The sequence below is a fragment of the Oncorhynchus mykiss genome, chromosome 28 (assembly GCF_057628025.1).
Source record: "Oncorhynchus mykiss isolate SJ-2025 chromosome 28, ASM5762802v1, whole genome shotgun sequence".
Classification (NCBI taxonomy): Eukaryota; Metazoa; Chordata; class Actinopteri; order Salmoniformes; family Salmonidae; genus Oncorhynchus; species Oncorhynchus mykiss.
In genome coordinates this window covers 7,438,517-7,510,605 of record NC_143049.1, presented here as the reverse complement: position 1 = coordinate 7,510,605, position 72,089 = coordinate 7,438,517, and the positions used below count along the sequence as shown (strand labels likewise).

The window sequence follows — 72,089 nt, the reverse complement described above, 5'->3', positions numbered from 1 at the left end:
TAAATTCACTGTCTGTGGAGGACTTATTGCGTCGGGGTGCGTATTCCGTATGAGTTCCAAGCATGTAACTGCCATAGTAAACAGTGAACATTGTATATGGTGCAAAGGTGCTTTGTCTACACATGTGAAAGAGAGTGAATTTGATTAAATCAGGACTAGGGCGTACTTACGGGGGATGTTCCAACTCAAGTTGTCGGACTCTATAAAGCTATCCGAACTGACATCCGAGCTCACGTGCACCCAAACAAACGACGACAGTTGCAGCTTCCCGTTCACCTGCACCCCTCCCTAATGCACAGTGGAGAACGTGACACACATCTCTAGTCTCGCGCTCCAAAAAGTGAAAGAGTTTGACAAGGAGTTTGTCTGGGGAGACACTCTGATCTTCAACACCAATGTGGAACGTTCCTAGTCGGGTTCGCACTAAAGGATTGGTGACAGAGCCCTAGGTCTTCGCGTCTTCTGCGGGATAAAGGATAGAGTCGCGATGTCCTCCAGCGGCGTAACCCTTTTGGTGAGTCAGGGGTCCAGGGTAGGACCCGTGTTATGCACAAAAGATCAGTTCGCGTTTGTGAAAGTGTCGAACAAGGACAAGAAGAGAGCCGTCGTAAACATGACCAGCATGACTCTAGTCTACTATGTCAATAGATGCGAGTACCCCCAAGCGACTCTGCATTCGGACCAGTCTCTATTTGTGCCGATCTACTGCAAAGAGTGCTACGTCACCAACGAGGAGGATTACACCGAGGCGTTGGCTAGTATTGTTTCGTGCGAAAGTGACAAGCTCCTCGTGGGGATGTGTAGTGTGTTTAGAGTGTCACAGGGTGAGGTGTACCCAGAGTCGAGGAAATATTTCATTGTGGGAAACAACATGTCGTACTCCGGAGCAGTCACCCCCAACCCAGCAAGGCTGTGTTCTTACACAAAGTCAAGAGTTACTGGCACGTCCACAGCAGGTCTGTTGACAATTTCACCAGTACTGCTGTGTCGCGTGCGACGACAACTAGTACACCAACCGTTTGGCATAATGGGCAGTTGGCCCCGGACAAGATGGCGTCTAGGCCTCAATGGTTTTTGAGTTATGGCCATTTTTCTGGGATTAAAGGTCCAAAATGAAAATATAGCAAAATCTTTCACGTAAAAGTCAAGGAACCTCCGGTGTCAATAAAAAAAAGAACCAGCCATTTATATATCATCATTTAAGAGAAATCGTACAATGTCAAATAGTTAAAAAAAAAACAGTTACATATCCAGTTGCAGCGTGTTCATACGAATCTTTTTAAAGTGTGCTTCGGAGCTCTGCGAGATTTCTGTGATTTTCTGAAATAACACACACTCACTAAACCCTCCGTAAATAAGTCAGTTCTCAACATAATGACTTAAAACTCAAAATTCTGTAATTGCCTACCCCAAGGAGGATATGTGTTCACTTTCAGCTTCCTGTGTAAACCGGAAGTGCCTTAAAATGGTGTCATAGGTGCTGTTTCGAAGGGTTAAAAAGGTCAGACCTTTTCAAAACTTCATATGTGTGATTAGGCAACCCCCATGAACTGTAAGTCAGTCATTTCTCCCAACAGATGTCAAAGAAAAGCTCTCTCACACATACACACACACACAGCAAGGATGGAGTGACAAAGTGCGGTGCTTAAAGACACACAGAGCCTGCAATGCCATTTCCATATTCTCTAGGCCGTGCCGAGTTCAACGAGATGCCCCGCTCGACCGTAGCTCACTCTGAGTGCAGCGACCGTGAGAAAAGTAGGCCCAAAATGAAGCCTGGCTCTAAATGTCATTTGCTTTTGGGTGACAGTGAGAGAACTGCTATGGTGAGAAGCACAATTCATCCTCAGGTACGATCCTGAGGTCCTCCCGATCCCACCCTTAACAGTAAAACCGGGTTTTTTGATCACACAGATTACAATGACATCTCTCCCCATAGGAATACATTGCCTGCTCCTCTAAAAAGTCAACCTGAAGCTTATGTGGGTTATGAATGCCTTATGAACCTGTCTTCGATGACAGTCCATCAGGCCACTGTGAGGTCTACCTGTGTTGATTCTAAGCTTCCTGGACCAACCGGAAGTGGTTAAAATCACCCTAAAAGTGTATATCTATACCCAACCTGCAGTTTGATAGAAATAGTGTATTCAACCCTGTGTAAATCAGTCAGTTCTTAACGTAAACACTTAAAACTCAGGATTCTGTAAAAGCATACCTCAATGAGGATGTGTTTACTTATATCTTCCTGTGCCAACCGGAAGTGCCATAATTGGTGTCACAGGGGCTGTTTCAAAGGGTTAAAAAAGTCAGATCTTTCCAAAACTTAATATATGTGATTAGGCAACCCCCATGAACTGTAAATCAGTCATTTCTCCCATAACATTTCAAAGAAAAACGAAATCACACACACACACAGCTTAGAAGGAGGGACACATTGGGTTGCGTCATATACTGCCTGCATTTGTTAACCTTGTTCGAACTATTAAAGAACCGTCAGACCTAGAGTTCTGAAACTTTAGAAACCTGTTCTAGACCTCAGGTCAGATAGGTCAGGTCAGATAGTGCGTGGTGAGTTACGTGGCTCTAGAAGGTTCTCGGACTGAGAAACAGCCTCGTACATTTGCAATAACTTCAATTCATTTTTTGCATCACGAAAATGACGACATTTAGAAATGTCCAAGAGTCGCAAGACTAGGTGCATTGCGATCGCCTCGGCCCATATAGATGGACCCCAAAGATAGCACCAAATGACCTATCAAGCCGAAACTTGGGATTCGGGGTCGCCTCACATAGGCCTACACATAATGTCAGAACTGGACCCGCAGCTAGAACGTAACTACAATTTTTATGTTTTTAGTATGGTTTGAACAGAAGGTGTTGTGAATTTTGGGCCAGCTCTGAAGTATGTGATTGTTGGCTACTAAACGAGTTGGAAAAATTGGGTTTGGTGTCAGTTTGTATCAGTTTGATGTCAGAATGATATCTAATTGACTGATGAACGGTGACTTGCTGGTGACTATTGTCCATTTGCAATATGTTTAAACAGTGAGGTACCATCACCAAAGTGACATTCTGAAATCAACCCTAATGAGCGATGGAGAGGAACCAGAATCACTGCCCAGCCATCCCGAGTTCATCGGGCCAGTCAATTTCGCATTTCTGCAGGATTTTTGAGCATGCCAATTTCGTGATGGTAAATGCCCATTGAAACATATTGCAAATGCACGTGCATTTGCAATATGATTCACCAAATGCACATGATGAAATCAACACAACGAGCGATGGAAAGGAACAACTATCACTGCCCGGCCGTCCTGTGTTCATCAGGCCAGTCAATTTTGCATTTCTGCAGGATTTTTGAGAGCATGTCAAATTTGTGATGGTACATGGCAAATGGACATACCATCCTGATTTGACATTTTCAAATCTTTCATATTGCATTTGGACATTTCTTATGGCATTTGGCCCAAAAAATAGATTTTTGACTTAGACTTTGTCTTCCTATGAAATCATATTGCAAATTGACAAAACATATGCCTTATGCACAAGTAAATAAAACTTTCAAAAATTATGATAATAAAATATGACTGAAGTATGTTGATACAGTTCTTATACATGTGTAATTGACACAAAAATCTAAGGAATTTCGAAAAACGGTCCAGAAAGCACTTTAAGGGGGTGATGAGTTTTTGATTTTTTTTTCACTTTTTCAAAATGTTACTTTTGGATGTTGACTTGTGTTACATTTGCAATATGAAAAACCACTAGGAGCGCACTCGCCACCTGTTGGATTTTTAAAGTGTTACACCTGGCATTTGCCATATGGCATTTGCAATCAACTTTGAACGAAACAACGCCGAATGGAGTGGTATTGGACACCGTGTACATGGTTTGTCCAGTGCCAATGACTTCCCATTCAATTTTGTCCATTTCAGGGGGGTGTTCCCTTACACCCTGAAGGACTCGGTCCTCGACACAGGCATCAATCTGAAGGAGAGAGCCGGGGTTGTCTATGCCCATGCCGAAACTACCTCTGATGCGTCAAACGAGAGCTCAGAGGGGCAGAGTATCATGGAGACTGTTAAATCACTGAGGAAGACTGTGCTAGACCAAGCTGCCGAGGTGCGAGTGCTGAAGGATGTATTAGAGGCCATCAAGGTTCAGAATACCGTACTAACTCAAAGACTGAAATGTCCTGACAATACGGACCCCCTGTTCACAGTGCAAGGAGCTAAGGATTTCACCAGATGTACCGGGGTGATAACTAAACTCTGCGCTGGAATTAAACCTACTGACTAAGATACTAACATTGGAGTAACACCCAACAGGAGATAATCAGCGCCTAAACACACAGATACTCAGACCCAAATGGATAATCTGATCAAGCTTTTGCAACAGCAGCTTCCGCCTCAGCAGCATCAATATCAGCAGTCGCAAGCGCTACTACAAGCTTTACAGAGTTTCATGCAGTTGGCCCCAACACTTCAACATTTTACCCAACATTTGTTGAATCCTCAGCAGCAGCAAATCGGGCAAGGGTTCTTCAGGGGGCAGGCTCTCTATAACCCGAGCGGTGTATCAAATCCTGGCGACAAATAGTTTCAGTACGACACTCTGACAGAGGAGCATAGGAGGAAGATAACGATGGAGTATAACAAGGAGGAATCTGAGAGACAAGCAGCCTCCCAGAAAGAGCAAGCGAAGATGATCGATTCAATCAAGGCCAGCATAAGAGACATACTAGAACAGCGCAGCTCAGTGTTACAAGAGTACTCGTCTAACCTGTCCAATATGGATATATGTGTGTGCGCAAACAAGCCAAGGATGATCAGGATCCCGGAGATATATCTAAATTGATGAACTAACTACGCAAACTTACGAAGCAGATCTCAAAGCGCAGCAGTAGTAGCTCAAGCGGGGATGGACACGGAAGACGTGGGGGGACCCACACTCGTGGGGACCCACACTCTCCGCGTCCAACAACCAACAGTCTCAGCCGTCCGCACAGCAGTCCAATACGACCGTGATGAACAAACAACAAGCTGGATACTTGGTGCCCTCGGGTGGAGGAAGCTCCCTGAAGACCTTGACAGATTTCATCTCAGCGGTTGTCACAAAGAACTCCATATGGCGTTACCCTGACAATGTACTGCAAGGTCTTGGGAGCATACTCGTTGTACACCCTGAGTAATTGTTTTATTATGCGTGTTGATGTATTGTGTGCATAAAATAAAAGTATTACAACCATACGTCGGTCTAAATGTCTTTTAAGAAATAGTCATGCTAGTTGCTGTACAGAGAATAGGTTCTGATGAGGGATCAACTGTTTACGCTCCAGTAAGCAAGCCTCCAACAGGGTACTACAATCTGACACTCGATTGCCGAGACTCCGCCGCCTCTTACTATGGCCTCGCAGAAGTCGATCTGTTTCATGCTCAATGAAATACCCTTGAGACTGGCCCTACAACAGCAAGGGTCGATTCAGAGGCGCATGGTGTACAATGACCGCAGCAATAATGACGTTGTGCGATCAGGGTTGAACGGGTATAAGGGTGAATGGAACAACCTAGCCCTGGGTAATCTCGACTTAAAGCACGTACCCTCTCAACTGATCGACTTGGCTACCAAACACAGTGCTCGAGTTGGGGGTGTGTGTGTCAGACTCATGCCTATCATCAGTCAATCGGAGGAATACTCATCAATCGTGGATCTGTATAACACGTACATCGCGAAAGGGAGATCTCTGATAGCCAAGAGGTATATAAACAGCTACACCGGCACTGAGGAGCTGTACATCCCCGCGATCCCTATCCACACTTTAGTCTCTGAGTGGAACAAATCGCTCCACCAGTTTCACGATATGATCGGGTACGACGGCTTGGGTGGCCGTCAGAACCAGCGTCACCGTCGCCTGACCGTGGTTTCCAACGTGACAGAGATTGCTCTCAATCATCTACCCATCCTCAGTGACCATTTGTGGTTCGTGCTACACTCTACAGTCCTGTCCAAAAGTTGAGAATGACACAAATATTAATTTCTACAAAGTTTGCTGTTTCAGTGTCTTTAGATATTTTTGTCAGACGTTTCTATGGAATACTGAAGAATAATTACAAGCATACTATAAGTGTCAAAGGCTTTCATTGACAATTACATGAAGTTGATGCAAAGAGTCAATATTTGCAGTGTTGACCTCTGCATTCCGCCCTGGCATGCTGTCAATTAACTTCTGGGCCACATCCTGACTGATGTTAGCCCATTCTTGCATAATCCATGCTTGGAGTTTGTCAGATTTTGTGGGTTTTTGTTTGTCCACCTACCTCTTTAGGATTGACCACAAGTTCTCTGGGGAGTTTCCTGGCCATGGACCCAAAATATTGATGTTTTGTTCCCAGAGCCACTTAGTTATCACTTTTGCCTTATGGCAAGGTGCTCGATCATGCTGGAAAAGGCATTGTTCATCACCAAACTCTTCCTGGATGGTTGGGAGAAGTTGCTCTCGGAGGATGTATTGGTACCATTCTTTATTCATGGCTGTGTTCTTAGGAAAAATGGTGAGTGAGCCCACTCCCTTGGCTGAGAAGCAACCCCACACATGAATGGTCTCAGGATGCTTTACTGTTGGCATGACACAGGACTGATGGTAGCGCTCACCTTATCTTCTCCGGACAAGCTTTTTCCGGATGCCCCAAACAATCGGAAAGGGGATTCATCCGAGAAAATGACTTTACCCCAGTCCTCAGCAGTCCAATCCCTGTACCTTTTGCAGAATATCAGTCTGTCCTTTATGTTTTTCCTGGAGAGAAGTGGCTTCTTTGCTGGTCCTTTTGTGGCAGGGCTGAAATGCAGTGGAAATGTTTTTTGGGGATTCATTTCATTTGCATGGCAAAGAGGGACTTTGGAATTAATTGCAATTCATCTGATCACTCTTCAAAACATTCTGGAGTATATGCAAATTGCCATCATACAAACTGAGGCAGCACACTTTGTGAAAATGTATATTTGTTTCATTCTCAAAACTTTTGGCCATGACTGTATTGTGTTAAAGCCGTCCCTGGTCTGGCAAGTCGTGTAGCTGGTGGGCTCCATCGTGTCGATGTCGGGCACGGTGTACCACACAAGCAAAGTTAACAACACCACAGTTCCGGGTGAGGACGCTGTGAAATTGTACCTGATAGGGAAATCCGTCCCCACCACGGGAAACAATGTCACCATTCTGGGAGACATTCTGGGATCCGGTGTGATGCTAGGTCTCATCTGGGTTGCTGACGAAGAGGAACAGCAGGACCACCTGCGAAACAGCCAAAGCTGCTCCTACGTGCATATAGGTACGGAGACTGGGAACACCTTCAGGTGCATTGGGTTTTGTGAGTGGCGCTACTATAACCACAGCGTGTTCAATAGGATGACTACAATCGGACAGGAGATCATGTCGAAGTTTGAGAGCACGAAGCTCGTAACATGGGAGACTCCGCTAGATTGGTAAACCAAGCCTAGCGGCCCAACATTTCGTTTTTGGCACACATTAAAGATGGAAACACCACAGCCTGTCACTTTCGCTATCTCTATCTACGGGACATGTTACCCAGAACTTGTTTACCTGATCACGACTTGATCCTGTACGTCTCTCTGATCAGGACTATGTTGACAACAAACGTTGCAGTGACACCAGCGTGATCGTTGACCCAATGTTGGGTGTGTCCGTCTCTCAGAAACTCGTCATGTCCATCTTCTTCATAGCTGCCTACATTTACACCTGGTTATACTACGAATTTTGCGGTGGCTAGGAGGTCATCGTCTAGTGGATCGAATGCTCGGGCAGACGAGTTCCTTTTCTGTTCCCGATTCTAAGGTGGACGGCGTTCATGTTTGTCTTGATTAACGATCGGCTTCGTCAGACTAGTTAGATACAATTGAACTCATGTCATCTTAAAAAGGGACTCTGTTATACTTTCTGTTCTTTTCCACCTGTCGTACGACCTGGCACGGGGGATCTGACGCAAAGGAACTCCATCTGGCTGGCTGGGTACAAGGCGATCTTCTTGGTTGCGGCTGTTAAATTTGTTACATCATACGTATGCCTGGAACTGAACACCCTATTCGAGAGGACCAGGCAGCTGCAGTGCTCGGCCCTCTGTACCAACAAAGGCGAGGTGCTCGCTCTGTACAGGGAGGAGAGACTGTCTGACTCTGACAGCAACGTGGAGCGTTACAGCAAGCGGGCTTTTGGACATGGCGTGCAGATACTATTTAACCCTCATGACCAATACAACCCGGCTCCGGTCTTCTGGTGCAGTCTCATGGCATTCTTGGTCCTCTGCAACATGGTCCATCTTGCACACATCGCCTCTATTCTGCGTTGTACCTGCTTACGTGCTGTATTGGGGAGCTATGGGAATGACCCAGATGATGTTAAAGCCCACAATATCTAGATATCTATACAAGGGTCACCGGGACCACATGAGGAACTATATAACGGTTAAGATCGAGAGCGCGTGTCACTGAGCGTTCCTCTCCCGTCACATCCCAGTATTTACAACAGCTTCCTCAGCAAAGCGTGATGCTGGGGAAACATTGTCTCGGCGCAGCAAACTCTGCCCAGTCAGTCACTCTGACAACAACTGGCTCCCCGTTCTCACCAATCCCCTCGGATAACCGAAGCAGACCTATCCTCTCCTCCCTAGTAACCCGCCATCTACCCCAGGATCCCACCGAATCGACTAACGCAATGGCCGCTTGGTACAACTGCCTCCCTCCTGAAGAATAGGACCCTGACAGATCACGAGAAGGAAAACCTGAACCGTGTCACCGTGAGATCCGTCATCCACAACAGAGTTGTGAAATGATAGGACCCAAGGACAGTCCCTTCACCAGACCCATGTACGTGGAGTTGATGCACTACCACCATCTCGGCACCCTATTAGCCATGATCGCGTGGTACGTCTACCCGACAGCGAAAAGCTTGTACGACTATCCTGTGAGACACGTGCAATTTGCAGTAGCGCAGCGAGTCGTCCACACATCATGATCAGCTGTCAATTGCAGGGAGGAGAGGACAAGAGTAAGGGAAAGAAAAGACAAGCCAAGAGACATCATGACAAGAGGAGCCAAAGTAAAGAAGATGATCGTCATCACAGTACATCCACCAGTGGAAGGAAATGTTTGACCGGCACGTTCAGTGAGCCTTCATGCTGTTACACGGCAAACAACCATCGTTGGAAACAAGCAACCCCACGAGATTGACTTGACCGTGATCTAGCAACAGGGCTGCTAATCTTAGCAGGTGTATACATGTCCCGAAGTGAGGCTGCCGCTAGTCTATGGGATGCAGGGAGTGGAAAGGCCATTTTCCGTGCCAACATGCAACTAAAAGTATTTCACACTTACTCAAGACTGCTACGATTTGATGACCATGAGTCAAGACCTGCAAGATGTGCGACAGACAAACTGGCAGCCGTTTGAGAGGTCTGGGAAAAATGGGTTGAGCGACTGCCATACCTCTACAACCAAGGTCCTGACGTGACAGCGGATGAGCAACTGGTTCCATTCAGAGGTAGTAAATATATATATATATTTAATAAAAGTGATTTTCACCACTGACTTCTGTGACTGTTTCTGTGTGACACCGATACTAATAATTACTGATGATGCTAATCTCTTCTTGCCAAAGGTCATTGTCCTTTCCAGCAGTATATGCCCGGCAAGCCAGAATAATATGGGATCAAGTTATGGGTGGGCCTGCGACGCCAAATCCAGCAACGCTTGGAAGATGCAAGTCTACACCAGGAAGCTGACCAGGGAGGCCCAGAGAAGAACCAGGGGATGCGGGTTGTGCTTGATGTGACAGAGGGACTGAGGGGTCGCAATGTCACATGTGACAATTTCTTCACTTCTTATACACTCGGACGGCAGCTCCTGAAGAGGAACGTCGCCATGGTGGGCACAGTTTTCGAAATAACAAGTCTGAGCTCCCACCTGCACTGCTTGCGTCAAAGGAAAGAGGGGTATTCTCATCAAGGTTTGCCTTCACGCCCACCACCACTCTAGTTTCCTACCTCCCAAAGAAAAACAAGAATGTGTTACTTCTGAGCACAGTGCACACAGAGGCTGAAATTAGCCATCGCCAGGACAGGAAGCCAGCCATTATCCTAGACTACAACTGCAACAAAAGAGGTGTGGACAACCTAGATAAGGTGATTGGAATGTACAGTAGCAGAAGTATGACTGCCCGCTGGCCCCTGGTCATCTTCCACAACATCATTGATGATACCTCCTACAATGCCATTGTGATATGGAGAGAGATCAACCCTAGCTGGATACCTCGTAAGCACAACAAGAGGAGGGTGTTCCTGGAGTAGCTGGGAAAGGCACTTGTAAATCCATTCATGGAAATAAGGGAGCATCTCCCCTGCACAGACGCATTTGCAGCAGTTGTGAAAGCTGTTCAGAGGGCTAGATCTCATGATCAAAAGAGGAAGAGGTGTGAAATCTTCCCACCAAAGAAGGACTGTAAAACACATACTGTGTGCTGCAGGTGTAAGAAATATATATTTAAAGGCTGTGTACATGCATACTGTCACACGTGCTAATTGTGGGTTTAGTCAAGGCGGGACAGTTTGACCCAGAGCACATGGGGTGTATACAGAATGAGAACAATGGGAGGGCTAAGCCATTTTCCCACAACTTTGGAAGTATACTTGGGGTCATTTGTTCATTTGGAAGACCCATTTGTAACCAAGTTTTAACTTCCTGACTGATGTCTTCAGATGTTGCTTCAATTTATCCACATAATTTTCCCACCTCATGATGCCATCTATTTTGTGAGGTGCACCAGTCCCTCCAGCAGCAAAGCACCCCCACAACATGATGCTGCCAACCCCATGCTTCATACTTGGGATGGTGATCTTTGGCTTGCAAGACTCCCCCTTTTTCTTCCAAACATAATGGTCAATATGGCCAAACAATTCTATTTTTGTTTCATCAGACCAGAGGACAATTCTCCAAAAAGTATGATCTTTGTCCCCATGTTCAGTTGCAAACAGTAGTCTAGCTTTTTTATGGCGGTTTTGGAGCGGTGGGTTCTTCATTGCTGAGCGGCCTTTCAGGTTGTGTCGATATAGGATTCGTTTCACTGTGGACATAGATGATTATGTACCTGTTTCCTCCAGCATCTTCACAAGGTCCTTTTCTGTTGTTCTGGGATTGATTTGCACTTTTCGCACCAAAGAACGTTCATCTCTAGGAGACAGAAGGCGTCTCCTTCCTAAGTGGTATGACGGCTGCGTGGTCCCATGGTGTTTATACAGATGAACATGGTACCTTCAGGCATTTGGAAATTGCTCCCAAGGATGAACCAGATTTGTGGAGATCTACAATTTTGTTTCTGAGGTCTTGCCTGATTTCTTTTGATTTACTCATGATGTCAAGCAAAGAGGCACCTAGATTGAAGGCAGGCCTTGAAATACATCCACAGGTACACCACCAATTGACTCAAACAATGTCTATTAGCCTATCAGAAGCTTCTAAATCCATGACAATTTTCTGGAATTTTCCAAGCCGTTTAAAGCTACAGTCAATGTAGTGTATGTAAAACTTATGTCTGTAAACAATTGTTGGAAAAATTACTTGTGTCATGCACAAAGTAGATGTCCTAACCGACTTGCCAAAACGATAGTTTGTTAACAAGACATTTGTGGAGTGGGTTAAAAACGAGATTTAATGACTCCAACCTAAGTGTATGTAAACTTCCGACTTCAACGGTACGTACTGACCCACAAAGGCTGTTTTGGAGGATCTCGAATGCAAGATTGGAGGCAGAGGAACAGTTCAAGTGGATTTCGGGCAGCAAATTCCTTTGGATCTGGTAATGCCACATTTCCATCTAGATCCGAATATGGTTCATGTGGACAGAATGATGTAAGTAAAATCTGTAGCGGTAAAGGCCACTGGAAGAATGAATGTCCTGTTCTTGGTAAAAAGGTTCTCCGCATGCACTGTGACTTGTGCTATGAGCCGTGCTGACACTAACTTCAAAACGGAATTTACACAACACATAACCGAGCAGTTAGATTATCCATAAAATGATTTACCTTTGCCTATGTCCTGTAGTGATCTTGTGATGGAGCAGTCCGCTGATCCTTCCTTAATGTTTATTTGATCAAGTACTTCTGGTTGAAGTAAGGAGTTCTGCCTAGGGTTATAATGTTCAAGATCAGTTTTTGAGGAAATGGACGCCTCACAGCAAAAGCTGTGCGCTGTACCTATTGTTCAGATCGCGGTTCCTTCTAAGATTTAAATCTAATCTCATTACGTTTCTGATCACTTAGGGGTTTGGGGAATAATAATAATAATGATTAATAATAATCAGAATTAGTTGGTAACATAGGTACGATGTTTTATATTCATCATATGTTTGTAAGTTACTTCTCATTAGAATGTTTATTTTTGTATAATACTGTGGCGGGGTTGCAGTATCTGTTCTATGTCAAGACTAAGTTGCTTGGGCCGGAGAGAGGGGAGAGGTCAAGCGTGTATCTCTTGGCTCCACAATGTCTGTGTGCCAGTCAGTGTGTCTCTGTGATCTTGTCAAGATAGGATGGATTTGATATATGGCTGTTGATATGGAGGATTTGTTTATGGTTCTGAGTTTGAGAAAAGAGCATAGTTTAGGAGACAGAGCTGAACGATAAATTATGCCTATGCTGTCTGGATATGTGTGTCTCTGCTATAAAGGATCTCAGTTGAAATGTGTAAGGGACTCTCAGAGAATTCATTGATAGACACTGAATTGATCTGAGAGTCACAGGGTTGTGATAGAGCTCATATAATTAAAGATGGACTTTGTGATAACTAACTCTGACTTGTGTGTGGTTTGCTCTCATAATTTGGTAAATAGAGGAAATTTCCACAACAGGTTAGTAAAACCTATCATCGAATTTTGCATCATTTGAATTGGCCTCGTTTAAAGACATTTCCGATTACATCAAAACATGCCATGTTTGTCAGCTGACTGGGAAGCCTAATCTGATGTTAAGGCCCGTTTCGCTACAACCGTTCCACTACAAAATCCTGCAGCCTATCCACTTTGTAACATTATCACTAAATCTGTTGTGAAGGCTTTGTGGGGGAGAAAGAGGCCATTGCTTTAATCTGGGCATTGGAGCATTTTGAGGTATGTGTGTGGTCCCTATTGTGGTTTACACTGACCACAACCCACTTTCCTGCACACCATGCTTTGCCTAAAAAGCAGGATTATGTGCTGATGTTTGTTCCTGCAGGCGTTCCATTTGGATGTACGACATGTTAAAAGTGTGGATAATGCGCATTAACGTGCACCGATTTAGTCGATCTTCGGACACCTTCGTTGTTTTTTCTTTTCGGTTGGTGGTCTGTACAGGGTTTATTTTGTCCTTCCTGTCGCTTGGTCTCCATTTCTTTCTCTTAAATTATTGCTTTCAGGTACCGTGGTTGCTGAGGTTGGACGGGGTCAGGTGATTTGGTTGGTTTGGTATCATGGGCATCCGGTGGGCCTCTTACCTTTGTGGTTTGTATAGTATTTTGCGTCTGAACCTTTTATTGGCTATGGTTTTTGATCAGTTGTATTGGTGTATTTGTGGGTTTTGTTTTCAGGTCTTTGTTAGTTCCTGCTTTTCATAGGAGTGAGTGTTATACCCCATCGATTTCCCTGCCTCCTTCTCTGTATTTATATTTGCAGATTGGGGACAGGTGGATCTGATTGGGTCGTTAAGGTGACAAGTTGCACCTGGGTTTGGGATCAACTAGGTGATAAAAGGTCCTGGTGCCCAGTCCTGCCTCTCTCTCTCTCTCTCCACAAGCACCATTTTGTTTTGTGATCCGGTTTATTTGTTTTTGATTAGGTGCACCATTAACACTTACACACATTTTACATTCATCCATGCATCTCCATTACATCCCTCACATGCCTACTTTCACACTTCACAAGTTAATTTTCTTGTTCAAATCTAGGCTAAGCACTATGCCTCCCTCAACAGTCATATGTCGAACAACATCCCTTATTGTACAAGTAATATCTATAATATCCCTCCCAGGAATGCTGTACGTCTGACTCAGATATGATACTCCCCATCACTTTAACACGGTTAGCGAAAACCCTTGCCAAAATCTTATCTTATCAATAACTTTTTGGCCCGTTTTGAGGACAATACAGTGCCACTGACACAGCCCGCTACCAAAACCTGCGGACTCTCCTTCACTGCAGCCGCCTTGAGTAAAACATTTAAACGTGGTAACCATCGCATGGCTGCAGGCCCAGACGGCATCCCCAGCCGCGTCCTCAGAGCATGCGCAGACCAGCTGGCTGGTGTGTTTACGGACATATTCAATCAAACCTTATCCCAGTCTGCTGTTCCCACATGCTTCAAGAGGGCCACCATTGTTCCTGTTCCCAAGAAAGCTAAGGTAACTGAGCTAAACGACTACCGCCCCGTGGCACTCACTTCCGTCATCATTAAGTGCTTTAAGAGACTTGTCAAGGACCATATCACCTCCACCCTACCAGACACCAGACACCCTAGACCCAATCCAATTTCTTACCGCCCAAATAGGTCCACAGACGACGCCATCGCAACCAAAGTGCACACTGCCCTAACCCATCTGGACAAGAAGAATACCTACGTGAGAATGCTGTTCATCGACTACAGCTCAGCAATTAACACCATAGTACCCTCCAAACTCGTCATCAAGCTCGAGACCCTGGGTCTCGACCCCGCCCTGTGCAACTGGGTACTGGACTTCCTGACGGGCCGCTCCCAGGTGGTGAGGGTAGGTAACAACATCTCCACCCCGCTGATCCTAAACACTGGGGCCCCACAAGGGTGCGTTCTGAGCCCTCTCCACCCACGACTGCTTGGCCATGCACACCTGCAACTCAATCATCAAGTTTGCGGACGACACTACAGTGGTAGGCTTGATTACCAACAATGACGAGACGGCCTACAGGGAGGAGGTGAGGGCCCTCGGAGTGTGGTGTCAGGAAAATAACCTCACACTCAACGTCAACAAAACAAAGGAGATGATTGTGGACTTCAGGAAACAGCAGAGGGAGCACCCCCCTATCCACATCGACGGGACAGTAGTGGAGAGGGTAGTAAGTTTTAAGTTCCTCGGCATACACATCACGGACAAACTGAATTGGTCCACCCACACAGACAGCATTGTGAAAAAGGCGCAGCAGCGCCTCTTCAACCTCAGGAGGCTGAAGAAATTCAGCTTGTCACCAAAAGCACTCAAAAAATTCTACAGATGCACGATCGAGAGCATCCTGTCGGGCCGTATCACTGCCTGGTACGGCAACTGCTCCGCCCACAACCATAAGGCTCTCCAGAGGGTAGTGAGGTCTGCACAACGCATCACCGGGGAAAAAATACCTGCCCTCCAGGACACCTACACCACCCGATGTCACAGGAAGGCCATAAAGATCATCAAGGACAACAACCACCCGAGCCACTGCCTGTTCACCCCGCTATCATCCAGAAGGCAGAAGGCATCAAAGCAGCGACCGAGAGACTGGAAAACAGCTTCTATCTCAAGGCCATCAGACTGTTAAACAGCCACCATTAACATTGAGTGGCTGCTGCCAACATACTGACTCAACTCCAGCCACTTTAATAATGGAAATTGATGTAAAATTGTATTACTAGCCATTTTAAACAATGCCACTTAATATAATGTTTACATAGTCTACATTACTCATCTCATATGTATATGTACAGTGGGGAGAACAAGTATTTTATACACTGCCTATTTTGCAGGTTTCCCTACTTACAAAGCATGTAGAGGTCTGTAATTTTTGTGAGAGACTGAATCTAAAACAACAATCCAGAAAATCACATTGTATGATTTTTAAGTAATTAATTTGCATTTTATTTCATGACACAAGTATTTGGTACAGAAACCTTAGTTTGCAATTACAGGGATCATACGTTTCCTGTAGTTCTTGACCAGGTTTGCACACACTGCAGCAGGGATTTTGGCCCACTCCTCCATACAGACCTACTCAAGATCCTTCAGGTTTCGGGGCTGTCGCTGGGCAGTACAGAGATCAGTACAGAGATCATGCAGTACATTTCATCATTGCTGTTTCCTCCCAAAAACACATACACAGGTTGGCAAAAGCTTGGGCAAATTTTTCCCCATAGCTGTTCCATAGGTCTGGAGATGAAACTTGCCATTAAATTCAAAGTCATTCCTAGTCAGGCTCAGTTCCAACAAATCCAAAATAATTTTATGTCGGGGAATCTATTAAAAGCATGTTTCACTGCCTGTAGGCCCGGAGCCATCTCAATATTAGTATGCAGTGAGTTTATCTATACAGAATAAAAATGCCTCCATCAGCATTTGCAAGCCTTTTAGTTAATTTACGAAGTCGTTTGCATGTTTCTGTGAAAGAGGATTAATAAAAGAGTCAAAGTATTCCGCAACTCGGTACGACTCTGAGCCACAGTCACTAACGATCGGACGACCGCATGGAACCTGGAAGAGAAGTGTCCACCCCTCTGGAGCTTTGTGGATCTTGGGAGCAAGTAAAATGGTCTAGGCCTGGGTAAATCTGGTCCCAACAAATAAAACATGTTTTACCGTAATTAACTTTTTTTCATACAACTAATACTACATCGCGGATCCTACTCTGTGTCTCCAATTGAATAGAGTGGGGTAGCAGGGCATAATATTTCTCATCACTTAGCTGTCCATTTGCCTTTTCCAGATATTGGACTTTATCCATAATAACAATTTGTGACCCCTTATCAGCTGGTTTTATACCAAGATTTGTAATAGCATTCAATTGTTGTTGATTCAATTTAGCAGCTGGTTTAGGCTTAAACTTCACAAAGGACTCCAAGTCCCTCCGTATGAGAGTCTGTATGGGATGTGAGACGGATTCTAATTCAGGATCCCAAGTGGAGCTGTTCGTAAAGGTCATATCAGGAAACTCTGTCTCGTACTCAAAATGGTCCAATAACAAGTATACAAGTCCCTAAGAAGCTCCATGCGGTCTATCCGATTTGGTGGGAATAAAAGTAAGTCCTCGCTCCAAAACTTCCCTCCATCTCTGTGAGTCTATACGATAGGTAGCGGTTGGTAATGTTCGATTGGGGAGCTGTATCCTGACACTGATCTCCCCTCACAAGTTTAAGGTATCCAGCCACTGTCTCTGGATCACGGGGACATATATGGAACTGGAGTCTATTGAATTCCGGTAAATAATTGCATTTCAATCTGTTTATAAGGGACTGTTGATCATTTTCCAGCCTAATCAAAATGTTTATGAGTGGGACATAAAGTATTGCATTGGGGGACTTATTCTTACACACCCTCAGCAACTGCTGAGGCTGTTTCCAGGTGGTACTCGACTTCTGTCTCGAAACACAGTTGTTTAAAACTTCTTGACGCATCCCCATCCCTGTCGCGGGATCCTTTTTGTCAGCAACCGCTCAATAGCATAGCACAACAGTCAAATAATATTACTAAAAAATATTCATATTCATGAAATCACAATATTGCAAAACACAGCTTAGCCTTTTGTTAATCCACCTGTCGTCTCCGCAATCCAAGCGTTTGTGTAAGTTTATCGATAGCATAGCGTTATGTACACTTAGCATCAGGAAGCTTGGTCACAAATCAGAAAAGCAATCAAATTAACCGTTTACCTTTGATGATCTTCAGATGTTTTCACTCACGAGACTCCCAGTTACACAACAAATGTTCCTTTTGTTCCATAAAGATTGTTTTTATACCCAAAATACCGACGTTTTTTGTCGCGTTATGTTCAGAAATCCACAGGAAAGAGCGGTCACGACAACGCAAACGGAAATTCCAAATAGTCTTCATAATGTCCACAGAAACATGTTTTTAAAATATATATTCGATAATATATCAACCGAGAGTGTAGGTTTTTCAATAACAGCGGGAGGGCCAATGGCGGCTTTACTCACTTTACTCACTCTGAGAGCCCCCACCTATCCACTTACGCAATGTGATCTTTCACGCTCATTTTTCAAAATAAAACCCTGAAACTATGTCTAAAGACTGTTGACACCTTAGGGAAGCCAGAGAAAAAGGAATCTGGTTGATATCCCTTTAAATGGAGGATAGGTATGCATAGGAACAGAAGGGTTTCAAAATAAGAGGCACTTCCTGATTGGATTTTCCTCCGGGTTTTGCCTGCAATATCAGTTCTGTTATACTCACAGACAATGTTTTGGAAACTTTAGAGTGTTTTCTATCCTAATCTGTCAATTATATGCATATTCTAGCATCTGGTTCTGAGAAATAGGCTGTTTACTTTGGGAACGTTATTTTTCCAAACATAAAAATAGTGCCCACTACCTTCAAGAGTTTAAAGGTCTTGGGTATTTTACCTGCTAGCAGCCATGCTGAAAAGATTGCTGCTAGCTCCTAACCCTCTGGGTCCCAATCCAAAAATATTTTCCTGCCGATTCTTTCTTAATTGCCTTCAAGTTTATCAGCACTTCGTCCTTGGAAAAGGGGGAGCAGAAATACGCATTCTGCCTTACTGGATGATTGGTATTGACCTAGATCACCGAATTCCACACTCCTTCCCCACCGTTCTGTGGACATTTCTGTTATTTTATCAACAGATATATCACATTCCCTGTTTGCTGTGGCATCAAGGATCAATTCACTCAGCTTTCCCCTGTTCTTTTCAAACAGTTTTTGATACTGCTTAAAAAAGTACTTTCTGGACCGTTTTTCGAAATTCTTTCATTTTTTTGGTCAATTACACATGTATAAGAACGGTATGAACATACTTTTGTCAAATGTTATTATAATATAGTATTTTCTACTTGTCCATAAGGCATATGTTTTCATAGGAAGTCAAGTCGAAAATGTTAATTTATTTTCAAAAACGTATCACCCCCTTAAAACCTCTTGCACTTAGCCATCCCGGATCCGAGATCGTGAATAGAGCCTCAAGCTCATTACCGTAACGTTAACTATTCATGAAAATCGCAAATGAAATGAAATAAATATGCTAGCTCTCAAGCTTAGCCTTTTGTTAACAACACTGTCATCTCAGATCTTCAAAATATGCTTCTCAACCATAGGAAAACAATCATTTGTGTAACAGTATTCATAGCTAGCGTAGCATTTAGCGTTAGCATTCAGCAGGCAACATTTTCACAAAAACCAGAAAAGCATTAAAATAAAATAATTTACCTTTGAAGAACTTCAGATGTTTTCAATGAGGAGACTCTGTTAGATAGCAAATGTTCAGTTGTTCCTGAAAGATTATTTGTTTATGAGAAATCGCTCCGTTTGGTGCGTCACGTTTGGCTACCAAAAAAACCCGAAAATCCAGTCATCAAAACGCCAAACTTTTTTCCAAATTAACACCATAATATTGACTGAAACATGGCAAACGTTGTTTAGAACCAATCCTCAAGGTGTTTTTCACATATCTCTTCGATGATATATCGTTCGTGGAAGTGTGCTTTCTCTCCTGAATCCCAGGAGAAAATTCCCGCAGCTGAAGATTACGCACCAATTTAGACAAAGGACACCGGGCCGGACCCCTGGAAAATGTAGTCTCTTATGGCCAATCTTCCAATGATATGCCTACAAATACGTCACAATGCTGCAGACACATTGAAGAAATGACAGAAAGGGCAGGCTCATTCCTGGCGCATTCACAGCCATATAAGGAGACAATGGAAAACAGAAAAACAGAGCCTCAAAAATTCTGCTCATTTCCTGTTTGAAGTTTCATCTTGGTTTAGCCTGTAGCATGAGTTCTGGGGCACTCACAGATAATATCTTTGCAGTTTTGGAAACGTCAGACTGTTTTCTTTCCAAAGCTGTCAATTATATGCATAGTCGAGCATCTTTTCGTGACAAAATATTGCGCTTAAAACGGGCATGTTTTTTTTATCCAATAATGAAATAGCACCCCCATAGATTCAACAGGTTAAAAAAGCGCTTCCTGGACAGTTTTTTAAAATTCTTTAGATTTTTGTAAATTACACGTGTAAGAACTGTATGAACATACTTTTGTCATATTTGATTATCATAATTCTTTTTTTTAAACTTGTCCACAAGGCATATGTTTTGTCCATTTGCAATATGATTTCATAGGAAGTCAAAAGTCACTTCTTTTTTTTGCCAAATGCCATATGAAATGTCCAAATGCAATATGAAAGATTTGAAAGTGCCAAATCAGGATGTTATGTCCATTTGCCATGTACGATCATAGGAAGTCGGTTTACAAACCCAAAAGTCAGTGACCATGTCCAAAAGGCATTTATACCCAAATGATATATTGCACTATGTTAAGCCATGAATCAACTTAGATGGTCTATTTGTCATGTATGATGAGGGAGAAGTGGGACTCTGTTGTTTTTAAATGATTTCTTGAAAAATGTCCAAAATGCAAGGGGCGCCCCCTATTGGATGGGCATGGGTGGGTGGTGCTCCCTACCCAACCGTGGACCCCTTGCTACCCTGTAATGGCATTAAAAAAAATAACATTTTAAAAATGTGTTCCTGGTAACCCGTTCCAATCACCAGGTGCAAGGCTGTCCATTTGCAATATGTTTCAATGGCCATTTACCATCACGAATTTGACATGCTCAAAAATACTGCAGAAATGCAAAATTGACTGGCCTGATGAACTCGGGATGGCCGGGCAGTGATAGTGGTTCCTCTCCATCGCTCGTTGTGTTGATTTCATCATGTCCATTTGGTGATGTTTTTTCAATGTTGAATCATATTGCAAATGTACTGTGCTTTTGAAATATGTTTCAATGGGCAATTACAATCGCGAATTTGACATGCTCAAAAATACTGCAGAAATGCAAAATTGACTGGCCTGATGTACACAGGATGGCCGGGCAGTGATAGTGGTTCCTCTCCATCGCTCGATGGTGACATGAGAGAAGTGGGACTCTTGTTGTTTTTTAAAGTTTTTTGAAAAATGTCCAAAATGACATTTGGGGGGGGGGGGGGTGCTCCCCGTGGACCCCTTGCACACCCCTAAAGGCATTTAAAACCATTATACAATATTATATTATCCTGGAAACCCGTTCCAATCACCAGACACACAGCTGCCCATTTGCAATATGTTTCAATGGGCATTGATTCTGGTTCTTCTCCATCGTTCGTTGGTGTTGATTTCAGAATGTCATTTTTGGTGATGGTACCTCACTGTTTAAATATATTGCAAATGGACAAAGTCAGCCAGCAAGTTACTGTCCATCAGTAAATTAGATATCATTCTGACACCAAACTGATACAAACTGACACCACACCCATATTTTCCAACTCGTTTAGAAGCCAACTATCACATATTTCAGAGCAGGCCCAAAATTCACAGCGTCATCTGTTCAAACCATAATAAAAAAATAAAACATGTAGTTACGTTCTAGCTGTGGGTCCAGTTCTGACATATGTAGGCTTAACTGAGACGACCCTGAATCCCAAGTTTCGGCTCGATAGGTCATTTGGAGCCCGAGTAGCGACCTTAATTGATGTTGAAAATCCACATTTTCCGGGCATTGCTATGGGGTCCTTGAATGAGCTATCGGACAAAAACGTTAGGGTCTGTCTCTATGGGCTGAGGCAGTTTCAATGCACCTAGTCTTGCGACTCTGGGACATTTCTAAATGTCGTCATTTTTGTGATGTCAAAATGAATTGAAGTTATTGCAAATGTACGATGTTGTTTCTCGGTCTGAGAACCTTCTAGAGCCACATAACTCACTGTGCTCTATCGACTTGAGCTCTAGAACAGGTTTCTAAAGTTTCAGAGCTCTAGGTCTAACGGTTCTTTGTTAGTTCGAACAACGATAACTATTGCAGGCTCTGCCTCGACGTTACTCTGGACCCTGATCTCTCTTTTGAAGAACACATCAAGACTGTTTCAAGCCCAGCTTTCTTCCATCTACGCAACATCAGAAACTTTCTGTCCAAAAATGATGCAGAAAGATTAATCCATGCTTTTGTCACTTCTAGGTTAGACTACTGCAATGCTCTACTTTCCGGCTACCCGGATAAAGCACTAAATAAACTTCAGTTAGTGCTAAATACGGATGCTAGAATCCTGACTAGAACCAAAAAATTTGATCATATTACTCCAGTGCTAGCCTCCCTACACTGGCTTCCTGTCGAGGCAAGGGCGGATTTCAAGGTTTTACTGCTAACCTACAAAGCATTACATGGTCTTGCTCCTACCTATCTCTCTGATTTGGTCCTGCCATACATACCTACACTTACGCTACGGTCACAAGAGGCAGGCCTCCTAATTGTCCCTAGAATTTCTAAGCAAACAGCTGGAGGAAGGGCTTTCTCCTATAGAGCTCCATTTTTATGGAATGGTCTGCCTACCAATGTGCGAGACGCAAACTCGGTCTCAACCTTTAAGTCTTTACTGAAGACTCATCTCTTCAGTGGGTCATATGATTGAGTGTAGTCTGGCCAAGGAGTGTGAAGGTGAACGGAAAGGCTCTGGAGCAACGAACCGCCCTTGCTGTCTCTGCCAGGCCGGTTCCCCTCTGTCGCTGCATGGTTAATTCCAGTAATATAATGTAAAATAGATTACAGCAACATTTTTGGTACTGTAACATGGATTACTGTAAAATGGATTACAGTAGCTCTACTCTACAATAAATGACACATTTCTGCCAGTAAGTTACTGTAGATTTTACAGGAAATTTACAGTGTACCAAAATCAATGTTTATGTACTACGACCCTCAATTTGATGCAGATACCACCCCCCACCACCAATTACTACACAAACAAACTCAAGCACTCATACAAGAATACTCAGACATTCACAAACAAATTGAAACAAATACCATGCACAATCACATTGAATGAGATTGGCATTCATAAAACCTTTGAAACCATTCGACAACAGTGGAATGTGATTTTAAAAATAAAAGTCGCAATAGAAAACACCTTTACTTAGGCCGGGAATCAATCCGATAAATTGGTCAACGGTTAACGTATTACCTTTTCACATTTATTATTATGTTATCTGGTGAGTAGAAACTTTTTGATTAATAACTTCAACCGATCATGTAATAGCATTCTAAAATCTATGTTTTTATGTATAATGTCCTTTATTTTGATATACATGGAATAGTCCCAAAAGTATAGAAGCCATCAATCTGGCACACCAGGCAGGCCGAAGCAAATGCTAATACTATTGAACCAAGATCTGGAATGCACCAGGGCAATTGGTGTCATATTAAAATGTTGAGAAACCTTGCTGGAAACCTGAAACCTTTCATTAGCTACTCAAGCTAACATCTTGGCTTAAGCTCAGCAGAGTCTATCAAAGTATTTTAGTGTGCAGAATTAACCTTGTCAGTAACACCAGCAACTATCTAATTCAATCCAACCAGATATTTCTACTACAAAATAACTTGTAATACTGTGATGAAAACAGGCCTTTTGTTTAGGAGATTACATGTGATTGATGTTGTATTAATGTGGTATGAGGGCTATCATGAATGATGCAGTATTAAAACATTCACAAAGGGGTTATTGATTATTTAATAAAGGTCTAATGAATGCATTATGGTGTACCCCCTTTTGTGTTGCCAAAATACACATAGTGTACCGCTATATACCCACACATACAGGGTGTGCATGTGTATAATGGAAACATGTATTTTTGTTGTCACCGTGCCCAACCCCATGACACACCAAACACAATAATACAGTTTTCACATACAATCACTTCCTGGAACTGTGTTTGAGCGTACCAGTAGCAGAACAACAATGATCAAATAAAATTTGAAAACATATTTTTCTCCCACTTTAGTGTGTGTACTGAGTGTATTTAAACTTGGGATATCCCTTTTCAGCAGGAAGGGTAAATAACAATTGTTGTAGTATGTATTTAAATACATTTGCATAATGACTGGAAATGTTCTAAAATGTGTACCTGGATTGCATATCTTAGACCCACTTTTGCAAAACTTTAAATACAATTGTAATCGATTAATACAAAATGAATTGTAAAGTGTTTTGTTCACAGAACATTAACACTTTGTTTTCATCAGAAGAGGTTGTGTGCACTGTTTCTGGAAATCAGTAAATACTACTACACAAGATGGCTTCATCAGTAGTCAATCAGGTATAATATAGGGAAAGATCTAGGCAATGGGGACTTTCAAATTCTATGATTTTTTTTTTACAACACTGTGAACATGCATAGATACATATAATGAAGTTGGATTACTTTTACGTATCTTTGGGTTACTCCTACATGTCTGATCTTAATTTGAGCCAGTTTCACACAGCAGGAAAATATTCCTGCAGCAACAAGAAATGTGCAAAAAAAATTATGAAAAGTGTGTGGTCATACTGTAGGTACACCTACAGTATGTTTTTAAGGATGTAAGTATGACCACACACTTTTCATAAATTTTTTTGCACATTTCTTGTTGCTGCAGGAATATTTTCCTGCTGTGTGGGCTAACTGGGCTAATAAAGAATTCTAGTGTAGAACAAGAAGGCCTCAACTCACCACTTTATTGACCATGATCTTAATTGTCTTAATTGTCTTAATTCCATCCGAAATGTTTCAGATGAAAACGTTGTCAATAAAGACAATTAATTATAAGTAATTAACATTTTTGAGGGGTTGATTTTTGTAAATTTGACCCCTTTTTCTCCCCAATCTCGTGGTATTCAATTGTTAGTAGCTACTATCTTGTCTCATCGCTACAACTCCTGTCATGAAAATCATGCATCCTCCGATACGAAACCCAACCAAGCAGCACTGCTTCTTAACACAGTGCGCATCGAACCCAGAAGCCAGCCGCACCAATGTGTCAGAGGAAACACTGTTGCACTGCACTGCGCCCAGCACAGGAGTCACTGGTGTGCAATGAGACAAGGGTATCCTTACATCCCTCCCTAACCACGCTAGGCCAATTGTGCGTCGCCCCACGGAACTCCCGATCGCTGCCAGTTACGACAGAGCCTGGGCGCAAACCCAGAGTCTCTGGTGGCACAGCTGGCGCTGCAGTACAGCGCCCTTAACCACTGCGCCACCCGGGAGGCCCCAAAGTCTGACATTTTGAAGTGGGAATGACATTTTAGATGTATTTTTAAACCATGAATACACTACAAGTTTGCATTTCAAATTTATGCAAGAAGAGAATGATCAAATTAAGATAGGGCATCTGTAAGTCATCATCTTCAACATTGTAGCCTTCCATTACAGAGCTTTGCTTTGGTGTGGTTGAGGCCGATACATTCATATCTGTTGTGTTCCTCCACTGTATTCACCATTCCTTATTTGTATTGGGGATTGTGTTTGTTTGCTGAAGGAAAGTCTACAAAACTATGAGCAGACCAGCCTTTATATTGTATACATGGATTTAAATTGTGATGAATGAATCCTGCACACAATGTGATTATTTTCCATTTTCGATCAGGAATTATATAAGATTTTTGGTGTATGAAAGCAATCCCTGATCTAATGCATATGGTTAAACTTAGTAGGGTAACAGCGTTTTGTGACCTGCAGGAGACCTAGGTTAGAAACTAGTCTGTCCCGGTGGTGCATTGACCTGCATAGGTATGTGTGAGGAAGTGAAATGGGTGGTGTAGTGTGACGAAGGTGGTTCTGTAAAACATGCTTGTGTGTTTAAAAAACTTTTTTTTGATACCTAAAGAGGTTAAAGTGGCAGGCCAGTAACTGGAAGGTTGCCGGTTTGAATCCAAGGACTGACAGGAATAATCTGCCAGGTGTGAGCTATGAAGTCGTCGTCACCGGCCTACTAGCTGCCACTGATCCTTCTCCCCTCCCCTGTGTTTAGATAGGTTAATTGGTTGGGCTTTATTATCCAGCCGGCCCGCCTGCTGGGTGTGCGGGATTGTTTTATGTGTACTCTTGTGCACACCTGTAAGTCACGGTTGTGTACGTGAGTTATTCGGGACTGTTTAGTTCCCCTGTGTTTTGGGGAATTTGTTTGAGTGGCGTCGTTTTCACCTGTGTGCTGAATAAAGAAGTGTCACTACTCTGAACTCTTTGTTTCCTGCGTTTGACTTCTTCCCCCACTACACCCGGGCATTACAGAATGAAGCTACAGTATATACAGGGAGTACTAGGACCAGTACCTGAGGCACTTTGTACCCTGCTGAAATATGTAGCCTAGAAGTTAGAGGGGCGGCCTAAATACCGGAGGGTTGCTGGTTTGAATCCTGGGTCTGACTGGAAAAATCTGGTGGATGTGAACCGGCAAATGGAGGGTTGCTGGTTTCTAATTCTAGATTACATCTCCTGCTGTTGTACCCTTGAGTAAGGCACAACTGCAAAACAATTCCAAGGTGTAATCTTCTTCTTTATCTCGGAGGAGCAAATGCAATCTTCAGGTCCCACACAAAATTACAAAATCAAATCAAATGTATTTGTAACATACACATGGTTAGCAGATGTTAATGCGAGTGTAGCGAAATGCTTGTGCTTCTAGTTCCGACAATGCAGTAATAACCAACGAGTAATCTAACTAACAATTCCAAAACTACTACCTTATACACACAAGTGTAAAGGGATATAGAATATGTACATAAAGATATATAAATGAGTGATGGTACAGAGCGGCATAGGCAAGATGCAGTAGCTGTATTGAGTACAGTATATACATATGAGATGAGTAAGTAAACAAAGTGGCATAGTTTAAAGTGGCTAGTGATACATGTATTACATAAAGATGCAGTAGATGATATAGAGTACAGTATATACGTATACATATGAGATGAATAATGTAGGGTATGTAAACATTATATTAAGTAGCATTGTTTAAAGTGGCTAGTGATATATTTTACATCAATTCCCATTATTAAAGTGACTGGAGTTGAGTCAGTGTGTTGGCAGCAGCCACTCAATGTTAGTGATGGCTGGTTAACAGTCTGATGGCCTTGAGATAGAAGCTGTTTTTCAGTCTCGCGGTCCCAGCTTTGATGCACCTGTACTGACCTCGCCTTCTAGATGATAATGGGGTGAACAGGCAGTGGCTCGGGTGGTTGTTGTCCATGATCATCTTTATGGCCTTCCTGTGACATCGGGTGGTGTAGGTGTCCTGGAGGGCAGGTAGTTTGCCCCCGGTGATGCGTTGTGCAGACCTCACTACCCTCTGGAGAGCCTTACGGTTGTGGGCGGAGCAGTTGTCGTACCAGGTGGTGATACAGCCCGACAGGATGCTCTCGATTGTGCATCTGTAGAAGTTTGTGAGTGCTTTTGGTGACAAGCCGAATTTCTTCAGCCTCCTGAGGTTGAAGAGGCGCTGCTGCGCCTTCTTCACAATGCTGTCTGTGTGGGTGGACCAATTCAGTTTGTCTGTGATGTGTACGCCGAGGAACTTAACTTACTACCCTCTCCACTACTGTCCCATCGATGTGGATAGGGGGGTGTTCCCTCTGCTGTTTCCTGAAGTCCACAATCATCTCCTTAGTTTTGTTGACGTTGAGTGTGAGGTTATTTTCCTGACACCACACTCCGAGGGCCCTCACCTCCTCCCTGTAGGCCGTCTCGTCGTTGTTGGTTAGCAAGCCTACCACTGTAGTGTCGTCCGCAAACTTGATGATTGAGTTGGAGGCGTGCGTGGCCACGCTGTCATGGGTGAACAGGGAGTGCAGGAGAGGGCTCAGAACGCACCCTTGTGGGGCCCCAGTGTTGAGGATCAGCGGGGTGGAGAGGTTGTTACCTACCCTCACCACCTGGGGTCGGCCCGTCAGGAAGTCCAGTACCCAGTTGCACAGGGCGGGGTCGAGACCCAGGGTCTCGAGCTTGATGACGAGTTTGGAGGGCACTATGGTGTTAAATGCTAAGCTGTAGTCGATGAACAGCATTCTCACATAGGTATTCCTCTTGTCCAGATGGGTTAGGGCAGTGTGCAGTGTGGTTGAGATTGCATCGTCTGTGGACCTATTTGGGCGGTAAGCAAATTGGAGTGGGTCTAGGGTGTCAGGTAGGGTGGAGGTTATATGGTCCTTGACTAGTCTCTCAAAGCACTTCATGATGACGGAAGTGAGTACAACGGGGCGGTAGTCGTTTAGCTCAGTTACCTTAGCTTTCTTGGGAACAGGAACAATGGTGACCCTCTTGAAGCATGTGGGAACAGCAAACTGGGATAAGGATTGATTGAATATGTCCGTAAAGGCGCGGCTGGGAGGGCGCGGCTGGGGATGCCGTCTGGGCCTGCAGCCTTGCGAGGGTTAACACGTTTAAATGTTTTACACAACATACAAGCGCGGTTCACCAAATTACCAAACCACCCTCTGTTACACTTTTAGCCCCATCTGGGCAGAGGCTGGATTGTAACCCGGGTCTCTCTAACCTGGTCTACAACAAGGTCTCAAGCAAGGTTACTCATCATGATGCACATACTGTTGTGTCAAGGGTACTGTGACAGCAAAAACACAAGTTCTAGGATTCAATTTCAATCTGCATTGTTGCACGGTTGACATTTAATGGATTGATTTTTTTTCAAAAGGTATGTGGTACATTTTCACAACGCTTAGTACAAAACTCAAAATTCTAAGCACATGTTCAATTGACGAAGTACAGCACACAAAATCATACAATCGTTTTTTTCACCAAAAATCAGTGTTTCATCTAGAAATACATGTTCATATAAAGTACATGCATTTCACAATGCAATGCTCACATTACTTTTGATATGATTGACTATTAATCCAAGTTTTCTTAATTGATAATCACTTAACCGTTTGGTAAATCTACAGATTTGAAACTGGTTTGTCTACTTCAGATTTGGAGAACGACATAATGAACATGTTTGTTTGTAAATATAAAGGGGTTCACACTGCTTTACTGAAATTGCATTGGCCAAAACGGTACTTTTATACAGTAATATATTCCATTTGCATAGCAGAGGCATTAATCCAAAGTGCACACATTTTCGTGAGTTACCCCAGTGGGAATTGGACCCATAACTTTGGTGTTGGTAGTGCCATGGTCTTACTAACTGAGCCACACAGGACCACTCAAATACATAACTAAAAAACAAACACTAATATACAATACATGATTACAAGAGAATGCCATCATCCTGCGATGTCAATGAGAACCTATGGCCATGAATACACATTAGATATGGCAAAATGTATAGAATTGCCAGAAAATAAGCTTTAAACCTGCAACATTCTGTCCACCAACAACAGGTGTGTGGACAGTTTGTGTTATGAACAGTGCTTGTGCCCATAGAAATAGACGTGCGTGTGCAGATGTTCCCCAATGCTGGAAGGGGTGCCCCGAGTGAAACAGTTTGCTGTAGCATGTTACACCCAAAGGAACATTTTGAAACATGTATCAACCATGTGTTACTATTAGATTAACTGGTTGTTAACTAAAGGTAGAAGATATAATTATGTTGTGTTTTCATGATTATTTCACAGTAAACTTATATTTTAGATTAATGGTTGTGTGGTGAAAGATGTCTCCAGACAAAATGAATGCACAGTAAAAGGTTCTGAATATAAGACTTGCTGTGTTACAAGTGTTAACCGCTTTCACATACAGTGCCTTGCGAAAGTATTCGGCCCACTTGAACTTTGCGACCTTTTGCCACATTTCAGGCTTCAAACATAAAGATATAAAACTGTATTTTTTGTGAGGAATCAACAACAAGTGGGACACAATCATGAAGTGGAACGACATTTATTGGATATTTCAAACTTTTTTAACAAATCAAAAACTGAAAAATTGGGCGTGCAAAATTATTCAGCCCCTTTACTTTCAGTGCAGCAAACTCTCTCCAGAAGTTCAGTGAGGATCTCTGAATGATCCAATGTTGACCTAAATGACTAATGATGATAAATACAATCCACCTGTGTGTAATCAAGTCTCCGTAAAAATGCACCTGCACTGTGATAGTCTCAGAGGTCCGTCAAAAGCCCAGAGAGCATCATGAAGAACAAGGAACACACCAGGCAGGTCCGAGATACTGTTGTGAAGAAGTTTAAAGCCGGATTTGGATACAAAAAGATTTCCCAAGCTTTAAACATCCCAAGGAGCACTGTGCTAGTGATAATATTGAAATGGAAGGAGTATCAGACCACTGCAAATCTACCAAGACCTGGCCGTCCCTCTAAACTTTCAGCTCATACAAGGAGAAGACTGATCAGAGATGCAGCCAAGAGGCCCATGATCACTCTGGATGAACTGCAGAGATCTACAGCTGAGGTGGGAGACTCTGTCCATAGGACAACAATCAGTCGTATATTGCACAAATCTGGCCTTTATGGAAGAGTGGCAAGAAGAAAGCCATTTCTTAAAGATATCCATAAAAAGTGTTGTTTAAAGTTTGCCACAAGCCACCTGGGAGACACACCAAACATGTGGAAGAAGGTGCTCTGGTCAGATGAAACCAAAATTGAACTTTTTGGCAACAATGCAAAACGTTATGTTTGGCATAAAAGCAACACAGCTCATCACACTGAACACACCATACCCACTGTCAAACATGGTGGTGGCAGCATCATGGTTTGGGCCTGCTTTTCTTCAGCAGGGACAGGGAAGATGGTTAAAATTGATGGGAAGATGGATGGAGCCAAATACAGGACCATTCTGAAAGAAAACCTGATGGAGTCTGCAAAAGACCTGAGACTGGGACGGAGATTTGTCTTCCAACAAGACAATGATCCAAAACATAAAGCAAAATCTACAATGGAATGGTTCAAAAATAAACATATCCAGGTGTTAGAATGGCCAAGTCAAAGTCCAGACCTGAATCCAATCGAGAATCTGTGGAAAGAACTGAAAACTGCTGTTCACAAATGCTCTCCATCCAACCTCACTGAGCTCGAGCTGTTTTGCAAGGAGGAATGGGAAATAATTTCAGTCTCTCGATGTGCAAAACTGATAGAGACATACCCCAAGCGACTTACAGCTGTAATCGCAGCAAAAGGTGGCGCTACAAAGTATTAACTTAAGGGGGCTGAATAATTTTGCACGCCCAATTTTTCAGTTTTTGATTTGTTAAAAAAGTTTGAAATATCCAATAAATGTCGTTCCACTTCATGATTGTGTCCCACTTGTTGTTGATTCTTCACAAAAAAATACAGTTTTATATCTTTATGTTTGAAGCCTGAAATGTGGCAAAAGGTCGCAAAGTTCAAGGGGGCCGAATACTTTCGCAAGGCACTGTACTTGTGAAAATAGTACCAAAGTTATTGAAAATTTATTGAAAAAAACGGTACTTTGAATGTGATCTACCCGATAGGTAAGTTAGATACGTTTTTATAGGCATGTATTTCTGTATGTCTAGTGGGTGCTTGTGCGCACATTCAGGACACGTGTGTAGTGGGAGGGGTCAGAACGCAATTGAGTGAGTGAGACACAGAGGGGAAAGGGAGTGTACAGAACTTGGCTTGGTTTCTTTTTTGTTGTGCCCTGCAAAGGCACATGTAGGCCTATGGAATACTAGAGTCCATGCAAATTAATTTCAAAATGTGTGATAAGTTTTAAGATTTTTGTCGTCTGTCGAAACTCATGCCCATCCCTATCTTTTTTTAAAGCGCTGTCACAGTATCACCATGAACATGTTTAAAATCTGAAAATATATGGCAAAATGCAGAATGTTATTTAATGCCTGTAAACAGCTCGAGGATACATTTTTTTCACAGATTTAATCATGTAATATTATGCGATACAGCAAATAAGACATGATTTCATCATGGTTCTTACAGGCAAAGTGAAATGACAACATTTTATTTAAAATGAACCTCTCAATTGATGTAAAACAAACATTTTTTCCATTATAAACACTTACCAATTAAAGCAGGATTGTTTTATCGAGGTACAAATATCCAGTGCTTTCTCATTTTCGCATAGGCACAGCATACAGCTTGGCCACATTGTAACCGCCAAGCGGCCACAGAACGCTTCCATATGGGGCTCTTGCTCAGGTGCGTGTGTGTGTGTGTGTGTGTGTGTGTGTGTGTGTGTGTACACTTTTCAATATAGTTTGGTAGTTTGGTGAACCACACTTACGTGTCTTGTATGAGTGTACGAGTATTGCATTACTTTGGTGAGTGTGTGTTTCTATGACTGCATGTGTGTAGCCTACATTTCAATGAGTGCTTGTGAATTTCTTTAGTATTACTGTATGATGTGCATGAGTTTGTTTTGTCATGTCTTTGGCATCATTAAAGGTGAAGACTGTTATTTTATCAAATCATTTCGCTGTAATTATTATTATGTGATTAAACTACTCGTGTAACTTTTAATTAACTAGGAAGTCGGGGCACCATGGAAAATCTTCAGATTACAAAGTTATACTTTTCCGAATATAACTCTTCAGATATTTTAATATCTGATCAATTAGTCTTCTATTAATGAAGTACATAAACAAACAAATAGTAGATATTGGTTACTAACAATGATAGGGAAGATTCCCTAGTGGGCTAAACCGATATGACGGCTTGGTGGACAAATGGAAGTGGGTGTGGACTGAGAGAGCAGGAAAGACAAAATGGATTCATTACACAGTCTATAATTAGATACATTGAGATGCTAATCTTTCACACATGAATGGCAGCTCATTAGAGAATAATTGCAAGTACATATTTAAAGTGTGTCATTGTTTTCTCTGTTGGAATCCAGTCCGTCTGCTGGAGAGTTCATCCGAGTCTCTTTCTGTTTCCCTGAAGATCAGTTGTTTATGTTTTGAATGGATACATCAGAGTACCATTCAGAAATGTTCTCATAGAATAGATGTTTCGGCAGTTGTCGGTATTTGCATCCCAGGTATACTAAATATCTATCTGCAGACTTGTAATTAGTATCTAAGATATGCTCTTATTCTGTAGGGATCGATAGTCTCAGAGTTGAACCATTTCCAGCCGTGTAGCCAATGCTCCACATAGTATGGTTTTCTAGTCTTGGTACTCAAACCTGTGCCACCTCAGCATACACCGAGGTATGCATGGTCTTAACTATTCGCAATCACAGCTCACTCTGTGGGTTTGCTTAGCCTGAAGGGGTTATTCGTAACCCCTTTTATGCGTAACAGTAGAAGAGGCAGGTTCCATGACGCCAGATCATGTCTGTGCTCACGGGGGCATTGTTAAACTTTAAAGGGAATACAGTTCTCAAAAAATTAAAGGGTAACATCACTTCACAAATAGTTTCATCTTAACTCATTCATTTTATACAAGAATTAGACGCAAACCCCATTATTGAGAAATGTACACATTCAGAGATATAGTCATGTGTGTTTCCTGTCATTCGTGAGGTCACCAAATGAAACGCACTCAACAAAGCTGTCCCTTAATTGTCCACGGACCCTTCCCACATTCTCACAAGTGGACTTATAGTTTAATTTTCCCATTTTGGGGATTTAGGAGTTCGGCCACGTGAAATCCTTTGTTCACTTTGTGGTCTCTCTCTGCATGAAAAGGGGGAGATAGTCTCCGCCAGGAAGTTACGACCTGAGATAACAGAACCTGGGTGTAGGAGAGAGTGAGAAGCCACAATCTACACCCAGAAAGGGCCACGTCTGTCACGTTCTGACCATCGTTCGTGTGTGTTTTCCTTGTTTTAGTGTTGGTCAGGACGTGAGCTGGGTGGGCATTCTATGTTGTGTGTCTGGTTTGTCTATTTCTATGTTTGGCCGGATATGGTTCTCAATCAGAGGCAGGTGTTAGTCATTGTCTCTGATTGGGAACCATATTTAGGTAGCCTGTTTTGTGTTGGGTTTTGGTGGGTGATTTTTCCTGTCTTTGTGTTTGTGGCACCAGATAGGACTGTTTTGGTTTTTTCACATTTCTTGTTTTGTAGATTGTTGTACTTTCATCTTTATTAAAGATGCACAAAACTAACCACGCTGCATTTTGGTCCGCCTCTCTTTCCCCAGAAGAAAACCGTTACAACGTCATGACAGCTTGTTGGTGGTGTTATGTTTATCAAACTGAGGGAAATAGTACATAAAAACATTGATTTTGGTATTTTATTACACCGGTTGAGGTTATTACATTATTCATCAAAACAGTTGTTACGTAATAACAGTTGTTATGGTAATAACTACTGGTTGATGTAATAACTTTTTTAAAACATTTTTTACATTAGCCGGCAAGTTATTACATTAACCAGTTTGATTATTAACAAAATTGAAAAACATTCAGAAAAGTTATTACATTAACTGTTATTCATTTGAGCACCCTGACATAAAACTTGTAGTGTATTTGAAGTTGAAAAAGTCTTCTGAAGTTTGTAATTTCCTTTGAATTTTCAGACTTGGTTTTCCCTTCCCGAAAAATGTATCAACACATTTATTACAATCCACATAATAATTCACATTTCCTGTTGCTGCAGGATTATTTTCCTGTCTTAAAGTAAGATCCCATACTGTAACTAACTGTAATGTTGTTGATCAATCCTCTGTTTTCAGTAATCACAGTGGTAAATCCCAGCAACAAATAAATGTGTATTTGGGTTTATTTGGCTTTTCTATAACCAGCTAATTTTCTTGGGAACAGTAATATTTAGACAACATGATGCCATGTGTGTTGTTTGTACATAAACAGCCACTCCTTTCCCTTTTCGCAATATATCACACCTGAAGATATTTTAACCACAAATCTCAATGTCCTTATCCGAGACCAAATCAGTCAGCCAAGTCTCTTTGAAAACCAGAATATCAGGGATTGTGTCCTGCACCCAGATATGAGGAAGGTCCAACTGAGATACCAACAAAGACACAGCCAGGAGTACACTCAGACTAGCAGCTTTTTGTACCTCTTATCAGGGTGATTGACAGTTTGTTGATAATTGTGAGACCTTTGTGAGAGGTTTTTCCTCCGCACACTGTTTCAGACTAGAAGGACAGACAAAGAGACATAGACAGAAAGAAAAGAGAGAGACACACAAAGCAATAAACACACAGACATTCAGTGTTGGAAGACAGCCATGGGAGTTGAGGAGCAGAGGGCTGGGGAGTTTTACGTGGAGAGGGATGTTATGAACGAGCTTTGCTTGGACAAGTTGGCCAGAAGACGGACTCACTCCACCAGACCTCTCCTGAAGGAGCGGGTGAAAGATTCCCTCAGGTAAGATAGTAACATTCCACTGGGCACAAACTGATTGAATCAACTTTGTTTCAATGTAATTTGTCAACGTATTGTGATGTGGAATTTATTAAAATACATTGGATTTGCAAAAGTCATCAATGTTTGACTGATTTAGAGGGTGAAATTTCAACAACGGGATTATGTCATGGTACCCAATTTTCAATTTAGACAAACCTTGCATAAATGTGTCTCCACTTAAAAACTCAATCCATTCACTACTGCAATCGGGGTCATTTCAAAGGGTAGATTTTTAACAGAGTAAAGGAAAAGTAAATATACTTTATCAATCATATATCATCAATCATGCTTATTAGGCCTATGTCTTCAATAGCTATCATTTGAATTCAACCCAGTATTCAACAAAAAAATTGCTTCAAGCTTTTGTTGATTTCACATTTATTCTACAAGTTATTAATTCATATGTTGAATTCAAATCAAATCAAAGTTGATTTGTCACGTGCTCCGAATACAACAGGTGTAGGTAGACCTTTCAGTGAAATGCTTACTTACAGGCTCTAACCAATAGTGCAAAAAAGGTGTTAGGTGAACAATAGGTGGGTAAAGAAATAAAACAACAGTAAAAAGACAGGCTACATACAGTAGTGAGGCTATAAATAGCGAGGCTACATACAGACACCGGTTAGTCAGGCTGATTGAGGTAGTATGTACATGTAGATATGGTTAAAGTGACTATGCATATATGATGAACAGAGAGCAGCAGTAGCATAAAAGAGGGGTTGGCGGGTGGTGGGACACAATGCAGATAACCCGGTTAGCCAATGTGCTGGGGCACTGGTTGGTCGGCCCAATTGAGGTAGGATGTAACCCGTAAAACTGCTGCCATTTCTTCTGGTGACATCGAACAAGTAATCTAACATTTTCCCAACACCTACCTAATACACACAAATCTAAAGGGATGGAATAAGAATATTTACATATTTACAGTGGGGCAAAAAAGTATTTAGTCAGCCACCAATTGTGCAAGGTCTCCCACTTAAAAAGATGAGAGAGGCCTGTAATTTTCATCATAGGTACACTTCAACTATGACAGATAAAATGAGAAAAAAAATCCAGAAAATCATATTGTATGATTTTTAATGAATTTATTTGCAAATTATGGTGGAAAATAAGTATTTGGTCAGTAACAAAAGTTTATCTCAATACTTTGTTATATACCCTTTGTTGGCAATGACAGAGGTCAAACGTTTTCTGTAAGTCTTCACAAGCTTTTCACACACTGTTGCTGGTATTTTGGCCCATTCCTCCATGCAGATATCCTCTAGAGCAGTGATGTTTTGGGGCTGTTGCTGGGCAACACGGAATTTCAACTCCCTCCAAAGATTTTCTATGAGGTTGAGATCTGGAGACTGGCTAGATCTGGAGACTGTCATGCTGACAATGATCCCAAACACACCGCCCGGGCAACGAAGGAGTGGCTTTGTAAGAAGCATTTCAAGGTCCTGGAGTGGCCTAGCCAGTCTCCAGATCTCAACCTCATAGAACATCTTTGGAGGGAGTTGAAATTGTATATAACAAAGTATTGAGGAACTTTTGTTATTGACCAAATACTTATTTTCCACCATAATTTGCAAATAAATTCATTAAAAATCCTACAATATGATTTTCTGGATTTTTTTTCTCATTTTGTCTGTCATAGTTGAAGTGTACCTATGATGAAAATTACAGGCCTCTCTCATCTTTTTAAGTGGGAGAACTTGCACGATTGGTGGCTGACTAAATACTTTTTTGCCCCACTGTATATGCTTGAGCAATGGCTGAACGGCATAGGCAAGGTGCTATAGATGGTACAAGGTAAAGTATATACATATAAGAGGAGTAATGTAAGATATGTTAACATTATTAAAGTGGCATTGTTTAAAGTGGCTAGTGATTTGAGTCTCTATGTTGGCAGCAGCCTTTCTGAGTTAGTGATTGCTGTTTAACAGTCTGATGCCCTTGAGATCGAGCGACTGAAAAACATAATCTGTCTCAGCTTTAATACCCCTGTACTGACCTCTCCTTCTAGATGGTAGCAGGGTGAACAGGCAGTGGCTTGGGTGGTTGTTGTCTTTGATCTTTTTGGCCTTCCTGTGACATCGGGTGCTGTAGGTGTCTTGGAGGGCAGGCAGTCTGCCCAAAGTGATGTGTTGTGCAGACCGCACCACCCTCTGGAGAGCCTTGTGGTTGAGGGGGGTGCAGTTGCCATATAAGGTAGTGATAGAGCCTGACAGAATGCTCTCGACTGTGCATCTGTAAAGGTTTGTCAGGGTTTTAGATAACAAGCCAAATTTCTTCAGCCTCCTGAGGTTGAAGAGGCACTGTTGTTGTCATGTGCCTTTTACTGAGGAGTGGCTTCCGTCTGGCCACTCCATAAAGGCCCGATTGTGCTGCAGAGATAGTTGTCCTTCTGGTAGGTTCTCCCATCTCCACAGAGGAACTCTGGAGCTCTGTCTGAGTGACCATTGGGTTCTTGGTCAATTCCCTGACCAAGGCCAGGCCAGCTCTATGAAGAGTCTTGGTGGTTCCAAACATCTTCCATTTAAGAATGATGGAGGCCGCTGTTCTTGGGCACCTTCAATGCTGCAGAATTTTTTTGGTACCCTTCCCCAGATCTGTGCCTCGACACAATCCTATCTCAGAGTTCTAAGGACAATTGCTTCGACCTCATGGCTTGGTATTTGCTCTGACATGCACTGTCAACTGTGGGACCTTATATAGACAGATGTGTGCCTTTCCAAGTCATGTCCAATCAATTGAATTCAACACTCCAATAAAGTTGTACAAACATCTCAAGGATGATCAATGGAAACAGCATTTGAGAGAAACAAGCTTTTATTGCGTATCTAACATTTCTGGGATCTTTTATATCAAATCATGAAACATGGGAACAACACATTACATGTTGAGTTAATTTTTTTGTATGATGTACCAGTCAGAAGTTTGGACAAATCTACTCATTCAAGGGTTTTTCTTTATTTTTACTATTTTCTACAGTGTAGAATAATAGTGAACTATGAAATAACACATGGAATCATGTAGTAACCTAAAAAGGGTTAAACAAATTAGAATATATTTAGTATTTGATATTCTTCAATGAAACTACCCTTAGATTGATGACAGCTTTGCACACTCTTGGCATTCTCTCAACCAGATACATGAAATGCTTACTTGCAGTTTTAAGAAAAATACAAGGATCGGACCCTTTTTAAAAATTTTCACCTAACGTGTCAGATCCAAATCTAACTGCCTGTAGCTCAGAAGTGAAGCAAGGATATGCATATTATTGATTCAATTTGAAAGGAAACACTTTGAAGTTTGTAGAAATGTGAAATGAATATATCTCAAACACATTACAGCTGGTAAAATATAACAAAAAGAAAAAACATGATTTTTTTTTTCAACTTTGAAATGCAAGAAAAAGGTCACAATGTATTATTCCAGATTAGGCGCAATTTCACTGTAAAGCTACTTTAAATTGGACAGTGCAGTTAGATTAACAAGAATTTAAGCTTTCTGCCCATATCAGATGTGTCTATCTCCTAGGAAATGTTGTTGTTACTTACACTATCTATCTTAATATTGTAACAGTATTGTCACGTTCTGACCTTTATTTCCTTTGTTTTGTCATTATTTAGTATGGTCCGGGCGTGATTTGGGGTGGGCAGTCTGTTTGTTTTTCTATGGTTTGGGTATTTCTATGTTTCCGCCTAGTATGGTTCTCAATCAGAGGCAGGTGTCATTAGTTGTCTCTGATTGAGAATCATACTTAGGTAGCCTGGGTTTCACTGTGTGTTTGTGGGTGATTGTTGCTGTTTTGTTTTTTTCACATTTCTTGTTTTGTTAGTTTATTCATGTATAGTGTCTTTATTAAAGAACCATGAATAACCACCACGCTGCGTTTTGGTCCGCCTCTCCTTCACCACAAGAAAACCGTTACAGAATCACCCACCACAACAGGACCAAGCGGCGTGGTAACGGGCAAAAGCAGCAGCAGGAGAAGCAGCAGTGGGAGAGGCTGCACTATTTGGAGGAATGGATATGGGAGGAAGAATTGGAAGAAAAAGGACCCTGGGCACAGCCTGGAGAATATCGCTGCCCCAAAGAAGAGCTGGTATGAGGAGGCAGCACGGCGGCGTGGATGGAAGCCCGAGAGTCAGCCCCAAAAATTCCTTGGGGGGAAGGCACACAGGAAGTGTGGCGAAGCCAGGTAGGAGACCTGCGCCAACTTCCTGTGCTTACCGGGGGGCGAGAGAGACCGGGCAGGCACCGTGTTATGCTGTGGAGCGCACGGTGTCCCCAGTGCGGGTGCATAGCCCGGTGCGGTACATACCAGCTCCGCGTATCGGCCGGGCTAGAGTGAGCATCGAGCCAAATGCCATGAAGCCGGCTCTACGCATCTGGTCCCCAGTGCGTCTCCTTGGGCCGGCTTACATGGCACCAGCCTTAAGCACGGTGTCCCCGGGTCGCCTGCATAGCCCCGTCTGCCCAGCGCCGCCAGTGCCGCCAGTCTGCCCAGCGCCGCCAGTCAGCCAGGGGCCGCCAGTGCCGCCAGTCAGCCAGGGGCCGCCCAGCGCCATCTGAGCTACCCATCTGCCCAGCGCCGCCTGAGCCACACGTCTGCCAAGCGCCGCCAGTGCCGCCCGTCTTCCCTGCGCCGCCAGTGCCGCCAGTCTGCCCAGCGCCGCCAATGCCGCCAGTCTGCCCAGCGCCGCCAGTCTGCCCAGCGCCGCCAGTGCCGCCAGTCTTCCAGGAGCCGCCAGACTGCCAGGAGACGTCAGTCTGTCAAGGGCCACCAGTCAGCCAGGGGCCGCCAGTGCCGCAAGTCAGCCAGGGGCCGCCAGTGCCGCAAGTCAGCCAGGGGCCGCCAGTGCCGCAAGTCAGCCAGGGGCCGCCAGTGCCGCAGGTCAGCCAGAGGCCGCCAGTGCCGCCGGGCCGCCAGTGCCGCCAGTCAGCCAGGGGCCGCCAGTGCCGCCAGTCAGCCAGGGGCCGCCAGTGCCGCCAGTCAGCCAGGGGCCGCCAGTGCCGCCAGTCAGCCCAGAGGCGCCAGAGCCCCTCAGCCCAGAGGCGCCAGAGCCCCTCTGTCCCGAGCTGCCGCCCCTCTGTCCAGAGCTGCCGCCCTTCTGTCCCGAGCTGCCGCCCCTCTGTCCCGAGCTGCCGCCCCTCTGTCCCGAGCTGCCCCTCTGTCCAGTGGGGTCATTGAGAAGGGTGGCCATGGTTAGAAAGCCACGGCAATAAGGCAGACTAAGACGATGGGGAAGTGGGGTCCGCGTCCCGCGCCAGAGCCGCCACCGCGGACAGACGCCCACCCAGACCCTCCCCTATAGGTTAAGGTTTTGCGGCCGGAGTCCGCACCTTTGGGGGGGGGGGGGGGGTACTGTCACGTTCTGACCTTTATTTCCTTTGTTTTGTCATTATTTAGTATGGTCAGGGCGTGAGTTGGGGTGGGCAGTCTGTTTGTTTTTCTATGATTTGTGTATTTCTATGTTTCCGCCTAGTATGGTTCTCAATCAGAGGCAGGTGTCATTAGTTGTCTCTGATTGAGAATCATACTTAGGTATTCTGGGTTTCACTATGTGTTTGTGGGTGATTGTTCCTGTCTCTGTGTTTGCACCAGATAGGGCTGTTTTGGTTTTTTCACATTTCTTGTTTTGTTAGTTTATTCATGTATAGTGTCTTTATTAAAGAACCATGAATAACCACCACGCTGCGTTTTGGTCCGCCTCTCCTTCACCACAAGAAAACCGTTACAAGTATTTATTGAACCTTAAAATTAAATGTCCTCTTATGTAATCATAGAAAGCGTGCATGTTCAAGATAGCAAGCAAATGTTGCAGGTCTGTGGAGATCATATTTGCTTTAATAATCTGCACAGAACTTTGTTGTGCTTTAAAATTGTTAAAAGCGCAGTGACACATTGGGAATTTATCAATCTTTTGGCTGTCTTTTTGAGTGGGTATTGAGCAAAAATATAAACGCAAGATGAGCTAAAATAAAAAATTGCAGAAATGTTCCATAAGCACAAAAAGCATATTTCTCCAAAAATGTTGCACAAAATAGTTTACATTGCTGTTAGTGAGCATTTGTCCTTGGCCAAGATAATCCATCCACCTGACATGTGTGGCATACCAAGAAGCTGATTGAACAGCATGATCATCACACAGGTGCATCTTATGCTGGGGACGATAAAAGGCCACTTTAAAATGTCCAGTTTTGTCCCACCGCACAAAGTTGTGATGGAGCATGCAATTGGCATGTTGACTGCTGGAATATGTTAATTTCTCTACTATAAGTCACCTCCAATGTCGTTTTGGAGAATTTGGCTGTATATTCAACATTAGACCACGTGTAACTATGCCAGCCCAGCACCTCCTAATCCGGCTTCTTTACCTGAAGGATCGTCTGAAACCAACCACCCAGACAGCTGATGAAACTGTGGGTTTGCATAACCAAAGAATTTCTGTACAAACTGTCAGAAACTGTCTCAGGGAAGCTCATCTGCGTGCTCATTGTCCTCACCAAGGTCTTGACCTGACCTCAGTTTGGTGTCGTAACTGATGGCCACTGGCACACTGGAGAGGTGTGCTCTTCATGGATGGATCCCGGTTTGAACTGTACCGGGCAGATGGCAGACAGGATGAATGGCGTTGTGTGGGCGAGTGGTTTGCTGATTGTGAACAGAGTGCCCCATGGTGGCGGTGGGATTATGGTATGGGCAGGCACACACTATGGACAACGATCACAATTGCATTTTATTCATGTCAATTTTAACGCACAGAGATACTATGATGAGATCCTGAGGCCCATTGTCATGCCATTCATCCACTGCCATCACCTCATGTTTCAGCATGATATTGGATGGCCCAATGTCGCAAGGATCTGAACACAATTCGTGGAAGTTGAACGTCCCAGTTATTCTATGGCCTGCATACTCACCGGGCATGTCATCCATTGAGCAGGTTTAGGATGTTCTGGATCGATGTGTACGACCGTGTTCCACTTCCCGCCAATATCCAGCAACTTCGCACAGCAATTGAAGAGGAGTGGGACAACATTCCACAGGCCACAATCAACAGCCTGACAACTCTATGCAAAGGAGTTGTCATCGCTGCATGAGCTGGGTCACGTGGGCATCATTTGAAAGCTTATTCTATTGCGGACATGGCTAGCTAAGTTATAAAATACAATCTTACAGTGGTAGGCTTTCACAAGGCAATTCAAAGAAACAGATTGTAATTTTTTGAGTCATGAGAGCATTCAAGTACGTGTTCCGCAGCAAATTGTATTCACAATACGACAAACACATGCTCATTCGGTTCAGGACAACCCAGTGTATAAGATCCTTGCAACTGTGGATTAAGCATAACAATCATAAAGGTTGATGCTGATGAGGAATCTCCTCATACCTAAAATAAATGAAGTATGTTAGCAATGGCGATATTACTGTGCAATGTAGACATTCTATTTTCTCCCGAATTTGCTAAACAATTCATGTGTTGATGAATGAATGTTTCAACCTCTGTGTTGATAAATCTTCTTTTTACTGTCAGTTGCTGGGTTTTCACCACTTTCACCCAGTTGCTGGTTTGAGCCTTTTAGCCACCACAGAAACAGACCCTGAGTCTGTTCTAACGTGTTAACCTGCGAATCCGAGGACATGATTGTGGCAGTATCGCATAGTGGAAACCAAGTCTGTTCTCAGGCCAGGTCTGCCAGTTTTGACTAGCAGAAGTTACTTTTTGTTTGGAGAACTTACGCTGCAGGTTAGAATAATTAACGTGGTTGGTTAGGAAAATAATGTGTCAGGTTAGGAGAATTATATTAAGGTTAGTAAAAGTTAACCCCGGTTAGGGTTAGCTAAAATGCTAAATTGTCCCAGATGCAACGCAAACATATCTAGCTAAACCAGGCCTGCCTGGAGAACAGCCTTGGTTTCCACTAATGCGATGCTTCCGTTGTGGGTGTGGTAGCAAAGCAAACTTTATTTATAATAATAAGACTAAGACAGAAATCTAAAGTTGTGCTTTTCCTTCAGCAAGCACACCTAATAACATGAGTATGTAATACATCTAGAGTGTTCTTGCCTTCAGCAAGCACACTAATAAACACAGTTACATTAGTTTGTAAGATAGCAGTAAGGCTATTAACTGTATTAAAAAAGTAATAGTCTATAGTAATAGTAATAGTATTTTATATGATCATGTCACTATACTATGAGTGGGAATACTTGGGAACAGATTTCAAAAATGTAAATCACTGGAGCTGATTTCCTGGTGTTTTTATAGTCTTTTGTGTCTAATGACATAGGACAAATAAAACCACTCGTGGGCCAAATTTGTCCAGTTGGCCACCAGTTGGGGAACCCTGCATTACACCCCCCCCCCCCCCCCCCCCCCACACACACATTGTAGACTTCAAACCACGAGCAGCGCAAGTGATTTATACAAAATCTGAGCGAATCAATTGTGCTTCCTCACAATAACATGGTCAAGGTGATAGAACATTGATTTTAATTGTAGAATTTCACCTTTTTTCAAAATCCTATGTAGGCTTACTCCCTTTCCCGCCTCGATTGTAACTACAGCCCTATGACACAGTGTTACCAGGCTCTATGTGCCACCAAAGGAGATGAAACCTGGTCCTTTATGGTCACCGTGTGTGCTGGCTTATGTTCCAGCATAGCTGTAAGACTCCTGGTTAGTTTAATTAGAAGTGTAAGAGATGGAATGGAACAAAACCCTGCACTCACTGTGGCACTCAAGGAGCTGAGTTGCCTGCATGCCCTATTCAACACACAGCAGAAACACATCCGTTGTCACAAATGGATAACAAAAATGTATTATTATTTTCTCCACTTCTCCAACTCTTCCCCCTGGTCGCAGGTGTTCAGTGCCCAAGCTGAAGCGTTCTGTGCTGAGCTTTATACCTATCCTGTCATGGCTGCCTCGTTACTCAGTGAGACAAGACGCACTGGGAGACCTCATATCTGGCATAAGCATTGGCATCATGCACCTGCCTATGGGTCTGTATCACCTCTACTGTTTGAACAGACATACAGGGCCCAATCCTAACTTGAAATCAACAACACATGGTGGGAAAAGTACTAAATAGTACCTGACCAAAATGTATAGAAAATGACTCAAGTGAAAGTTAACCAGTAAAATACTACTTGAGTAAAAGTCTAAAACTATTTATTTTAACATGTACTTACAATAAGTACAATGGGGGAAAAAGTACCAATTGCTATACTTGAGTATAAGTAAAGTTAAATGCTATGCTATGAATCAAACTCCTTATATTAAGCCAACCAGACAGCAGCATAAAACAAACTCCAACAATCTGACATGATTTACAAATGAAGCATTTGTGTTTAGTGAGTTTGCCAGATCTGAGGCAGTAGGGATGACCAGGGATGTTCTCTTGATAAGTTAAAATATTGGACAGTTTTCATGTCCTGCTAAGCATTCAAAATGTAACCAGTACTTTTGGGTGTGAATGAAAATGTTTAAAAAGTACATTATTTTCTTTAGGAATATAGTTGAGTAAAAGTAAAAGTTGTGACAAATAGAAATATTTAAGCACAGATAGGCCTAACCATATAAATTACTTAAATAGTACTTTACACTACTGAGTACTTAGTCACTTTAAGCCACTGCATTTAATCACCTGTAAATCTTTCATTGATATCAATGCTTGAGGTACGTGAAAGCCTGATTTACACAAGTTGATCTCAAGTTAGTGTTGCATCTCTTTGAGCTGAGAATACTATATGATAACTATCTATTTTGTGAAGTCTATGAAGACTGACATTTCTGTAATGTTTCCCCAGGTTTGGCCTATGCTCTGCTGGCCTCTGTGCCCCCAGTGTTTGGCCTCTACACTTCCTTCTACCCTGTACTCATGTACTGCATCTTTGGCACCTCCAGACACATCTCCGTAGGCAAGACAGAGTGTGGAAGAGGGGAAGGAGAAAGAGAGAGAATTTGAATGTTTTAATATAATTTGGTCAAAGGAATATGATCATTTCCCTACCATGATCTTGTGTGTGTTTTCTCAGGCGCATTTGCTGTGACCAGCATCATGATAGGCACCACGACAGAGAGGCTGGCCCCAAACAGTAACTTCATGATTCTAAATGGAACCAATGGGACTGAAGTTATAGATGTAGTAGCCCGTGATGTCGCCAGAGTACAGATAGCAGCCAGCACCACCTTACTGAGTGGGATCTTTCTGTTTCTGCTGGGCATGATTCGGTTTGGTTTTGCGGTGATGTTCCTGTCGGATCCCATGGTACGTGCTTACATGACAGGAGCAGGTATACATGTGGTACTTTCCCAACTCCCAAGCCTCTTTGGGATCCGCGTTGGACGCTTCTCCGGACCGCTGTCTCAGGTCTATGTGAGTGCACACAACACAGAAACAGATGATTCACACATACAAAAGTTGTAAATGTTTTCCAACTGCTGCATGTATGCATAAACTCACTCACTCACTGTCTCTCTCTGTCTCTCTCTCTGTCTCTCTCTCTCTGTCTCTCTATCTCTCTCTGTCTCTCTCTCTCTGTCTCTAGCTCCTAATAGATATCTGTAGACATCTGCCAGAGACTAACATTGCGGCCGTGGTGGTAACTCTAGTGGCCTTGGCGGTCCTCATAGCGGTCAAAGAACTCAACATTTACTATGAGAAGAAAATGCCTGTGCCCGTTCCAATAGAACTCATAACGGTAAGTCCTCTACACCAGGGTTAACCAAACTCGGTTATTTGAATCAGCTGTGTAGTGCTAGGGAAACACCTCTCAGAAACACCTCTCTGTGTCTCTCACCTCTCTCTTTCGCTCCTCATTCCTGTCTCTCTCTTTTGGTCTCTTGAACGACAGTCTAGTGAAAACCACTAGTGGGCAAGCTGTCACCATGGCTGATGTCACCAAACCATTCCGGTTTAATATTCCGGTTTAATGTGCCGGAGGAGTGTATGTATTGCACTGTGTACATGTGCCAGTTAGTCACATTGATCCAATAAAATATGGTAAAATGATTAGTTGTGTTAAATAATCGGCCTGTATTTGTGCATTGATCCCGAACAAAGCAAAGCTTCCGAAACACAGCAAAACTTTTGTGTGTCTATGTGTATGTTACAGATCGTAGTAGCAACACTTATCTCTTACTACTGCAAACTGCACAGCCTATACAAAGTGGCCGTCATCGGACAGATCCCCAAAGGGTGAGTTTATGAGTGTGTGTGTGTGTTTTTGCGTTATTGTTTGTGGGTGGGTAGGGGAGTTCTAAGGTCAGTTGAGTCCACAGGAGAAGAGGAGAGGAAGAGGGAAGATAGAGGAAGGTGATATGGTGTAGTTCATTGGGAAAGAGTCATCCTATTCACCTTGTTCTGGAATGTCACAGTGATCATGGTGAGTTAGTTGCAATTGTGTTTCTATTTCCGATGCTGGCGCATGCAAAAGTGGTACTTTTAGTTGAGAGCTTGATAGTTTTACACTGACAGAACCGTACAAAATCCTAAAATTGGTCAACATGACAAGCATTATATGTTCAGTACGATTAATACAGCAGTTCTGTTGATCCACAAATACATTTTAACATTACCAATAAATCATGATATAATTAATTCAGACATCTCTACTCATCTGTTGTTGGATACAACTACCCAAGCAGAGTGGTAAGAGCTGCTTGATTGGCTGGGCTGAACATCGGCCTTCTGCAAATACCAATCCTTTTCCCTCCTCCTGGTGAAGAACAACCCACTGTGAACAACCACTGTGGAGGTAGTGATAGGCCTCTGTACTCTTGTAATGTTTCATAGTGGAACCATCCACTCCCAAGGAGAGCATAATGAAAAATGTCCCCATACGTCATCCACCCAATTATCACTCATGGACGGATGGGGTACGGTGATACCATCCGACCTCCGAAGAGCAATTTGTGTGTGTTCCCAAATGTGAACAAAGTTATTATTTTTTTTCCTTGTTTATCTTGGAACTACCCATCCCGGATCTGTGAGAATTGTCATAGCGCAACGGTAAAAAATATTACAAAAAAATATTCATATTCATGAAATCACAAGTGAAATGTAATGAAACACAGCTTAGCCTTTTGTTAATCACCCTGTTATCTCAGATTTTGAAATTATGCTTTACAGCCAAAGCAAGACAAGCGTTTGTGTAAGTTTATCAATAACCTAGCATAGCATTATGTCCAGCTAGCAGCAGGACGCTTGGTCACGAAAATCAGAAAAGCAATCAAATTAACCGTTTACCCGTGATGAGCTTCGGATGTTTTCACTGACGAGACTCCCAGTTAGAGAGCAAATGTTCCTTTTGTTCCATAAAGATTATTTTTAGACCCAAAATTCCTCCGTTTGCTTGTCACGTTATGTTCAGAAATCCACCGGAAGTAGCGGTCACGACAAAAAATTCTAATTATATCCATAATATCGACCGAAACATGGCTAATGTTTTTTCTAATCAATTCTCAAGATGTTTTTCAAATATCTATTCGATAATATATCAACCGGGACAGTTGGCTTTTCAGTAGGAGCAAGAGGAAAAATGACTACCTCTGAGAGCCCTCAGCTGGCCACTGACGCAATGTAAGTCGTTTACGCTCAATCTTCAAAATAAAGGCCTGAAACTATGTCTAAAAGCTGTAGACACCTTAGGGAAGCCACAGAAAAAGGAATCTGGTTGATATCCCTTTCAATGGGAAAAAGGGATGCATAGAAAGACAGGGGTTTCAAAATAAGAGTCACTTCCTGATTACCACTCTGAGGTAATTTGCTAGCGTTGACAGAAGTTGTGAATGGAAACACAAACACAATCGCGTTCGAATGGAACTGGGTCGAGTGGGCCGGGCTACATAAAGCGAATAGATAAAAATGTCAAAGTCAAATAAGGAAACACAGATACAGTGAGCAGAGAGAAGTGTGTTGACAGTGAAACAATTATCAACAGCCAGTAAATGTCAACCTGTTTCATCAAGATTTGCTAAGGCAGTTTTGGACATGTGTTTTAGCTGATTCTGCATGGTCTTCAGATTGCAGGACTGCCAAAGACAAAAGTTACAGTAAGAAGTGGCTACTGCTACTGCTCAACATCAGCTGTTGTAGGCAGCTTATCTGAATGGAGGAGATAGTATTCATAGGCTTGAATATTGTCACTGGTGTAAATTGATCATTTCATTCTTTCAAGTATCAAGTCATTTTCTTCATGACATGGCTTTACTTCAGGTAGCCTACAGGTCCTTTATCACTTTGTTTATCATTTAGGTTACTTTGAGCAATCATAACTTAGCCTGTGCATTGATACACAATTAAACACCAATGTCATTATTTGTTTGTGTACATGTTTCAACACTTGTTACCAGCAGCAAGAGTCAAGGGGATGTGTTGGGGAAGGAGGAGGGGTCTGGATGAGGCAGTAATCAATGAGATACATATTGACAGTGTCTTTGAACCACACAATTCTCCTCTATCCCGTCCTCTCCCTTTCTCTCCACTGCTGTTGTCTCCACATCTCCCTTTCCTCTTCATCCTTAGACTAAAGGCTCCCAGGTCACCTGACATTAGTATGTGGGGTTCGGTAGTTGGTGATGCATTCGTAGTAGGCATAGTGGGATATGCCCTTAACATCTCCTTGGGAAAAATCTTTGGCCAAAAACACGGCTACAATGTGGACAGCAACCAGGTGGGACATGCACGTACACACACACACACACACACACACACACACACACACACACACACACACACACACACACACACACACACACACACACACTGGCATGCAGGCAGACCAACAGGGGCATGTGCTTGGGGTTGCTTTGCTCTGAAGGAGTGAGACAGGAAGGGAAGATTACAGCTCTTTGATCCTGAATGTTTAATGGCTGACACGTTCAAATAAGCACAAGGAGTTATTTACTGGGGGTGGCCACAAGTAAATAAACCCCAATTTAATTGAGCCACTCCATTCTTCTAATCTCCCCCCACTCTCTCTTTTTCTCTCTCACTCTCTTGGTCTTCTTTCTCTCTTTCTAGGAGATGGTAGCTATTGGTCTCTGTAACATAGTGGGAGGATTCTTTCAATGCCACGCTATTGCTGCTTCTCCGTCGCGTACCCTCCTCCAGGATAGCACTGGGGGCAAGACACAGGTAACACACAAAGACCTACACTCATGCATGCACATACACGTATCTCCACTTGCTAATATTTACGCACACGTGCACACTAACTAATGTGTGTGTTTGTAAATTTTGTCAGGTTGTGGGGCTGATTTCTTCAGTACTTGTGCTGATCTTCATTCTGCAACTGGGGTCACTATTTGAGGAGCTACCCAAGGTATCTATGTCTCCATCACCTCCACACCATCCAAACACAGACAACACCATTGATCTGATGAGTGTTTGTGTGTCCCCTAGGCTGTCCTGGCCTGTATAGTGCTTGTGAACCTGAAAGGCCTTTTTATGCAGTTTAAAGACATTCCTGTACTCTGGAAGAGCAATAAGGTCGACCTGGTGAGAGCTTTTTTTATTTTTTTATTTGACCTATATTTAACTAGACAAGTCAGTTAACATCAAAATCTTATTTACAATGACGGCTTACCCTGGCGACGCTGAGCCAATTGTGTGTCGCCCTATGGACTCCCAATCCCAGCCAGATGTGATTCAGCCTGGATTCCTACCAGGGACTCTAGTGACGCCTTTTGCACTGAAATGCAGTGCCTTAGACCACCGCGCCACTCGGGAGTCCGAGGGGCGAGATACACATTCATACACATTATAGTTATATCCTAAAACATGCATCCTAACTTGAGATTGACGTATATGACTCAAATGGGGTTTGGGAAACCCTGATTCCTGGGTATTCCCCATACTGACTACATGTGTCTCTGCTGTCCCCTAGCTGGTGTGGTTGGTAACGCTGGTGTGTACTATCTTACTGAACCTGGACATCGGCCTAGGTGCATCCATCGGCTTCTCTATGCTCACTGTCATCTTCAAAACACAACTGTGAGTCTGAGTGTATTTTATTTGTATTTACTATGGATCCCCAAGGCAGCAGCTACTCATTCTGGGGTCCAGCAAAAGGAAGGCAGATTATACCATTTTAAAAAGTGTGTTTGCATGAGTGTGTGTGCATGAGCACACGTGTTTGTGTTTGCTTGTTTTCTTGTGAGAGAGAGTAAGATAGATTAATCCTTCTAAAACAGTGGTATTCAAACTTTTTCAGAGTGGGCCCCATTTTTTTCACAATAATTTCTCACGACCCCACCCCAAATAAGATGATACAACCTTAATAACGGTACTTTTACATTTTTGCATCAACAAATAACCTTCATTACGTTTAAATTTCTTACCGAAATGAAAAGAAACCAGTAAATATCTTTCTCAAAAATGTTTGTATATTGTCCCATACAAAAATCTGTACACATATTATTATAATTTTTTGGACAATCCCACTGGTCGCAACTTTGAATACCATTGTTCTAAAATGAATGTATTGTGTTTCTCTTCTTCTTAAAGTAGATAACATCTGTTCTCTCTCTCGCGTGCGTGCTCTCTTTCCCAGGCCGAGGTACTCTATCCTGGGGCATGTTCCTGGGACTGAGCTCTACTTGGATACAGACACATATGAGGAGGTGAGACGGAGGAGTTGACAGTTTTTTTTTGTATCGCTTTAGTGCAATTTTCATGTGGTACATTTTCACAACTTTTAGTCCAAAACTCAAAACAGATCATCAAAAAGGTAGTTGTTTCAAAATTCTAAGTACATTTTTTAACTGACCAACTACAACACCAAATCATACAGTCCCTTTTTCACCAAACTTAATCAGTGTTTCATCTAGAAATGCATGTTTCACATTGCAACACATGTTCATATATAAAGTATTTGCCTTTTACAATGCAATGCAGAGTTCACACTGCTTTACTAAAATTGCATTGGCCAATACAGTACTGTAATATATGCCATTTATGTAGCAGATACTTTCATCCAAAGTCACAACATTTTTGGTATGTGACCACAGAACTCTGGTGTTGCTAGTGCCAGGCTCTTACAAACTGAGCCATGTACAGGACTACTACATTAATGTAAAATACAATACAGCATTACAATACAGGTGGAAGATTTATGATTCCCATCCCCATGAGCACACCACCTCATGGATGAGTCATGCAACGATTTCAGTGGTTCTGTGGTGAACAAACAAAATTAATGCACAATGAAAGGTTTTGAATGCAAGACTGTCCATGTTACAAGTGTTGCCAGTTTGGAGCTTTGTACTAAGAGTTTTGGAAACTCATCACATACTTTTGAAAATAAGACCAAAGCAATAAAACAAAACTTTAATATGTAATTAGGGGGGTGTGAGTGGGTTATTCAACAGTGGGTTTTAAAACAGTTTTTAGATGACCATCTATTGAAGTCCCCTGTTTGTGTGTTGGTTTGTCCCACAGGCTAAAGAGATACCAGGTATCACCATCTTCCGTTCCTCCACCACAATGTACTATACCAACGCTCAGCTATACCTGGACGCACTGCAGGAGAAGGTAGTGTGATTATTTTATGACCGGTAAACGCCCACACCATTCCAACACAGAAAATCTGCTTTTTAAACAACAATTCTTAAGGAAAATGATTTCACTCATATTGTAATTAATTATAGGTCACATCTTATTGTAATCTGTAAACACTGGGCAGTTGCTTTAAATACACACATGATTAGTACAATTGGCCAATTGGAAACTTGCTTGACTTCAAAGGCAATATTGGTCACACCTTTTTTACAGTTGTTATTACTCGTAGCCTATGCTATTTAATAAACTGTAGTATCAATCCACAATTGACCCCTACAACTGAAGAACTATATCTCAGTTTTGGAACATTTTGGTGATATGGAGAAGTTGTGTAGTCGATCAAATCAAATCAAATCAAACTTTTTTGTCACATGCGCCGAATGCAAGTGTAGACCTTACCGTGAAACGCTTACTTACAAGCCCTTAACCAACAGTGCAGTTCAAGAAGAGTTAAAAAAAAAATTACCAAATAAACTAAAGTAAAAAATAATAAAAAGTAACACAATAACATAACATTAACGAGGCTATATACAGGGGGTACCAGTACCAAGTCAGTGTGCGGGGGTACAGGTTAGAGGTCATTTATACATGTAGGTAGGGGGGAGTGACTATGCATAGATAATAAACTGCGAGCAGCAGCAGTGTACAAAACAAATTGAGGGGGGGAGTCAATGTAATTGTCAGGTGGCCATTTGATTAATTGTTCAGCAGTCTTATGGCTTGGGGTAGAAGCTTTTAATGTCCCGTTGGTAGGATAATCGTAAACTTAGGTCATCAATTTCATTTTCCAATGATTGCATGTCAGCAATTAGAATTGATGACAGTGGGAGTTTACTCGCTAGCCTACAGATTTTCAAAAGGCATCCCGATCTGCGTCCTCTTTTCTTCACGCAAATGACTGGGATCTGGGCCTGTGCCCGGGAGAGCAGTATATCTTTCTCATCGGACTCGTTAAAGGAAAAATCATTCTTCCAGTTCGAATTGAGTAATCCCTCTTCTGATGTCCAGAAGTTATTTTCGGTCATAAGAGACGGTAGCAGCACATCGATATGAATCATCCAGAGTCTTGATTTTACATACAGACTATAAGCAAGTAGCCTAGCGCTTAAGAGCATTAGATGAGTAATCAAAAGTTTGCTGGTTCGAATCCCTGATCAAACTTGGTAACAAAATCTGACATGTGCTCATGAGCAAGGCATGGAACACTAATTGATCCTGTAAGTCACTCTGGATACGAATGGCTGCTAATTGAGTTAAATGCAACTTAAGACAAAGGAGATGATTGTGGGCTACAGGAAAAAGAGGACCTAGCACACCCCCATTTTCATCAACGGGGCTGCAGTGGAGCAGGTTGAAAACTTCAAGTTTTCCACATCACCAACAAAACTAACATGGTTCAAGCACACCATGACAGCTGTGAAGCGGGCAAGACAAAACCTATTTCCCCTCAGGAGACTGAAAAGATTTAGCATGGATCCTCAAAAAGATCTACAGCTGCACCATCAAGAGCATCTTGACTGGTTGCATCAATGCCTGGTATGGCAACTGCTCAGCCTCCGACCCCAAAGCACGACAGAAGGTAGTGCTAATGGCCCAGCCCATTCCATCACTGAGGCCAATCTTCTTGCCATCCTAGACCTCTATACTAGGCGGTGTCAGAGGAAGGCCCTAAAAATTGTGAACGACACCAGCCACCCTAGTCATAAACTGTTCTCCCTGCAACCACACGGCAAGCGCTACCAGAGTGCCAAGTCTAGGTCCAAGAGGCTTCTAAACAGCGTCTACCCCCAAGCCATAGGACTCCTGAACTTCTGGTCAAATGGCTACCCAGACGATTCGCATTCAGAATAATAGTAGAGAGAATGATTAATTTCAGTTTTTATTTCTTTCATCACATTCCCAGTGGGTCAGAAGTTTACATTCACTCAATTTGTATTTGGTAGCATTTCCTTTAAATTGTTTAACATGCTTCAAAAGTTTCGGGTAGCCTTCCACAAGCTTTCCACAATAAGTTGGGGGAATATTGGCCCATTCCTCCTGGCAGAGCTGGTGTAACTGAGTCAGGTTTTTAGGCCTCCTTGCCAGCACACACTTTTTCAGTTCTGCTCACAAATTTTTGATAGGGTTGAGTTTAGAATTTTTTTATTTCACCTTTATTTAACCAGGTAGGCTAGTTGAGAACAAGTTCTCATTTACAACTGCGACCTGGCCAAGATAAAGCAAAGCAATGCGACACAAACAACAACATTGGAGATGTTTAATATGAGTCTGGAAGGAGAGTTTACAGTCTAACCAGACACCTTGTCCATATGTTCTAAGTCAGAACTGTCCAGAGTAGTGATCCTAGTCGGCCGGGCGGGTGCGGGCAGCGAACGGTTGAAAAGCATGCATTTAGTTTTACTAGCATTTAAGAGCAGTTGGAGATCACGGAAGGAGTGTTGTATGGCATTGAAGCTCGTTTGGAGGTTTGTCAACACAGTATCCAGAGAAGGGCCAGATGTATACAGAATTGTGTCGTCTGTGTAGAAGTGGGTCAGAGAATCGCCCACAGCAAGAGCGACATCGTTGATGTATACGGAGAAAAGTTTGGTTCTAGAGTGTCACCCCCTTTGAAGATGGGGGATGACCGCATTGGGGATGACCGCAGAGACGTTGAACAGACTGGTAATAGGGGTTGCAACAATGGCGGCAGATAATTTTAGAAAGAGAGGGTCCAGATTGACTAGCCTAGCTGATTTGGTCCAGGTTTTACAGATCTTTCAGAACATCTGCTATCTGGATTTGGGTGAAGGAGAAGCTGTGTAGGCTTGGGCAAGAAGCCTGGGAGGGTGCAGAGTTGTTGGCCGGTGTTGGGGTAGCCAGGAGGAAAGCATTGCCAGCCATAGAGAAATGCTTATTCTAATTCTTGATTATCATGGATTTATCGGGGTTGACAGTGTTACTTAGCCTCAGTGCAGTGGGCAGCTGGGAGGAGGTGCTCTTGTTCTCCATGGACTTTACAGTGTCCCAGAACTTTTAGGAGTCAGAGCTAAAGGATGCAAATTTCTGTTTGAAAAAGCAAGCCTTTGCTTTCCTGACTGACTGAGTGTATTGGTTCCCGACTTCCCTGAACAGTTGCATATCGCAGGGACTATTCGATGCTATTGCAGTCCGCCACAGTATGTTTTTTGTTTTGGTCGAGGGCAGTCAGGTCTGGAGTGAACCAAGGGCTATATCTGTTCTTAGTTCTACATTTTTTGAAAGGGGCATGCTTATTTCACCTCTTGAAGCTAGGGGGCTCTATTTTTATTTTTTGGAAAAATAACGTTTCCAAAGTAAACTGCCTATTTCTCAGGACCAGATGCTAGAATATGCATATACTTGACAGCTTAGGATAGAAAACACTCTAAAGATTCCAAAGCTGTACAAACATTGTCTGTGAGTATAACAGTAATGTATAACAGAAAATGTTGAAACCCCTGTCTTTCTATGCATCCCTTTTGCCCATTGAAAGTGATATCAACCAACCAGATTCCTTTTTCTGTTGCTTCCCTAAGGTGTCTACAGCCTTTAGACGTAGTTTCAGGCCTTTATTCTGAAGAATGAGCGTAAACGTCCACATTGCCTAAGTGTTCTGTTGTTGGCTCTCAGTGTGATTTTTGCAGAACACAGAGAGGTAGCCATTTTTCCTCCCGGTCCTAGTGAAAAGCCAACTGTCCCAGTTGATATATTATCGAATAACTATTTGAAAAACACCTTGAGGATTGATTGTAAAAAACGTTTGCCATGCTTCTGTCGATATTATGGATATAATTTGGAATTTTTGTCTGCGTTGTCGTGACCCCTATTTCCAGTGGATTCCTAGGCATAACGCATCAAACTAACGGAGGTATTTGGATATAAAAATAATCTTTATGGAACAAAAGGAACATTTGCTATCTAACTGGGAGTCTCGTGAGTGAAAACATCCAAAGGTAAATTTTTAATTTGATTGCTTTTCTGATTTTCATGACCAAGCTTCCTGATGCTAAGTGTACATAATGCTATGCTAGGCTATCGATAAACTTACACAAACGCTTGTATTGCTTTCGCTGTAAAGCATCATTTCATGAATATGAATATTTTTTGACTGTTGCGCTACGCTATTCAGCGTTGCTGATGACAAATATACCGGATCCGGGATGGGTAGTTCTAGTTAAGATAGTGAGGAAATTACTTTAAAAGAACGACCAGGAATCCTCCTCGACTCCCCGGGCATGGTCGAATTGAAAGGCCTGCTCGGAGAAGTGTTTTAGGGAGCGTTTGACAATAATGAGGGGTGGTCGTTTGACCGCGGACCCATAGCAGATGCAGGCAATGAGGCAGTGATCGCTGAGATCCTGGTTGAAGAAGGCAGAGGTGTATTTGGAGGGCAAGTTGGTCAGGATAAGGATAATATCTTTGAGGGTGCCCATATTTATGGTATTAGGGTTGTACCTGGTGGGTTCCTTGATAATTTGTGTGACATTGAGGGCATCGATCTTAGATTGCAGGACTGCCGAGGTGTTAAGCATATCCCAGTTTAGGTCAGCTAACAGAACAAACCTTTCTCCACCTAACATAACGATGGTCATTATGGCCAAACAGTTCTATTTTTGTTTCATCAGACCAGAGGACATTTCTCCAAGAAGTATTTTTGTCCCCTTGTGCAGTTGCAAACCGGTGTCTGGCTTTTTTATGGCGGTTTTGGAGCAGTGGCTTCTTCCTTGCTGAGCAACCTTTCAGGTTATGTCGATATAGGACTTGTTTTACTGTGGATATTTTTGTACCTGTTTCCTCCAGCATCTTCACAAGGTCCTTTGCTGTTGTTCTGGGATTGATTTGCAGTTTTCGCACCACAGTACGTTAATCTCTAGGAGACAGAACACGTCGCCTTCCTGAGCGGTATGATGGCTTCATGGTCCCATGGTGTTTATACTTGTGTACTATTGTTGGTACAGATGAACGTGGTACCTTCAGACTTTTGGACATTTCTCCCAAGGATGGACCAGACTTGTGGAAGTCAACAATTTTTTGCTGATGTTTTTGCTGATTTCTTTTGATTTCCCCATGACGTCAAGCAAAGAGGCACTTATTTTGAAGGTAGGACGTGAAATACATCCACAGGTACACCTCAAATTGACTCAAATGATGTCAATTACCCTATCAGAAGCTTCTAAAGACATAATTTTCTGGAATTTTCCAAGCTGTTTAACAAACTATAGTTTTGGCAAGTCGGTTAGGACATGTTCTTTGTGCATGACACAAGTGATTTTTCCAACAATTGTTTACAGACAGATTCATTCACTAAATCACAATTCCAGTGGTTCAGATGTTTACATACACTAAGTTGACTGTGCCTTTGAAACTTGTTTTTCAACCACTCCGCTAATTTCATGTAAATTACTCCAACCTAAGTGTATGTAAACTTCCGAATACAACTGTATATTGTTATTTTTTACTTCTTCTCTTTTATTATTATCCGTATTCTTTGAAACCGCACTGTCGGTTAGGGGCTCGTAATTAAGCATTTCACTGTAAGTTCTACACCTGTTGTATTCGGCGCAGGTGACTAATAAAATGTTATTTGACTTGTTTGAAATTAACAATATTAACCTCTCTGCGTACCGAACCCGTTAGCGGGATGAAATAAGACGACATGCGGTGATCACTACATAAATAGTCATATTAAACATTCATGAAAATACACTGCTCAAAAAAATAAAGGGAACACTTAAAACCTCTTGATACTACCCATCCTGGGTCCGGGAGCGTAATCATCAACTGACACTAATTAGCATAACGCAACGGACATAAATATTACTAGAAAATATTCATATTCATGAAATCACAAGTGAAATATATTGAAACACAGCTTAGCCTTTTTTTAATCACCCTGTCATCTCAGATTTTGTGTGACTCCAAATCCAGACCTCCATGGATTGATACATCTGATTTCCATTGATCATTTTTGTGTGATTTTGTTGTCAGCACATTCAACTATGTAAAGAAAATAAGAAAATAAATATTCTTTAATAAGAATATTTCATTCATTCAGATCTAGGATGTGTTATTTTAGTCTTCCCTTTATTTTTTTGAGCAGTGTACAATTGTCTTTTGTCAATTGTTTCGAAAGCCGTGAATCTTGATAATCCAACTACGTTGTCTGATTTAAAAAAGGATTTACTGTGAAAGAATACGATGTGATTATCTGAGGATAGATCCCCATGAAAACAACTATTTCAACCAGCACAGGCGTAACAAAATCACAAACTGCAATAAAATACATTGTGTACCTTTGATGATCTTCCTCTGTTTGCAATCCCAATGCATGGTCTTTTGTTTGATAAAATCCATTTTTACAGCTTAACACGAAACATTTTGTGAACCGCTTGAGTCGTGAATTCCGTCTCATTCCATTTTCGACGACACATTCAATGTAAATTCACAAATTAAACGTGACTTTTCCAGTCATGTTTGGTTTCATTGCAATCAATGGGTCAATGGGTCATTTCTCGGAACGTATTGACTGAAAGAAACCGATTTGAAGACAACAAGTAATGACATCATTGTGCACCAATGATATGACCGCTGTTTCGTTGATTGACTGTATTTTAAGCCAATGACCATTGATCGTCTTGAAATCTAGCTGGGTAGGTAGCCAATGAGCTGAGGTAAACGGCAATATGTAATGTTTATGTGTTGGAAGACCAACCCATGTAGTAAACTCTGGCGTAAAGAGGGACATTCGCCATTGAAGTTTCATACCGGAAGGAGCAACGCATGTTACGCACAGCATTGTTTTGGTAAAGCGCATCTTCAGCTGTTTATTTATCAATCAGTATGGCGACTAAGTCAGGGAAAGCTCAATCTAAGTCTAGATATATACACAATTTTAGAAGAAATTGATCGGGAAAGTGAGACAGAGATTGTTGGAGGACAATTCATTTAGCGATTCCCAAATGGAGGAATATTTTTTTAATGGAGAGGACATCGTTTTGGACTGGTAAGTTCTTCTCATGCTAATGCCGTTGCTTGACATTAATAATATAAAATATTATTTGTGAAATGAAATAGCCTATTTGAGGCTGTTGAGGGGAGGGCAGGCCCACAACAATGGCCAAAGTGAAATGTAGACAGTAGCTCTAGCTGGTCTGTCATAATATAAAATAGACAGTAGATCTAGCTGGTCTGTCATAATATAAATGAGACAGTAGATCCAGCAGGTCTATAATAATATATTCAACCTTATGTTCCCTGTACTCTAGATATATCTGTTTATTATACCTGTTGATACAGGGCTCATATGTGAAACTATTCTAACTGAACATTTTCTTTCAGAGTGACACTGACTCCGAATGGTAGCCCCCAGTGCCAAGGTGTCCATCCCCCACTGAAGCTGGTTCATCCAGCTCCTGCCACAAGTGGTGTTCATCTGCCCAAATGTATTTCTGCAGGCATGGATATGCCTCAGGGCCAAAAGGGCACAGCATGGAGGCGTCGCTGTGTTCTTTGCAAAATGAAGTGTTTTGTATATAGTTATTCCATTCAAAATGTATAACTTCACCAATTTGGCCACTTGGGTACATTTGGGCTACTTGTGTGGGACACCTGGGTGACTTCATGATAAATGTCATATAGCACACTCATTTTGGAAGTTATTATTCTGAACCTTTGCACAAGTACTGTTGCCCTCTTATGTTTTTCACTGAAATTGTCCCCATCATCCTATCTGAATGTTTGTTTTGTATTGTTCATTTTAAAGATAAATGATACAACAATAAAAATGAAAAAACGTATGTTTTTTTCATTGTATTATCTAAACCAGATCTATTGTTAAATTGTCCTACATTCAATTCACATTTACACAAACGTCAGTGTTTTCTTTCAAATGAAATCAAGAATATGCATATCCTTGGTTCTGAGCCTGAGCTACAGGCACTTATATTTGGGTATGTCTTAAGGCGGAAATTGAAAAAAGAAAGGGGGTAAGCTGTAAGAGGTTTTAATGTCAGTTGAGAACTCTGAACATTCCAGTAAAAATAAGATACTCATCTGAAAATAAATGTGCATAGGGTTCTTTGGTTGAAGGGTTCTACTAGGAATATTCAGAGTTGATGACAATGCAAAGACTATCAATGAACTTGAGACAACGGCATGCCATATTAGGCTGGCTTAACTTGCTGGTGGGAAGTCGTCTGATGTGGATGTGTTCAAGTGCTTTAAAACACTGAACAATTCTTCAACAAATAAGATTTTAGATAGCTTAATAATTAATAATTAAGCTTAATAATTAAGTTAGCTAGCTTGCTTAACATTGACAATATGGTCAGACCAGCTTCATTATTTGTATTGATGAGCAATTTGTTGTCATCTTTTGGCTGAAAGAGTAAAAGGTCAGTGGTGAAATGGCACAATTCGGCAACTCAGGTAACAACATTTTATCAGAGATTCCCACTTATTATTCTGACTTGGATTCGGGGTCATTCAAGTGAAATTTCCCACTGGGAACTAGGAGATTCTGATAACTCTGATAGGAAGTGGACACAGCCTTAGGCCATGAAACACATTGATTGGCAAGTGATTTATTCATCAAAACCCAGTCCTTTTTGTGCACACTTCCACCTATTGTGCTCGTAATTCCCTCTGTGAAAATAGCACAAATATTTCTGGGACCCCTGTGGTTGAAAATGTGTTATTAGCAATTGTGGTTGGGTGCGGGTGAACAAAGAGCTGACCCACGTATGACTGGTGTTTGTGTGTCATTCTCTCAATAGCCCTCTTTCTCTGAATTGCTTTCTCTCTCCTTGTCTCAAGCATTCCATTTTCTTACACAGAGTGGAATTGACATTGGAATGCTGCTGATGAAAAAGAAGAAAAGAGACACTGAAGAAAAGAGGAAAGACAAGAAAGAAAAAAACAAAGCCAAAAAGGAGGCAAAAAAGGTATAATACGTCCAACACACATACACCACCGTTCAAAGTTTGGGATCACTTGCTTCTACACCTGCATTGCTTGCTGTTTGGGGTTTTAGGCTGGGTTTCTGTACAGCACTTTGATATAACAGCTGATGTAAGAAGGGCAATATAAATACATTTGATTTGACTTAGAAATGTCCTTGTTTTTGAAAGAAAACCACAAGTACATTAGAGTATCTAGTTTGAGAAACAGACGCCTCACAAGTCCTCAACTGGCAGCTTCATTAAATAGTACCCACAAAACACCAGTGAAGAGTTGACTCCGGGATGCTGGCCTTCTAGGCAGAGTTGCAAAGAAAAATCCATATCTCAGACTAGCCAATAAAAATAAAAGATTAAGATGGGCAAAAGAACACAGGCACTGGAGAGAGGAACTCTGCCTAAAAGGCCAGCATCCCGGAGTTTCCTCTTCACTGTTGACGTTGAGATGGGTGTTTTGCGGGTACTATTTAATGAAGCTGCCAATTGACTTCTTGTGAGGAGTGTTTCTCAAACTAGACACTCTAATGTACTCGCCCTCTTGCCCAGTTGTGCACCGGGGCCTCTCACTCCTCTTACTATTCTGATTAGAGCCAGTTTGCGCTGTTCTGTGAAGGGAGTAGTACACAGCGTTGTACAAGATCTTTAGTTTCTAGACTGTATCTCACATGGAATAGCCTTCATTTCTCAGAACAAGAATAGACCGACGAGTTTCAGAAGAAAGGTCTTTGTTTCTAGCCATATTGAGCCTGTAATCGAACCCATAAATTCTGATGCTCCAGATACTCAACTAGTCTAAAGGCCAGTTGTATTGCTTAATCAGGACAACAGTTTTCAGCTGTGCTGCAAAAGGGTTTTTTAATGATCAATTAGCCTAAAATGATAAACTTGGATTAGCTAACACAACGGGCCATTGTGTTAGCCTCTGTACGCCTATGTAGGTATTCCATTAAAAATCAGCCATTTACAACATATTTCTGATCAATTTGATGTTATTTTTATGGTAAAACAATTTTGGCTTTTCTATCAAAAACAAGGACATTTCTAAGTGACCCCAAACTTTTGAACGGTAGTGTAGGACAAACAAACAAGCACGAAAAAATTGCACTGTTAGTGACCTTAATTCTCTTCCCTTCCCAGAATGGTGTGAATGGACACCTACCCAACAATACAGTCCATCCAGATGACAAGTGGGATGAAGAGAAAGGTTCCCCAGACCTGAAATTGAACCAGACAGCCATTGCCCTAGTTGACCGACCCATCAACGGACAGGTTTGCAGTGTGATATCCGAAAGTGTAGTGAGGCATTTTAGCAAGACAATTGTGTAGCTGTATGAACTCTGAAAAGATTCAGATGTATAGCCACCCCAGATTTTGCCCCTGGGGCTGTGGCAGCCATTTTTCAAAATGGCAGCATATGGCAACAGATTGTTTTGAGATAAACACATCAAATCTGGCACAGAGTTAGATTTATGTAGCCTGAAAATATTTACATCTGGAGCCACCACACATTGGCGCCTGGGGTCCATGGCGCCAATCTTACAAAATGACCACTATCGGAAATAAAATGTTACAATTCTGAGGAGCTTTTTTGAGATACACCACATTTGGCATAGAGATAGATTAATGTACCCGTAAAGACATCATATATAAAAAAACAGAGCTAGATTTATGAACCCTGAAAAAAACTTGCCATGGCATCTTACACAATGGCCGCTGTTGGTAATACGATGTTACAGTACTGAAGGGCTTTTTTTTTTTAGATAAACTTACAAATGGTGGCATATAGGTAGATTCCTAGGGGCATGCAGGTGGGGCAACCCAGCTATATTGTGTGCAAGTAAAGAGAGCTCTACATTATTATTATGAGATTAAATATATGGAGGCTGTGCTGTGTCTGTATGTATATTTGTGTTTTTTGTTGTTTCATTTTTTACATTTGTTTCTGAACCTTTCCCTTGGGAAATTATTTTTAAAAAAAGATTGGAAGGAAATCGTGTTGGGGGAGAGTTAAAGTATTGACAGGCTGGCTGTGCAGTCTCGCTGTTCTACTGGTCACTCTTGTGGCGATGGATGGGCTTGTCGGCCCGGGTGGCTTGGGCTGGCGGCAAGTGTCTTGGACTCTCCTATTCCTGACAAGTGTCATATGTTTGGACCCATTCTGGTATGTGTGTGCATGGGGGTGTGTGCGGTTGGCGGACATTTGTCTAGGCGGGTGGGCATGGGTTTGCTTGTCCGCGCGCATAAACATGGACTGAGTTTGCTCGAGGGTAATGTGGCTCCCTGTATCTTTTTCTTTACAATATGGCCTATTATAGTATACTGTGTTACTGTTACAGTTTTTGGTTTTCAGGTGATCCAGAGCAATTGTATAGGCCAAAAATATATCGAAGAAGTATCGGCAATGATTTTGTAGATGAAAGGTTTGTAAAGTAGTGGTACAGTCTGCAACCTTAGTAAAATGTCTGTCACGATCCAGGGGACAAATCTATTATGGGACTATATCTAAATCTTTTCAGGGTACATGCATCCTCCTCTGTGCCAAATTTGGTGTGTTTATCTAACTTTGTATTACTGACAGTGGCCTTTTTGTAAGATGGCCGCCACATCCCACATGGTCCAATCAATGAATCAAATTTATTTATAGAGCCATTCTCACATCAGTCGATGTCACAAAGTGCTATACAGAAACCCAGCATAAAACCCCAAACAGCAAGCAATGCAGGTGTAGAAGCACGGTGGAAAAACTCCCTAGAAAGGCCGGAACCTAGGAAGAAACCTAGTGAGGAACCAGGCTCTGAGGGGTGGCCAGTCCTCTTCTGGCTGTGCAGGGTGGAGATTATGGCCAAGATGTTCAAATGTTCATAGATAACCAGCATGGTGAAATAATAATAATCACAGTTGTCGTAGAGAGTGCAACAGGTCAGCACCTCAGAAGTAAATGTCAGTTGGCTTTTCATAGCCAATCATTCAGAGTATCACTACTACTCTTGCTGTCTCTAGAGTTGAAAACAGCAAGTCTGGGACAAGGTAGCTTGTCCGGTGAACAGGTCAGGGTTCCATAGCCGCAGGCAGAACAGTTGAAACTGGAGCAGCAGCACGACCAGGTGGACTGGGGACAGCAAGGAGTCATCAGGCCAGGTAGTCCTGAGAAATGGTCCTAGGGCTCAGGTCCTCCGAGAGAGGGAGAGAAAGAGAGAACGAGAGAATTAGAGAGAGCATACTTAAATTCACACAGGACACCGGATAAGACAGGAGAAATACTCCAGATATAACAGACTGACCCTAGCCCCCCGACACAAATTATTGCAGCATAAATACTGGAAGCTCAGACAGGAGGGGTCGGGAGACACTGTGGCCTCGTCCGACGATACAAACAGGCAGGATATAACCCCACGCACTTTGCCAAAGCACAGCCCCCTCACCACTAGAGGGATATCTTCAACCACCAACTTACTATCCTGAGACAAGACCGAGTATACCCCACGAAGATCTCCCCCACAGCACGAACCTAAGGGAGGGCAATATCACAGTGACTCTACCCACTCAAGTGACGCACCCCTCCTAGGGATGGCATGGAAGAGCACCAGTAAGCCAGTGACAGAGCCCCTGAAATAAGGTTTATGGCAGAGAATCCCAATAGAGACAGGGGAACCGGCCAGTCAGAGACAGCAAATGTGGTCCGTTGCTCCAGTGCCTTTCCGTTCACCTTCACACTCCTGGGCCAGACTACACTCAATCATAGGACCTACTGAAGAGATGAGTCTTCGGTAAAGACTTAATGATCGAAACAGTGTCTGCGTCTCTCACATGAATAGGCAGATCATTCCATAAAAATGGAGCTCTATCGGAGAAAGCCCTGCCTCCAGCTGTTTGCTTTGAAATTCTAGGGACAGTAAGGAGGCCTGACCGTAGCGTACGTGTAGGTATATCCGATTTGGAAAGATAGGTAGGAGCAAGCTCATGTAATGCTTTGTGGGTTAGCAGTAAAACCTTGAAATCAGCCCTAGTCTTAACAGGAAGCCAGTGTAGAAATTCTAGCATTTGGGTAATATGATAAAAATGTTTGGTTCTAGTCAAGATTCTAGCAGCCGTGATTAGCACTAACTGAAGTTTATTTTGTGCTTTATCTGGGTAGCAGGAAAGTAGAGCATTGCAGTTGTCTAACCTAGAAGTGACAAAAGCATGGATACATTTTTCTGCCTCATTTTTGGACAGAAAGTTTCAGATTTTTGCAATGTTATGTAGTCCAAATCTGTGGGGGCTCCATATCTAAACATTTTCACGCTTGATAAATCTGTGTGTTTTTCTCAAAATAGACCTTCTGTATTGTTATAGTGTTATCGTATACGGCTATTTCAAAACAATTGCTGCCACATCCCCCCCAGGGGCCAAATCTAGGCTGGCTCCATATAGAAATCTTTTCAGTTTACACAAATCTACCACTGTGCTAAATTTAGTGCTTCAGTAAAACCTCCAGGTGCACCTAGGCTAGCCCAAAAGGCTTTTGAAATGTGTATTTTATCAGAGCAGAGTAAAGATTGAAACTCTGTCTCTGTCAATCTAAGGTGAACTGGGCCTTTGAGCAGCAAGGTACTGGGTTCGACCGGGGCCCCGAGACTGGTATTCATGGCGATGATCACATAACCCAGATGTCCAGTACAGGAGGAGAAGGAGAGATGGGGAGGAGCTCCTTCAACGACACACACACCATCATCCTGGACCTATCCACAACCAACTTTGCTGACACAGCCACTGTGAAGACACTGAAAAACGTATGTGTGTGTTTTTGAACGATGGTGATGAAGGAGTGGGGTTTGAGCACAGAGGAGATGGAGAGGAGACAAGGAAAGTGTGTGAGAGAGAGAAACAGGTTATGTTACCAGATGTTTTCAGAAATGTGTTATTAGTTTTCTTGTATCCAGTCGCTCTCCTGTGTCCCTTGTGCTTAAAACAAACAAAGGTCTTGTGTTCTGTGAGTTGGCAGGCATAAATTATGTTTTTATGTACTGTATGTCGGGAAGAGGCCCTGATCGAAAGAGGTGGAAATTAAGAGGGATGGAAGAGAAAAACAAGATAAATCCAAACTGGTGTAACAAAAAGTCCCTGAGAGAAACATGGACTTGTTATTTGACTTTCTCTGTCGCTCACTTTCTCTTTTTTGCAGATATTCCTGAACTACAGAGAGATTGACATTGACATTTATTTAACTGGATGCCAAGGTGAGTATGTGTCAGTGCAGGCTCCTCAGAGGAGGAAGGGGAGGACCACCCTCTTCAGTGAAATTCTGCTAAATGAAAATAGTCAAACATAATTTATAACAAACTATTCTAAATATATCCACGTCACCAAATAATTTATTAAACCATACTGTTTTACAATGGTCTACAGTATATTCAACAGCACTCTGTAGCATAGCACCGTAGTTTCCGTCCTCATCTGGGTACATTGACTTCAATACAAAACCTAGGAGGCATGTGGTTCTCACCCCTCTTTCCATGGACTTACACAGTAATTATGACAGATTACGGAGGACATCCTCCAACCTATCAGAGTTCTTGCAGTATGAACTGACATGTTGTCCAGAGAAGGAATGTAGTACTGAAAGCATAAGCTACAGCTAGCTAGCAGTGCTTAAAATGTTGTAAGTAGTTGACTCAAAGAGCGAGAAAGACAAGTGTTGTACAGTTAACAAATTAATTAATTAACAAGTGAAGGAGAATTGAGAAATAAAGGGATATTTAGATTTTTTTTTATTTTTACTTTCACTTAGCTAGATAATTCAGCTAGCTAGTTTAGCCTACTCAAACACCCGGCTCAAACTCAAACAGAGAGGGATGCTATGTTAGCTAGCTGGCTATGTCTATCCAGCACTGAAACTCTTCCAAGTCAAGGTAAGCTTTTGGTTTTATTCATTTATTGCCACCATGTCCCACCGGTGTAACTGCTCAACTGCTTGCTTCTGACTGTACACTGTACTGCATGATTGTAGTGGGTTTACTAGCGCGTTAGATCTAGTAACTATGTTTATAACGTTAATATGGTGACAACAATGTAGGCTGTGTGTAGCGGTTATTATATTAAGGTTTGGCTTGGAAAGGTTTTTTCGCCTGGTCACAGACAGCTGATGTGTTGTTACTGAAGACCACACGCGAAGGGAAAAGGTGAGAGGAGGAAAGCATGTAGATGCAAGAAGGAATTATACAATGATCAAAGAGATCATGCTGTTTGTAGGTGGCTGATATGAAAGTAATATGTTTGATTTTGATCAGGGGTAGTATTCATTCCCTCGATTCTGTTGAAAAATGTTTCTTAAATGGAAGCAAACAGAGACACATTTATTTTATTTTACCAGGTAAGTTGACTGAGAACACATTCTCATTTACAGCAACGACCTGGGGAATAGTTACAGGGGGGATGAATGAGCCAATTGTAAACATACCTGAATTTGTCCAATAAAAACTATTTGCAACTGTTGGACTAATGATTACACTCCAGATCAGCTAGACGCAGCCAAGAGGTGATACTGTTGGCCTAATGATTACACTCCAGATCAGCTAGATGCAGCCAAGAGGTGATACTGTTGGCCTAATGATTACACTCCGGATCAGCTAGATGCTGGCAAGAGTGTGTAAGGCGGTATTGAATGTGTCAATGTCTGTCACCTTGATTACTAAAATTTCTCAACCTGTGTACCTACGTTGTAAACGTTAATTCATACGCTAGGTTGTAGCAACCTCATGATGGGTATAGGAAACATTTGAGTATCATGCAGTAGCCTAAACCTATCGATGTTACGTTGAGCTGGGTGAATGGAATATGAATGACAGTTGTTCAATATGCTGTAAAATAAATATTGTGAGGCCATGCTCACAAAAAAATAATCGTCATCCCTCATCTTAAACGGCAGCGACCGCTACTGATATGTGTGGTAATTCAGGCTCCTCGCTCTGGCCGTAGCTTGTGTTGTCTGTGTGTGTTTGTGGTTCACGTGTGTATTGTCTAACCTGGTTTGTCTCTCCTCCAGTCTGTGTGGTGGAGCAGTTATCGAGTGCAGACTTATTTTCTGAGTCCATCCCTAAAAGCTGTCTGTTCAGTACGATCCACGACGCGGTGCTACACAGCCTCCGACTGCATGGGGCCTCAGACGTACCCATCATCTACGAGTATGCTCTGGTGAGTGGAGCAGACTTCATGACTTGTTATTATTTCTTAGGCGATACCTAGAAATGTATTAATTGATTAATTCATATAGTCAGAGAATCTTATGGTCTGACACTATCTCCTCTTCTACTAGGACTTGGCCTGCACTACCAAGATGTAACCAACAGGGGTCACATTGTTACTCTTCCACTCCACCTACCTCCTTCCATTACTCCGCTGCCTAGCTTCCCATTGGTTCCCCTCACCTCTTCCCCCTCTGTGAAAGAGAATGCACCACCACCGTGTGTGTGTTTTTTTTTTTATTTTTAGGTTGGACCAAGGCAGTTCCCCCGTCACGTTATGTTTAATAACTGAACCCAAAATACCTCCCCCAAATATTTGTCAGACACTTGAGATGTGTAGTCTAGTCACCGGTTCTATTCACCTCCCCATCATCCTATTTAATCAATTCCTCCTGGGGCCAGTGTAACCCAAACAGTAGTATATCCTGTACCAGTCAAAAGTTTGGATCCACCTACTCATTCAAGGGTTTCTCTTACTTTTTCCTATTTTCTACATTGTAGAATAATAGTGAAGACATCAAAACTATGAAATAACATATATGGAATCATGTAGTAACCAAAAAGGTGTTCAAATCAAAATATATTTTACATTTGAATTTCTTCAAAGTAGCCACCCTTTGCCTTGATGGCACACTCTTGGCATTCTCTCAACCAGCTTCATGAGGTAGTCACCTGGAATGCATTACAATTAACAGTTGTGCCTTGTTAAAAGTTACTTTGTTTAAGTTTTCATTCTTCATACATTTGAGCCAATCAGTTGTGTTATAAAAAATAAAACCCCTTGAATGTTTTTTTTGTAGGTGTCCAAACTGGTACTGTATATATAAATATAACACCTTTGCCTTTCATGAACAAACACACACACTTGCCTGTTTCCCTTCTAGCACTGACTTTGCTGATAGCTACATACAATTTCTTATGCCTCACTGCTGATGTAATCATAATGATGTTGAAAAGTATGTAAATCACCCTAAGACAGAAACATGGTAGTTCAATATCCACTGAATGAATATCAGCTTTTCACTCTGTTATCCAAACGTGTTTGTGTCATATCACTGACAACTTTAGCATTTTAGCTAATTAGCAACTTTACAACTATTTACTACATGTTAGCTACTTTGCAACAACATAGCATCCTTCCCCTAACCTCTAGCCTAGCTAACGTTAGCCACAACAAATTGGAATTCATAACATATCATACTAAATGACAGGAGACAGACTTACATTTTCTACCACTGAGTCCAGGTTTGCATCACGTAGCCTTGAGCCACATCTATACATCATCATGTATTTCAGGGTCAAATCAATTTCAAAGGGTGTATAGTTATCCCCTTGTTTGAACACTGTCATAGAGCTAATCTCTTTGTATTTTTCTAAAGCGGATGTGAATAATTCATGTTAATGTGCATTTTGAACATTTTACTAAAATGTTAATTTCCTGATCGAATTCATCTACTTTGAATATGATTTGTAATATTTTAGCATTGATCGAACACAGAGTCCAATATCTTAAAGTAAATAATTATTGTTTCTGAGCACATGGCTAAATAAACACCAGTAGAGTGAGCAGATCTGGTGTGTGATCTATTGTGTGTATCTGTTTCATATTGTATGATTTAATTCACTTCTGAAGCATAGCTGCACTCTTTAATTCTCTCCAAAATAATATCCTACACATTTTATCATTAGTTGCACATTGCAAACTAGGTGAAACATCTGTTGTGTCCTTGAGCAAGGCGCTTTACCAAAATTGCTCCTGCAGTTGCTCTGGATATGAGTGTCTGCTAAATGACTAAAATGTACTTGTAAATGTTTTAGCCTGGTCCCAGATCTGATCTCTATGTGCTTTAAACGTCTCCCTGACTAATCATGACATGTAGGTGGTTCAAGACCATACCGATCTGAGACCAGGCTATGAATGTGTGACTCTCTGATTGTAACCGTCAGTGATTGAGCTTTGAGAGTATCTGCAAATACATATATTTGTTTAAGTGACAATGCCTTTGAAGCTGGAGTTGAGGATATATTTGCACGGGTGTCGAGGGCCAGCCAACCGTGCCAAAATATCAACAGCTTCGAGGGCATTATCACTTTCATACAACAGGTTTCCAACATATTCAAATAATGATTGAGATATTTTCTTTAATTTATTCATTATATTTCATCCTTCCACAAGATATAGTCCCGACACAAATGTAGAGTTGCTACCAAGTCAACTGGTTGCTTGTTCTATCGGTTCGGTTGCCAGAGATGCAACCTAGTTGTTCATTCTGTTGGTTCTGTGTCTATGCACGCGACCCAGTAGTTTGTTCTCAATGTTCCATTGCCATGCTGGCTGGTAACATTCTTATCCCTTGCCTACTAGCTATACGACTACGGCTAACTTAGTCACGTAGCCACACCTGCATATGTTTAAACTGTTTTCTAGTGACATTTATTTGGATACATCCATAACAATGAGATAAGGAAGTGAGATCACGCCTGTGTCGTGGAAATGTCCTCTATTTACCAAATCATGATAGCAAACCACACACAAGTCAGAGTTAGTTATCAAAGTCCATCTTTAATTATCTGAGCTCTATCACAACCCTGTGACTCTCAGATCAATTCAGTGTCTATCAATGAATTCTCTGAAAGTCCCTTACACATTTCAACTGCGATCCTTTATAGCAAAGACACACAGTGAGACAGCATAGGCATAATTTATCGTTCAGCTTTGTCTCCTAAACTATGCTCTTTTCTCAAACTCAGAACCATAAACAAATCCTCCATATCAACAGCCATATATCAAATCCATCCTATCTTGACAAGATCACAGAGACACACTGACTGGCACACAGACATTGTGGAGCCAAGAGATACACGCTTGACCTCTCCCCTCTCTCCGGCCCAAGCAACTTAGTCTTGACATAGAACAGATACTGTAACCCCGCCACAGTATTATACAAAAATAACATTCTGATGAGAAGTAACTTACAAACATATGATGAATATAAAACATCTTACATATGTTACCAACTAATTCTGATTTTTCCCCAATACCTGGCATAGAAAAATATCCTCACTCATCAGGACACTTGTTCAGAGGAGCTAGCCAACAATACAGCTAACACGATGACTTCATACTGAAGCTGGAAAGACTGCAGTAGAGCTGCACTTTTTTTCAATATATATTTCTTTGTGTGTGTATATATATATAATATTATGCCAGCTGATTCATGATTTCGACTGGCTGAGAAACGCTGCCTGCCTGTCTCATCTCTACTCCTGACATGTTCATCACTATGGGACAGCTGGAGATTGAATTTGAATATTGAACAATGTTGCAAATGTCAGACAGACCATAAGGTTGTCACAAATCGCTGCTGTGGAGATCAAGTTCTTAAAGTGCCTGGCTGGGCTGATGAGACAGTGGATTGCGAGTTCAGACAGAGTAAATAGCCTTATTAACGTCATAGATTTAGCCGATGGTAACAAACACCAGATGGATTGCGATTTTAAATGATCAGCACTCAGGATTAGACCCACTCGTTGTATAAATACATAATATTGTCTATTTAAATAAAGACACTAAAGAATAGTGTTTCCATCTTGTATTTTTTTGCTTCTCTCTTGGCTTGGCATTAAGATATATTGCTATCTCCCTCCCTCTCAAATTGGTAGGCTTCTCTCTCTCACACAAGGTGGAAATATTGATAATGATCTCCTCCCCAATATTAAAAATGATTCACACTTACACAATACTCAGACACATTAGTTAGTTACACTGGAAGTGGTGGTGTTTTGTTTTTTAATTTTACAGATGGAAGATTCTTTAGTTTGAAAGGTGTGGAAGGATAGAAAATGGCAGTTGGGTGACAGGTTGAGCTCAGAGTCAAAGGTGAACACAAACACAGAAAACACAGAACAGTAGATCTCTTCCTAAGTCGCATGCACACACGCACTCAGAAACAAGCTCACACACAAACGCTCACATCTGCAGTACACAGATGTGTTTATCAGCTTGGGATCAGTAATATTAATTCAATACCATCAGCAGGGACTGGTTAATACCAAGACTGGGTCAACAGCGTTGAACAGCCCCACAAAATCCATAACACAGGAAGGAATGACACAAATACACACACAGGAGAGAGGAGAAAGGGGGAGACACCGTGGTAATAGAGAAGAGATGAGATGGGGGGACAAGATATTGCAAATGTGTTTGACAGGACCAGACAGCACTGAG

At 42.2% G+C, this 72,089-nt stretch overlaps 1 protein-coding gene across 2 annotated transcripts; it reads left to right on the top strand.

Moving 5' to 3' along the window:
• The first annotated feature begins 34,580 nt into the window (after positions 1–34,580).
• LOC110508402 (solute carrier family 26 member 6) lies at positions 34,581–69,430 on the top strand. Of its 2 annotated transcripts, XM_090225686.1 has the most exons (19): positions 34,581–35,079; positions 43,980–44,119; positions 44,927–45,037; positions 45,155–45,495; positions 45,668–45,820; positions 46,235–46,317; positions 48,646–48,793; positions 49,144–49,257; positions 49,367–49,444; positions 49,525–49,620; positions 50,009–50,115; positions 50,675–50,744; positions 51,562–51,654; positions 60,516–60,623; positions 61,776–61,907; positions 65,204–65,410; positions 65,803–65,857; positions 67,663–67,811; positions 67,933–69,430. In XM_090225686.1, exons 1-19 carry the CDS (start codon positions 34,940–34,942, stop codon positions 67,957–67,959), a joined length of 2,352 nt encoding a protein of 783 aa, XP_090081812.1. In that variant the 5' UTR covers positions 34,581–34,939; the 3' UTR covers positions 67,960–69,430. The 2 variants fall into 2 exon arrangements, with proteins under 2 accessions (XP_090081812.1, XP_090081813.1); XM_090225687.1 differs by lacking the exons at positions 60,516–60,623; positions 61,776–61,907; positions 65,204–65,410; ... (1 more) ...; positions 67,663–67,811; positions 67,933–69,430 and adding an exon at positions 59,020–59,502.
• Positions 69,431–72,089: the final 2,659 nt, after the last annotated feature.

Excerpts from the sequence above, each read along its gene's own strand:
- LOC110508402 (XM_090225686.1), top strand. The coding sequence starts at position 34,940 with ATGGGAGTTGAGGAGCAGAGGGCTGGGGAGTTTTACGTGGAGAGGGAT. Across the intron at positions 45,496-45,667 it reads GACCGCTGTCTCAGGTCTAT|CTCCTAATAGATATCTGTAG; the intron begins GTGAGTGCACAC and ends CTCTGTCTCTAG. Across the intron at positions 67,812-67,932 it reads TCATCTACGAGTATGCTCTG|GACTTGGCCTGCACTACCAA; the intron begins GTGAGTGGAGCA and ends CTCTTCTACTAG.